At 43.7% G+C, this 60948-nt stretch overlaps 6 protein-coding genes across 10 annotated transcripts in view; 3 read left to right on the top strand and 3 right to left on the bottom strand.

Moving 5' to 3' along the window:
* Window positions 1–2137: 2137 nt before the first annotated feature.
* Window positions 2138–5467, bottom strand: ebna1bp2 (EBNA1 binding protein 2). Its single transcript, XM_072687015.1, has 9 exons — window positions 5272–5467; window positions 4966–5049; window positions 4701–4864; window positions 4458–4581; window positions 4202–4291; window positions 4044–4119; window positions 3845–3932; window positions 3031–3196; window positions 2138–2833 (listed from the first exon to the last, which is right to left on the bottom strand). The coding sequence occupies exons 1-9, from the start codon at window positions 5344–5346 to the stop codon at window positions 2786–2788; spliced, it is 915 nt and encodes a 304-aa protein (XP_072543116.1). The 5' UTR covers window positions 5347–5467; the 3' UTR covers window positions 2138–2785.
* A 1326-nt stretch (window positions 5468–6793) lies between these two features.
* On the top strand, window positions 6794–20994 carry cfap57 (cilia and flagella associated protein 57). Of its 2 annotated transcripts, XM_072687013.1 has the most exons (23): window positions 6794–6855; window positions 7462–7620; window positions 7804–8114; window positions 8776–9035; window positions 9320–9494; window positions 9729–9881; window positions 10603–10742; window positions 11481–11646; window positions 11735–11848; window positions 13575–13787; window positions 14142–14315; window positions 14398–14559; window positions 15065–15220; window positions 15370–15463; window positions 15818–16008; window positions 16179–16352; window positions 16442–16600; window positions 17140–17283; window positions 17452–17568; window positions 18738–18872; window positions 18952–19095; window positions 20007–20142; window positions 20470–20994. In XM_072687013.1, exons 2-23 carry the CDS (start codon window positions 7464–7466, stop codon window positions 20643–20645), a joined length of 3651 nt encoding a protein of 1216 aa, XP_072543114.1. In that variant the 5' UTR covers window positions 6794–6855; window positions 7462–7463; the 3' UTR covers window positions 20646–20994. The 2 variants fall into 2 exon arrangements, with proteins under 2 accessions (XP_072543114.1, XP_072543115.1); XM_072687014.1 differs by lacking the exons at window positions 17140–17283; window positions 17452–17568; window positions 18738–18872; ... (1 more) ...; window positions 20007–20142; window positions 20470–20994 and having other exon boundaries at window positions 16447–16559.
* A 1877-nt stretch (window positions 20995–22871) lies between these two features.
* tmem125b (transmembrane protein 125b) lies at window positions 22872–25127 on the top strand. Its single transcript, XM_072688401.1, has 2 exons — window positions 22872–23306; window positions 24050–25127. The coding sequence occupies exon 2, from the start codon at window positions 24068–24070 to the stop codon at window positions 24725–24727; it is 660 nt and encodes a 219-aa protein (XP_072544502.1). The 5' UTR covers window positions 22872–23306; window positions 24050–24067; the 3' UTR covers window positions 24728–25127.
* LOC140562619 (uncharacterized) lies at window positions 25126–35417 on the bottom strand. 4 transcript variants are annotated; one of them, XM_072688404.1, is made up of 4 exons: window positions 35338–35417; window positions 27885–27996; window positions 27652–27738; window positions 25126–27052 (listed from the first exon to the last, which is right to left on the bottom strand). In XM_072688404.1, exons 2-4 carry the CDS (start codon window positions 27988–27990, stop codon window positions 26652–26654), a joined length of 594 nt encoding a protein of 197 aa, XP_072544505.1. In that variant the 5' UTR covers window positions 27991–27996; window positions 35338–35417; the 3' UTR covers window positions 25126–26651. The 4 variants fall into 4 exon arrangements, with proteins under 4 accessions (XP_072544505.1, XP_072544504.1, XP_072544506.1 ...); XM_072688403.1 differs by lacking the exon at window positions 35338–35417 and adding an exon at window positions 34414–34501; XM_072688405.1 differs by lacking the exon at window positions 27885–27996 and having other exon boundaries at window positions 35338–35405.
* LOC140562621 (protein shisa-like-2A) lies at window positions 35409–40855 on the bottom strand. The gene is made up of 3 exons (XM_072688406.1): window positions 40491–40855; window positions 38436–38572; window positions 35409–35593 (listed from the first exon to the last, which is right to left on the bottom strand). Exons 1-3 carry the CDS (start codon window positions 40670–40672, stop codon window positions 35424–35426), a joined length of 489 nt encoding a protein of 162 aa, XP_072544507.1. The 5' UTR covers window positions 40673–40855; the 3' UTR covers window positions 35409–35423.
* An 8046-nt stretch (window positions 40856–48901) lies between these two features.
* Window positions 48902–60948, top strand: part of slc1a7a (solute carrier family 1 member 7a) — a 19678-nt gene continuing 7631 nt past the window's right edge. Inside the window, exons 1-3 of the mRNA XM_072688417.1 lie at window positions 48902–49036; window positions 53830–53909; window positions 58799–59014. Of these exons, the coding sequence (XP_072544518.1) occupies window positions 48902–49036; window positions 53830–53909; window positions 58799–59014 (431 nt within the window). The remainder of the gene's footprint in view (window positions 49037–53829; window positions 53910–58798; window positions 59015–60948) is intronic.

Genomic DNA, 60948 nt, shown 5'->3' with positions numbered 1-60948 from the left:
CAAGGAGCAACCCAAACACCCATGTGAGCTCTGAGAAGCCGCTAATGTCTGTTTTCAGTGGATACCAAGATGCTGGTAATTGTTCCCCTAGACGTCTGCGGTCAGAATAATTAAAAGTAACACAGATACACATTTCTAAAACTTTTCTTTTTGGCCTAATAATTGAATCTGACTTTTAATAAGCCGGAAGGTCCCTGAAGCTTACCCAATGCGCACTGTTTAACCAAGAACCCATTCCAGTGTCCCAGTTCCAGCAGTTCAGTCGTGATCAACCGAGAAAAAAAAAAAAAAAAAGCTGACCAACCTTGTTATGGCAGTTTTTTGCATTTCGTTTGTTTATCGTTCTTAGTTTTTCATTGTTTCTGTTCTGACATTTAGATCATCTGCTTGATCTGTTCGGCAACACGAGTGCGAGCAAGCTAGCTAGCTATCTCGTTCCAAGTTTCTGAGTTCCTTACTTAGAACTTAAGCTCTTCTCTTCAGAGCTTTTAAGTCTAATAAACATGGTTCTGTTCTTGTGTTTTGCTTTCTGTTATTTCAGTCCCACAATGGATCAGATGCAGCTTCAGTTCTAAACAGTTTTAAGTCTCATACATCTCACCAGTTGCAGGCCCACGTAAAACAGTGGTCACCAGCTCCCTACCTGCTGATATAAATGTATTAGATTGGGTTGATTAGGGTTGGAGGTAGATCTCGAGGAGCTGGGTTTGCGATTGTTGATCTACGTCACATGGCAGCGTTTTACATATTCTAGAACCTTGAGACAGATTATGCGTTTGAAGTACAGGTCCTAGACCCACTTTGAGAACATTGGTTTTAGAGCATGTAAAACACTGCTGTTGGACGCTGCCTCTGAGAACTTTTGCTCTCGCTGCTTCTCCACAAGCCCAGAGCAAATAGCCATTTCCAGAACTGAGGGCATAGCAACCAGGAAAAGGATTTCACTTCAGTCACTTATTTTGATTAAAGACAGTCACTGATACTGTTGAAATATTTGTTGGGCAAATTCCTCAAATGAACATTAATTTGGTTCTGTTTGTATGGAGGTAATATCTGTGTCTGTCCACTTTATTAGAAAACCCTACCTGCACATCTTTCTGGTCCACTATAGTGTCCATCTGCTGCCCCCACCCCACCTCACCTTTCTTAAAAAAACTAGATGCTCCAAATGGTTCTTTGAGCAAAGCCACAGAAGAACCATGTTTATAATAGAGATGTACAAGTGTGAGGAACCTTTACATCTAGTGAAGGTGCTTCCAATGGCTCCACAAGAACCCCTTTTGTAATGGAGATGTAGGAGGGTTAAGAATCTTCTCATCAAGTGACGGTGCTTTAGACCTTTAAAGGTTCTTCTACACTCATTAAAAAAAACTTCAATATAGTTGAAAAAAAGGTTCTTTAAGTGATGCTTCTATGGAGATATGAGAGCGTAAGGAACCTTTACCTCAGGTGAGGGTCTTTTGGAAATCTAAAACGTGGTTCTTACTCGCATTTCTTCCATCCATGGGTCACAATGGAACCATATGTGTTGAAGTGCAGGTGTTTCTAATAAAGTGACAGTCCACTGCTGCTTTAAACTGTTTTTTTTTTCTGGGACGACTGGTAGCAGATAAACTCAAACGCTCAAATTCACGTGTTAATCTTTCTCAAAGATCTACAGAACATCTTCATAAGCAGCAGATCTTAGGATTCGCAGCTCTTTGGGCTTTAACTTGGATATGGAACCAAACCAAGCCACTTAAGACATGCCAGGCCCCTACAAAAGCAACCTGTTGAACGTGCATCTTCATGCCTGGAACTGTTGGAAGCTCAACCCTTGCTGGCACCCTGAAGGAAAGCTGAAGGTTCCCCAAATTAAATTCTTGACTTGAGATTCTTGGGTGTATCTAAACTTAGCCGGCACACAAACCGCCCCGGCGACTGACTTCAAACGGGGGCAGTGGGCGGCTAAGCCAATTAGCACAGCCGTCCATTATGCTTGCATGAATATTAATATCATCCTCTGGCAGGGCTGAGCGGAGCATTTAAGACAGATTTACGCACGTCAGATTCGGATAGGCAAACGAAGCCAACGATGATAAGTGTTTTTTTTTGTTTGTTTTTTTTTTGGGGGGGGTGACATGGGGCTTGTTCCAAGTGCAGATGCTGAATTCATCTGTTTAATTGTGAAAAGGGTGCTAAATTAAGAGCAGTTCATACAGAAAGATCTGGGTTTCTGTGTCAACGCTTGACTCACGGAAAGCAAACACATGCATCTGCGCTCTTTACGCAACGTATATATTCCAATTACAGAGGAAAACACACCACGGGACATCTCTGCCAACAGACTGTGGGCCTTCTCTGTCCAGGACTACCCAGAACCACTGTGAGGAACAAACACCCCCGGGGGGCACAGCGTTGCTTTACAAAAAACTCGGAGCAGTAACCCGAACAAATATCCAGCCAATTAGTTCATGATGCAGAGTTCAAAGGAGGAGAGGGAGGGAAGACAACAAGAACAGCATACAGCTTTTAGAATAAAACGGATATAAAAAAAGAAGAAATCCGAGGGGTCCTCGAATGGCACCGGAAAGCCGACTAACGAAGAAGGAATTACTTCAAGAGTCACGTTTCCAGTCCTCCCAGCTGAAGAACGCAAATCGACCACAGCCCGTACAGAAGCTGCGGGAGTGTGTGCTAGAAGCAGAGAGGTGTGGCAGTGTGGACGCCCAATGCCCAATCATCAAGTGTCTCAACAGAAGTCCTCCTGGATAGAAACATTAGGGACGTCAACTGGAGTCATCCCTCACTTTCGGGCCTTCATTTTCCGCCGTGTCTCCTTTCCTGGTCGTTTCTGTGAAGACACGAGGACAGACAGGGAAGATATGAACATCAGAAAACAGAACAGAACTGGTTCTTACATTACATGGTTTACAAGCGGTTCTTCTACAGCATCACTCAAAGAACCATCTGAGGAACCTTTATTTCGTGTATATATATATATCTGTCTCCGGGTTAATTTTTAATAATGTTTTTTTATTGGGGTCTTACATTCTTCTTCCCTCCTTTGCCAAATTTCTTTCCCCCTTTCCCGTGGGCCATCTTGGCCCGGAATCCCGACACGTCATCATGGCTGTCTTTCGTGTTCCTTTTGCTGCCCTTCTTCTTGCCTCCAAAGCCAAACTTCTGGTCCTTGTACTTCCTCTTCGCACTCGGGCTAAGGAGAGGGAGAGAGAGAGCACAGGTTTTACTCCGAGAAAAATGAATGAGCAGCAGAACACGGTTCTCCTGCAATGACCATAGCAGATCTCATCAGCCCACAGGCATACAGTGATCTAACTGCTAATGCAACATTTATCCAGTTAACCCAGTCTGTATATCATGTAACTACATGTTCTATATGTCCTAATGTTTGTGGACACTCGTTCTGATGAATGCAGCTTTAAGCTGCACCCATTGCTGACACAGATGCACACACACAGCTTATCTAGTCCCTTTAGAGAAGTAAACATCATGAACCTATTGGCAACCTTGCTGCCTAATGGGCAGGCGTGGGCTACAGAGGGGTATAAAGCCCTCCAGCATTAAGGGGGGGGGGGGGATAATTCAACAACTAATGTTCTTGTTGCATGCAATCAAATCCTCTCCCCAAGTCTAGTAAAATGACTTTTCCTTGGACAGCAGACGCAGTTACTCCCACAAAAGCAGGATCAACACTTACTCTTGATTTTGGGGGAAAAAAAACCACATGAACGTCCCAATACTTTTGTCCTTAGCCTAGCTAAATAAGGGGGGGGGGGGGGGGGGTGTTGAGAGACCCCCTGCAGTACATAAATCATTCTAACACAGCTGAGGTCACACTCACCCTCTTTTGCTCATCGGTTTCTTGGACGAGGCTGGTCCGTTCTTCCCCTCCTTATCTCCTTCCAAGAAGTCCAATTTGTCGGTCATACCTGAGGAACACCAACACTGATGAGTGCGTTTTCACAAGCCTAAAAAAAAAAACCACCCAACATTTCAGAGGCGAGGGAACATGTTCTACTGACTGCACTACAGAAGAATACCTTTCTGATATTTCTTCACCGCCATCATCATGTTCTTCTTCTCCTTCTGCCTCTTCTGGAGAACCTCGACTTGGACCTGCAAAGCAGCGGACGCTCAACAACAACTCAAACTGTTTAACCGGTTCAGCAAAGCAACAAGGGCTGACGCAAAGGCTGACCTTCTTGCCGTACTTCCTCTGTTCTCTCAGCTTCTTGGCCTTTTCGGAATTCTCAATTGCCACTTGCTTCTGCATGAGCTTCTTCCTGATCTGCGAAAGAGACTCAGGAATATTATGCCTTCCCAAGAAGAATGAGGACTTCACATCTCTACGTCTATGCTTGCTTCAGAGCGCCCGTGCTATTGGTCAATACTTTTCTCAGGAGTTTATATAACCCGTGTTTGTTCAGAGAAGCAAAAGCAGGTCAAGAACCTACCTTCTGCATATGCTGGTCAGTCTTGGACATCTCTGCGAAGTAATCGTCCGGTCGCTTGGTAAGAATCTTTAGCTTCTTTAACTTTGGGAGGGCCTCCAGAACCGTCGCTTGAGCCTGGCGATAGCTGGAGATGCAACAATACAGGGTAACTATTTCCATCAACAGGGGTCTTGGGGGTCAGTAGGAGGTATTTGACCACAGGCCCAACAGTCTTGTGGCCTCCCAAACAGAAAGCTTACTTACAAGTACATTTCCCTCTGGAAATCATCCTCTGCATTGACGTCATCATCGCTCGGTCTTCCTTCAGCTTTGGCTAGAACGTCAACAGCTGGTTGGTTGGTGAGGTCCAATCTCTCAACCCACGGCAAGTTCTTCTTAAAGTCAGCCAGGCACTTCTTGAGACCATCCTTGGAGAACAGAACAGAGGTTTGTTAGTATTAGTACTCAACCATGAATCCACCTGACAGCACAGGATCTCCTCCAGTATGATGACCAGCAGAGAACTCACTACGTCGTTGACGGCCTTCTTTGGTTCTTCTAGAGGAATATTCAAGCCAGGTTTGAGGAGGCCCTTGGCAAAAGCCTCCTGAAGCTGAAAGGAGATGAGAGGAGGGTTTAAGTGACCTGTGGCTTTGAAGGCAACTCAGGTAAAATAGAGCATTAATCAAAAGTGATTCAATTTTAAAATGAAGCTGGAGAAAATGAACAGAACTTCAAAAGAGTCCCAAACAACGACCCGTCCTATAGGAGCACCTTTAGCCTCACTTTAGCGTCGAATCTACAAAACAGCCCCTTAAACGATCACTATTCTCACCTCCCCGTCGGACAACTCCTCATACTCCTCCTCGGACTCCTTCCCCAGCTGGCTGTCCTCCTCCATATCCACCATTTGAACACTGAAAGACTTTGTAAGGATGATTAAAAGCGGCGCTATTAGACTCTACCGTTTCTCTTCACGTGTGATCCCCACTCACAGCGTGGGCAAACACCGCCCGGGCACAAAAACTGTCCGGGTAGAAGCTGCGCTCCTCTGACAATAGTTCCGACCCGGACTGCGCGCCTCTAACGCGGTGAAGATTTTTTTTTTAAATACTTATTTATTTATTTATTATTATTATTATTATTATTATTATTTTATGTTTAACTCAAACTTTCTCATTATACCTTTAAATCTCATTTATTTTAGTTTTTTACTGTGGAATATGTTATATATGATATTCAGAAGCTCGCTCTTTTAAAAGCCGTAACTATTATTATATTTATATATTTATTTTTCATTCATTCACTCATATATGCCGTCATTCCTTCTGGAAACTGATAAATAAAGACTTTTATTTTGTTTAGTTGTCTTAATGATTAAATGGATAGCTGTACTTGTATCTGTTGTTGAGGCCAAAATAAAAGTTTTTCCAAAGTTTACTTGTTGAAGTGTAATTTCAACAAGCAGTTTCATCCGTACTCCCTTTAAAATGCCCCAAAATGAACTTTTTAAAGATCAGTATGATGCTTTATAAGCTGTATAAAATCATACTGACTGTATAAGCATATTTTGTAGCAACACATATAAATCTTATTCCTTTTGTATATTTAGAAATTTAAATGGCAAAATTAAAATGATGTTTATACTTCAGAAAAATAGTGCAATTTTAATTTATTATTATATAATATATATATATATTATATATATAATATTTAATATAATAGAATTTATTATTTAATATATTATTATAAAAGTGTTTACAAAGTATCTAAAGTGTCATTTCCACAAGGTTTTTGAACTTGATTTCTTCCCAAATCCCTAAATATTTATTTTTCTAAAAATGTCGATGCTGTAAAAGCTGTATAGCATGTACTGACTAAGTAACTACAGCGTTACTACAGTCCCTGTTCGTGATTGTACAAGTGTATAATATGGTATATATATATATATATATATATACACACACACACACACACACACACACACACTGCACAATACTATATACACTACAACACATTTCTATATATATACTGTCTAATACTATAATAGTAACATATAACATACACAAATAAACATATAACCTAATATATACTAATTTAAAACATATATATTATAATATATAGTATAAAGACAAATAAAAAATATAAAAGAAACAGATTTGAATTATATAGATAATATATGCTATAATCATAAATTAATATGTGTTTTTATTTATTAAATATGACTTATTTATGTACACTATTTTTTAGGTCTATAATTCTTTTTTTTTTAATAATTAGTAATTAGCTATATGAATAATCGATACGTCGTTGCTCTGGTGACACGGCCGCTTGCTGTCACCATGGTTACAGTAAACCTCGTCTCCGTGAGGAAGCTTTAGCGGAGCCTCCAGTGTAGCGATCAGCACTCCGTGACTCGGTGAGTTTCTCTATGCTACCAAACTAGGCAAAACTCCCTGAAGGACTTATCTATGTTTAATTTAGCTGCTTCTGGCAACATTTTTAATGTTTAAATACGCAGAAATAGCGAATTATTTGCGGACGAAAAAAAAGAAACACGAAAACAAGCAGGATTTATTGGGATTAATTGGGATTCGGATTATTTGAGATGGTTTTTGGGGTGTTTTGGGGTGTTACAGACTAAGGGAAGATAGCTGTAGTTTGTAGAAGTGATAAATTCAGGTCTTGGAAGTAAAAATCCACCTTAAATCAACGGCTTGTAAAAGTCCACTCCGGGATTTTGCTCCGACTGCCTGGGCGGCTCTGCTGCAGCGGAGCTGCAGCAGAGCCGCCCAGGCAGTCGGAGCAAAATCCCGGAGTGGACTCTTAATGCCTGGACCTGGATTTGCCACTTTTTGGTAGTTTCCACCTGTTTTAAGCAACCTAACGTTTTCGTAACTCCTCCAGTGCACCTTTATTGACTTATTAAGACCCAATACTTATATAATATCACACATATTATCATTTAATCCATCTTAACATCTTCTTTTCCACATTTCCCTCAAACCCCTAATGCATTCCCAAGGCATGGCTGCAGTGGTGGCCCAGTCACACCATGTATTCGGTCTCAGGACTGGAGTAAACAACAACCTCTTGTTTTTTGACGAACACACCGTCGTTTTCCCGTGTGGAAACAACTGCGTTCGCTATAACATCGACCAAAAATGCCAGAGGTTCATTCCAGGTGAGTGGGCTGTACAACATTTTGCGTCCGCCATGTTGGTTTCTGGGCCTAGCTAGCACTTTTGTTGGTGCAGAACTTTTAACGTCTTGCTCAAAGGCCCAACAGTGAGGAGCTTGCTGAGGCCGGGTATCAAACCCACAACCCTATCATCAATAGTCTGGTGCTCTAACCGCTGCTACTCAGGTACCGAGAGGAGCCAGGGCATGCAGGCTTTGGCCATCAGTGCCAACCGGCGCTACCTGGCTGTGGCGGAGCGCAGGGAGAAGGGTACCATCACCGTTTATGACCTCCAGCATGAGCAGAGCCGCAAGAGGAAGGTGCTGACCGGTGGAGAGGTCCCGGTGCGGGAGTTCGTCTGCATGGCCTTCTCCCCCGACTCTAAATACCTCCTAGGCCAAGCTGGAGGCCCCGAGTGGACCCTGTTCTACTGGGTTTGGGAGAAGCATAAGGTCATGGCCACGGTGAAGACCACAAGCACCGGCCCCATCCATCAGGTAAAACATTAAAACATTGCCCAAAGCATGCATACACTATTTGGACAAAAGTATTGGGACACCTGCTTATTCAAGGTTTCTTCTGAAATCAAGAACATTAAAAAGAGTTTCGCCTGATTTTGTTGGAGTGACTGTGTCTACTGTCCAAGGAAGAAGGTTCTGTACTAGATTTTGGAGGAGCATTGTTGTGAGAATTTGTTTGCATTCAGCGACAAGAGAGATTAGTATGGGTCAGGATGTTGGATGATGATCACCACCCCACCTCATCCCCAAGTCCCTAATGTATCCCAAAAGTATTGGATGAAGCACCAACCATCATTCCAGAGAACACAGTTCTCCCACTGCTCCATGGCTCAATGCTGGGGGGCTTTATAGCCCTCTAGCCCACGCCTGGCATTAGGCAGCATGGTGGCAATAGGTTCATGTTGATCTGCTCCAGAGAGTCCTATTCTATTGTCAGTACTTCTCATCAGGGCCTAGACAAGCTGTGTTTGTGCATTTGCACATGTGTCAGCCTTAGGTGCAACTTAAAGTGGCTGAATGAATACATTAGAAGGGGTGTCCACAAATATTTGGACCTTTGAAGCGATAGTTTGGAGAAAAGCTTGGACTTGGAGCTGGCCAGCTGTATGTCCTAGTTACGCTCTTTGTCCACTCATAGGTCAGCTTCAACCCTCAGGACAACACGCAGATATGTGTGAGCGGTAACGGCGTCTTCAAGCTCTTCCGCTACAGCGAAGGGGCCTTGAAGCAGTTCAGCTCCGTCAAACTGGAGACGCAGAACATCCTGTCTCATGCCTGGATGTCCGAGGAGAGGGTCATTGCTGGCACGGAGACGGGCCGGTTGCTGGTGTTCGAGTCAGGGGACCTGCGCTGGGAGATGAGCGCCACCAGCAAGGCGTCCACCCAGGAGGCTGAGAGGTGGGTAGATGTTCACTATCGGAAACATCTGTTAGAGATCACTTCAACGAACAGTTCAGAGAAAATTCTGATGACCACGATTAAGGACTGACCCAAGACGCAGCCGATCAGTCAAGATATGTTCGGTATGTGGAGTCGACTCACAGCTGAGAATCGACTCACACGAGAGTCGACTCTTTAAACCTACTTACAACGGTTTTCTACCACTGTTACTGACCAGTATACTTTTATACGTTTTCTGCACAGTATACTGACCACCCTTTAATAGTTCTCCTCCCTGACAGAAAAACGGATAAGAGGAAGTCGGAGGACGCCCCCCCTGCGGCGACCACATTGTCGCGGGTGACGGCCATCACAGCCTACTCTAAAGGCTTTGCCTGTTCAGCCGGGCCAGGAACCGTGTGCCTGTTTGAGAAAACAGAGGAGAAGGACGGCTACAGGAAGACCAGGGAAATAAAGGTGAGCGCTGCTGAGGAATAGCTTAGGGAAGTGGTGGAAGCTTATAGCCCACCGATTAGCACCAATCATTCATTAGATTAGGCATGTCCTAAACTCGATTCGTGACCTTTTGACATGATCTTCGATGACCAAGCTCTTTTTTGGAGAACATAGACAATCGAAAGTGGAATGATGCAACCTCAGGCTCCAAGATATGTAGGTGTCACAAACCGTGCTGTCTGCTCCGATCTCCAGATCCCCCCGGACCCCTGCGGTAATGACCCGAGCCAGGCGGAACAGCAAGAGATCACCACCATGTGCATCAGCCCCTCAGAGGAGACGCTGGCCACCAGCACTGACCGTGGCCAGCTGTACCACATCACCCTCTCCTCGGTTGAGATGACCAAGGTAGGGACCTACGACTTATAGGACACTTTAAAATCATGTACATAAGAAGCCAACTTTAGCCTCATTGTTTGGGTAGTAAATCTAGCCTAGTCAGGTTGACAGATTAGCTATCTGCTCGATGTACAGTCCAAACATCTCAAACCTTATGGTAGCTACATTCCAGCAGGCAGGTTTTAATCTCAAGGTATCTCAAGAGGTGCCATAGAAAGCATTTACTCGGGGAGTCGGGGTGGGAAATACTCAGATGCAGTTTAACAAGCTTATTTACCACCCTGTTATTCTACTGTTAAGTGAAACATGCTGATCCTTTCATTGAGTACTGGTGGGGGAGGTCGGTACGGTGTGTGGTCAGCTAGCTAAAGAGCTGGGTTAGCCTTTAGCCTAGCACCCGTCTTGCACCAATTTGCTTCACGCAGCGCTTCCTAGGCCTTTCATACGGTTTGAAAGGCTGCCTCTGGTGGGTGGGGTTATGTAAAGTTGGGGGTGTAAAGAGACTGTGAATGAGTCAAGACTGTGATGTAACAGTTTTGGGAGTTTGGAATTGGCCTCGGTTTGTCAGTTCCATGCACTGGTACTCCATTCTAGGGCACCTTTAAGATCTTCTGCAAAGGAATCAGTTTCACTAGGTCCCCTCTAGGTCCTCTCTCTCCTTATCTGTAGTAGCATGTTTGCATGTGTGCCAAACTAACCAGCGCTCTTTGCTCCACTGCGCTTTTTTCAGGGTGAACAGGCCCAGTTCGAGTTCCTGTCTCAGTCCTTCCACTCTGGCAGCATCACTGGCCTGTCCATCTGCATGCGTAAACCCCTGATCGCCACCTGCTCGCTGGACCATTCTGTTCGCATCTGGAACTTCGAAACCAAGTAAGAATGTGGAGTGATGCAGATGGGCCTTAGGAAGCAGCTCCATGCAAAACCCAACCTGGTTCAGGTTTTCCTGGTTCAGGTTTTCCTGGCACAGAACGCTGGACGGAGGTTCTCTCAGAGAGTTCCTCCACTATTTGTTATCATTTCTGCTTTCTGGCCATTTTCATTCCTTCAGCTGGCCAGAAAGCGCGCTGGTCTAATTTTTTTCCAGAGTAGCATTTCACTTCACTGGACAGCACTTAGTTCTGAGAGTTAATTCATCTCAAGGTTCAGCAGGACAGAGAAGTCATGCATTTAATTTGAAGCCTGTGCTCTCTGGTCTGATGGAGCGGTTAGGGACCTTCTGCTGGCACCAGAGAAACTGATCGTCAGCCTGAGAGATCCAGGCTGAGCAGCCTCGAGGACATTCTGCTCAGATACAGCTTTACTGCTGACTTTCAGCTCCTTTTGCGGGCAAACGGAGAAGCAGGGGTCTTGATTCTTCTAGTCTTTTGTTTTTTCTAGTTCTTCAAGTTGACCTCGACTGTTCCTGTTAACTGCCCTTTCTTATGGGCATCAGTTATGTCTATGTGCTAGGTAGCTGCTTTGAGGAGCCCATGGCTGATGATTGGTGGGCCGAGGTTTGAGGAAACTTTTGTAAAGCTTTAAAATTTGAGACCATGGTAGAAATGACATATCTGCGAGCTGAAATCTCTTGGGGTGTCCAGACTTTTAATGGAAGCTGGTTTGCTGCAGTGCTCTGGAGCTGTATAAGGAGTTCCAGGAGGAGTCGTACAGTGTGGCTCTCCACCCCTCTGGGCTCTTCATCCTGGTGGGATTCTCTGACAAGATCCGGCTCATGAACCTGCTCATCGACGACATCCGTACCTTCAAGGAGTTCACGGTGCGCGGCTGCAGAGAGGTGACGCTCTTTTACTTTCTCATTTACGCTTCATACAAGCTGCATCCATGAGAGTGTGGTAAAACCTCACTGTCCTCTCTGTCCACAGTGCGTCTTCAGCCATGGCGGACACATGTTCGCCGCCGTCAATGGCAACGTGATCCATATCTACTCCACCACCATGTTCGACAACGTCCTGAACCTGAAGGGCCACAACGGGAAGGTTCGTACCAGTACTTCAATGCTTTGTCCTTCTGCAGCGCACATGAGCTTCAGAGCATCGGGGCAGATCTGGCTTGGCTGTTGGAGGACCATGTGTTTCAGGGCAGCAGAAGCCTGGACTCATTTAGTAAAGCTCAGCTGTTTTTGAGAAAGTCATCAGTGCCATATGGCTGAACCCTTAAATAGAACAAGATCAACAGAGCACATTTTGCCATCTGATATGAATCAGCTGCCACTGCAGTTGCGAGTTTAAGAACATCTGAAGATCAAGCGCTCGGCCCCGAGAGCAGTCACCCTCGCTATTTGTCCAGCACATGAGGACGTTTTAAAGTACAGCGGTCTACTGATGCCTCTTGCTGCCAGTAACGGAAACACCACATGAAAAAACCCTCAGGTACGACATACTTGGAACCACTGTGATGTTTTGTTGGTCTTCAGCATCATTAGGGGCGGTATCATCACCCCCAATCAAGTCATGCTGGAGCTGAAGACCAGGGTGATGGAGTTAAAGATGGAGAACGAGCACCAGCCGCAACTGTAGGACATGACATGGCCAAATGTTTGTGGATACCCCTTCTAATGAATACATACACCGATTTACTGTGCACCCAAGTTGTATCCATTTCTGACATATATGTGCAAATGCACACACAGCTTGTTTAGGATCTGCCAATAGAATAGGACTCTGCCTAATGCCAGGTGTGGGCTAGAGGGGTATAAAGCCCCCCAGCATTGGAAGAACTGTGCTCTCTGGAATGATGGTGGTGGTGCTCCATCCAATACTTTTGGGATGAGTTGGGGGTGAAGTGGGGTGGTGACTTATGTCCTTGTCGCTCCAAAGTCTTCTTCCCTGGACAGTAGAGACAGTTACTCCAACAAAAGCAGGATAAACTCTTTTAATAGCCTTATTTTCAGAAGAAACTATATAAAGTAGGTGCACTTTGTTCTATATAGAACTATTGCCTTTAATAAGAACCCCCTAGCTAGGATGTACTTTGAACCACAGTGATTTTGCTGGTCTTTAGCCTCATCAGGCACTTCCAGAATCAAATCATGCTGGAGCTGAAGACCAAGGTGGAGTAGTTACATATGGAGAATGAGTACCAGTCACAGCTGAAGGACAAGAACTGTAACAAGTAAGACCAAGGAAACTCACCAAAAAGGATATCTGCACTTGGCTGGATATTCTTGGGTGTTGGACCCACTCTCAACCGAACAGTGAAAACACTGGGCCTGATACACTTATACCTGCATAACAAACACTATCATCAACACTACTATACCAGTGTCACTGCTGTCCTAAAATGCACCACTATCTAATATTTGGTCAGTGGTGGTCCCTTTCTACTGAAGAACATGGTAGAGGGGGCCTGATTAGACTGTGCAGTAGCAGATGATACTATATGGTAGATGTTTCTGATAAAATCACCCATGAGAGCAAGTTTCATGTGGTGTTTTCATTATTTTGTCCACCCCGGTTCTAGGCATCATAAATTCATGATGTCACACTATCATAATGATAGCCTAAAAGCACGCAATCAGTAATCAATAGTAAATGATGAAATGGTGGTGAAATATAGCTGAATTAATGCCTCACCCTTCACCTCCTTGATCTTTATCCCGCCTACAAAAGCACCCAGACAGCCTCTAAAAGCACATTAAGACCATTATTAAAGATATATGCCTATATCCATTACCCAAGCCTGAGCTCTGATTGGACTCCCCAGGTGCGGTCGATCGCGTGGAGTGCTGACGACAGCCGTCTGGTCTCGTGCGGGATGGACGGAGCCGTGTATGAGTGGAACGCTCTCAATGGAAAGCGCGAGTCTGAGAGCGTGCTCAAGTCCTGCAGCTACGCTGGCGTGACCCTGTCCCCCGACAACAAAACCATCTTTGCTGTGGGAAGTGACTGCACCGTAAAGGAGATCCAGGACTGCCAGGCATGTCCAGACTGATCATTTCACTATGGGGGTTTTGTTGTATGTGGATCTATAGGACAAAATGTCAAGTCTGGCATGTTGGGATTCGAACCTATGACATTCTGGCTTTTGACAAGCAGGCAGTTAGACAGTTATGCCACCTTAGATCTGTGAGAGTCCACCATATAAAACAATAAAAAAGTCTTTCTTGGACACAGATGCAGTTTCTAGACTGGTGAACTGTCTTGTAATTGGTAGGACATAGGTTCTAATCCTGGTAACACCACAGCCCAACGGCAGTCACATTAACATTCATAAAGTCACTTCATGCCTTGAGCAAGCTTACAAAATTCCTTCCATTCGTTCTTGCCGCAGATCCTAAGGGAAATGCCTTCAGATGACGTTGCCTTCACAACCATCGCCATAACCCGCTCAGGACGGGCTCTCTTCACAGGGACTGCCTTTGGGACGGTGAGGGCCATCAAATACCCGCTACCCTTGCAAACAGACTGGACAGAGTACCAGGCCCATTCTGCGCCCATCACTAAAGTAAGTGTGCGAGGGAAAAGGTCATCCCTCTGGAGTTTTCTGTCGGTAGCATCATCATGCTGACGGTGCCGTGTGTCTACAGATGATGGTCACGTTTGATGACCAGTACCTGCTCACGGTTTCAGAGGATGGCTGTCTCCTTATCTGGAAAATTATCGACAAAGAAGGCAGAGCGCTGAAGAGAGACAAAGAAATCAGCTACGCAGAGGAGATCCTCATTACCAAGTCTGATCTAGAGGAAAAGGTAAACACAAGCATGCTTTGAGTGGTAATATTCAGCATTACAGGTTGCTGATGCTGTATCCTTGAATTGGGCTTGGGCAGTATAATGGTAATACCGTATACCGCGGTATCTCAAAACTACGACGTTTCTGATGTGTCAAATTTCTGTTCCTCCTGCTGCACTGGACTGTAGTTGATCAAGTCTATGTAATGTTGGACGAACCTCTTTTGTGCTGACTAGACCCGTCTACAAAAGGTTTCCATCCATCAGAACTACTTAAGCATCCCAATCATGGTCCCAATGTTGTCATGGTTACTCTTATGAAGGAACCCTTGTAGAACCTCTTGTTTTAACCTTTTATCCTGTTGTGAGGAATGCAGTTATGAGGGTAAATCACTGAAGTGTAGGCCTCTGTACCGGGTCAAAGGAGTGAAACAGCGCATGATGTATTTGGAACTGCAGTGATTTGTGCTGTACTTCAGCCCTTATGGAATGACTGTGTGTGATGAACTTCATCATCATCCAGAATCAAATCATGCTGGAGCTGAAGACCAGGGTGGACGAGCTGAAGATGGAGAATGAGTACCAGCTGCGGCTGAAGGACATGAACTACAGCGAGAAGATCAAAGAGCTCACCCAGAAGTTCATCCAGCAGATAGAGTCACTGAAGACCGAAAACCAGGTTAGTGATAAATCAGCAGCCTAGCCACGTTACGAAACACAGCAAATATGATGGTTTGTGGAGAACGTTATGTTGCACAGACATGAATTGGTGGGACCATCTACAGTTTACAGGATAGAAAGGGAGTATAACTCTTTATCTCGCTGCAGGTCTTGAAAACGGAGAAGGAGAAGCAAGCACAGGTGCATCAAGAGGCCCTGAGTGAGGTCTTGGAGAAGCATAGCAAAGAGCAGCAGGACCTGGGTAGATATGACCAGTTATACTGACTGTTAACTCTGTTAGAATGTCGCTTACGTAGCTCTGGGCGATTTGACCTCAAATCAGTATCACAATTAATTGAGTGTTTTGCAATTATTGCGATTAATGACCAATTACAGAAGCCGCTGGAGTTGCTCAGTTGGCTCGGTATGACCCGGTCCGATCCAGTGATAGTGGATCAGAGCAGAGCGCCTAGAAGACTGCCATTAACAGACAGGATTCTCAGCCGTTTCATGCTTACTCCAACTTTCCGTTCCACCTTAAATGGAACTCTAGGCTTGGGTAATGGCTATATGCTAGTGCAGGTTTGCTAAGACTTGCAGGACCTTGCGTTCACAGAGTCCACCAACAACCAGAAGTTGATGCTGGAGTACGAGAAACACCAGGAGCTGCAGCTGAAGTTGCAGCGGATGCAAGAGAGCTACGAGGAAAAGCTGCAACAGCTGGAGGACAGCAAGGTCCACGCCCTGAAGGAGATCACGCAGTTTTACGAGACCCAGATGCAGGAGAAAGTCCAAACATTAGGCCAGGTGAGGACGCCATGCTGATCATTAGTTTGGTCTCGACCCCCCTTAGACTCTGTAAAGACTAGTGATAGTCTTGGACCTGTCTTGGCCTGGAAATGGTGAACCCGTTCTGATTTTAGCTGTGGTAGAAGTGCCTTCACCTCGGTTTGATGTTCTTCATCTTCTTCTTCCAGTGTCAGGACGAGTCGCGGCAGCAGGTGCGAGAATTTGAAGAGATAAAGAAACAGATGGAGGAGGACGGCGACCGCGAGCTGCAGGACATCCGCGTCAAATACGAGCGCAAGCTTCGGGAAGAGAAGGACACCAACGTGAAGCTCAAGGGAGAGACCGGGGTCATGAAAAAGAAGGTCTGTAGCTGCACTGTGTGCTGAGTAGACAGGCCGGCCTGTGTCTGTGTGAAGTGGTTTAAGCATACGCATGTTGTTGTGCTGTGTAGTTCAGCAGCCTGCAGCGGGAGATCGATGACAGGAACCTGGAGATCGATAAGCTAAAGCTGGAGCAGAACAAGCTGCAGGGAGTCATCAAGTCTCTGGAGAAGGACATTCTGGGCCTGAAGAGGGAGGTCCAGGAGAGAGATGGGACCATCCAAGACAAGGTGATACAGACACCATGAGCTCAAGTACAGTATCTAGAGGAGAAGAACCAGGTAAGCCAGGTGGTGGGTGGACGGCAGGCAGCGGATCTCCTCGGCTACCTGCTCCCTGCACCCAGCCACTAAATTCTGCTGTGAAGTTTTAATAGCACCACCTTGTGGAGGATTCTTAGCCTGCAAGTTAGTTAGCTAGTTAAACAGTGGCCAGGAAAAGTATGTAAATGAGATTTTCCTCTGAAACTGAGGGTTTATGAAAAGAGTACAGAGTGTGACGGTATTCTGGCCACTGTTCTCTTAGCGCTCTGCCTGCTCATAAATCAATGGATGGATTACATTTACAGTGTTTTCGCAGGATTAAGGTCGTCCGCATTCAGGACTTATAATAGAAGATCTGGGCCACATATGTGTAATAAGCCTGTCTAAGATGAATTACTGTAGTTTGTTGCTGCTTGGTGTAGCACTGCAGAATAAGCTAGCCATTAACCATCGAGACAGAGTGAGCTGGACAATAGATCAGGCGGCCCTCTGTTCTGCCCCTGCAGGAGAAGCACATCTACGATCTAAAGAAGAAGAACCAGGAGCTGGAGAAGTTCAGGTTTGTTCTGGACTACAAAATCAACGAGCTGAAGAAGCAAATCGAGCCGAGAGAGAACGCCATCAAAGCGATGAAGGAGCAGATACAAGAGGTGGGAGATTTAGCCCCGCAGAGGTTAGCGGAGGGGTCTGTGAGATTTGTGAGAACACTTTCGGTGCTCAGCTTGAAACTGCTTCCTAACAGTCAGCAGCAAACGTCACTGTGCTGCTTAGTCACAGCGTCTTACTCACTGCTGATCAGAAGATGGTGTTTTTGTCAGATGGAGGGAGAACTGGAGCAGTTCCACAAGAAGAACACTCAGCTGGAGCTGACCATCGCTGAACTGAAGCTGAAGCTCAAAGCTACGGACAAAGAGATGCACAAGGAGATGCAGAGGGTTGGCAATGACATTGTACACTACTGTGCTTCTACGTATGTCCGTTTCACTGCTGAGTTGTCTCCACCCTGGAGGATGCTCTGCTTACGCTGCTTGAAGATATTTTTATGATACGAAATAATCATGATAAACATAGTAATGAGTATTAAGTATGAGTAATAAATAATAAGAGTGAGTAATAAGTAATACATGTGAGTAATCCATAATAAGTGCAATACATAATACGTAGTACTTATTACTCATAATTAATAAGTATTAATTTGTAATAAGCTTAGTAATGAGTATTAAGGATGAGTAATAAGTAATAAGAGTAAATTAGTGTAGTGTAATACATATTAATTATGAGTAATAAGTAATATGTTTAAAAAGTATAAGTAATAAGTAATATGTATGAATAAGTCATAAGTGTGAGTAATATGTAATTAGTATGAGTATTAAGTATGTAAGTCATAAGTGCGTAATCCATAATTTGTGTAATACATAATACTTATTACATGAACTTATGAGTAATACGTAATAAGCTTGATAATGAGTATTAAGTAGGAGTAATTCGTAATTAGTGTAATACATATTAATTATGAGTAATAAGTAATATGTTTAAAAAGTATTAAGTATGAGCTGTAAGTATAAGTCATAAGTAGTAGGAATGAGTAATAACTATGAGTAATAAGTATTAGGGATGACTAATAATTTAATTAGGTATGAGTAATTAGTATGCATAATACATATTAATTATGATTAGTACATCATAATTAAGTATGAATTAAATGTATTAGGTAGTAGAAAGTATTAAGTATAACATTAATTATGTGTAGTACATATTAATCAGATATTACGTATATGTACGTATATGTATAAGTAATATGTACTTAGTATAAGTAATATTTATTCATTATTAGTACTACCTGTTAATAATCAGGCTGTAGTAATAAGTACTTAGTATGAGTTATACATACTTAGCCAGTCGGTGCGGGTTTTGTCAGAGCTGGCTGTTTGGTCCGATCACTGCATTATTTCAGCACTAAACATGCAAACCTGTAAGGCACCTAATAATTAGTGTAATACATATTTATGAGTAATGAGTATTAAGTATGAGTAATTAAAATTAGGTATGATTAATAAATAGGAAAAGCACCACCTGGGCCAGTATAACGGTCTCGTCTTCCCAGGTCAGGGACGTGGAGGCTCTGGTGCGGAGGTTTAAGATTGACCTCCACAGCTGCGTGGGGTTCATCCAGGAACCCAAAAAGCTGAAAGACAGCATCCGAGAACTTTATGAGCACTATGTCCAACAGTCAGACGTGGTAAGACATGCACACACATACACACACATCCGCACACCTCAGTAAACTCGTACCAGACTGAGCATGGTTTCTGCGGTAGGTGGAGATAGTCGGTGTGGACGCAGACATCCAGAAGGAGTACAGCAGGCAGAGGGAGCATCTGGAGAGGAACGTGGCCTCTCTGAAGAAGAAATTGGCCAAAGACACAGAAGTCCACCGGGCGGCCAAAGTGAAGATCATGAAGGTGGGGGAGCTTTCTCATGTTCTCCTGTTTTTTCACTGGAGAACCCCAATGATCTCGTGATCATTAGAATTCCCTCATGTTCAGCCAGTCGGTGCGGTATTTGTGAGAGCTGGCTGTTGGGTCTGATCACTGCATTGTTTCAGCACTAAACATGTAAACCTGTAAGGCACTTTCATGATGAAAGGAACAGTTCAGGAAAAAAATCAGATAACCACGACTGATCATTGAGCCCAGATGTCACGTCCCGTCACTCATCTTCAAAAACAACCTACATACAAAAAAAAACACTAATTAGGAATTCTTTTTTTTAATTGTGAACTGCTGCTTTAAAAATGAAGCAATTTAGACTTAGAATTCTGGTGGGTGTGTTATTTACACTATGTGTCCAAATGTTTGTGGACACCCCTTCTAACGAATGCATTTAGCTACATTTAGTTGTTTGTCTGGTCCCTGTAGAGAAGTGCTGCCTAACGCCAGGCGTGGGCTAGAGGGGTATAAAGCCCCCCAGCATTGAGCTGTGGAGCAGTGGAAGAACTGTGTTCTCTGGAGTGATGGTTGGTGCTCCATCTAGTACTTTGGTGGTGATCGTCCAACGTCCTTGACCTCACTAACGCCCAAACCCTCCAAAGTCTAGCCTAGAAAGCCTTCTTCCCTGGACAGTAGAGACAGTTACTCCAACAAAAGCAGGAGAAACTCTTTTTAATACCCTTGGTTTTAGAAGAAACAATGAATGAGCAATGTCCCAATACTTTTGTCCATGCCGTTTATGTCATTACAGTGATGAATTACATTTACTATCAGTACTGACGAGTTCGAGTCTGTGCTTCTGATTTCCTGGGCTGGTTTCGGAATGACCCCTGTTTTCTAGTTGCACTGTTGGCGTGAACATGCTGTGTGTTTTGCTCGTGCAGGAGAACGTCTCTCTGATTCAAGAGATTAACGATTTGCGGAAGGAGCTGAGGTTGGTCCGAGCACAGGTCCATGACTACGAAACCCAGATAGGCCTTAATAAGAAGAACAAGCCCAGGAGCTCCACAGACATCAGGAGTAAGCCACGTTTCCAATTCTCACTCACTAGGATGCACACATTGTGGACACAGATGTGCTAATGCACACACACAGCTTGTCCAGTCCCTGTGGAGAAGTCAGTAGACTGCCAATAGAATAGAATGCCAGGCATGGGTTAGAGGGGTATAAAGCCCCCCAGCATTGAGGACTTTAAGATGATGAGGTGATGATCCAGTGCAATCAAATCCTCACAGCAATACTCCTGGTAAAAAGGACAGAAAAAAATAAACAAGCAGGTGTCCCAATACTTTTGTCCATATAGTGTATATCTCCTCACTTTTGTTTTTGACTTTGTTCCCACCTCAGCGCCGGCTTCAGCGGGTACAGTCACACGGCTGAACTTCGAGGAGGAGGCTGAGCGAATTATCCAGCTGCAGCGTGTGGAGATCCAGAGGCTCAGGCAGGAGCTGCAGGGTCCCAGCCAAACTCTTGCACTGTCCACCCCGTCGTCCAGCACCAAACTACCTGCCCTGACCACATAAACACCAATAGGCCCATACTGGGCTCCCAATAAACTCTGTTACCTTTCTAGTCCAGATGAAAGTATTGGGAGATGTTGTGTTCGGTACGCATATATGGTTGATTCTTAAGGGTCTGGCTAAGGCCCTCCAGCACTGCAGATGGACACCATTTATTCCTTAACAGAGGGCCAAAATGTGCACTGTCTAGCAGTTCCTGATGAGCAGTTTGAGAAGCATTAGTCTAGACCATTAATACACAAGATTACACAACAGGTAACACAATGAAGACGGTGACATTTAGGGAGACTGGGGTTTGAGTCCCCTCCTGAACACCTATAGCAGCACTTGCTATATCAATAAGACTCCTTGGGCAAGACTCCTATCCAGTGAAGGGGGGGGGGGGGGGGGGGGGGGGGCTGAGGGGCCTAAATAAAAATAAATAAATAAAAATGTAAAATAAAAATGACCAAAAACACTCAAACAAAAAACGAGCCTATCATTTTGCATGACATTCAATCTAGCCTCATCCTGTTTCTCCCATTACACCAACCCCCCCCCCCCCCCCCCCTGAAAAACACTGGAGGGTGCTGCAATTGAATGGGAGTGAGCGGGACTAAATGACTAAACATGGTATTAAATGTATATGAATATCTTTCATATAGGATTATACTTTAATCTAAGAAAGTAAAAGAATGTGTTACATAAAAAATATATAGCTTTAGATTTAGGGCAGAATATGCTAGCACTGATGCTAAAGTTGATCCACCCACTGGCTGTAAGGGCTCACTGGCATCTTGAATGTTCATCAGAGAGCGTTAAAAAAGTCTGAGCGCTGTTTACAAACGTGTCGAGGAAACAGGAAAGGAGTGTTGTTTATCTGTATAAAAAAGTTCTGTAGGAATCTTCACACAGACGGATTTACTCCGAACTAAGGAGCGCTGGAAGACATCATTAAGTGGTACATCTCCTCACTACAGGTTATCTGTTCTGCAGGTCACGGCCTCTGCGAGCTACACTCACCCCTGATGCCCTTTCTGTACGTTATCACATGCCTCTCCATAGAAGTAGAAATTAGCCTTTACTCTACATTCGCCTACATCTCAGTGAATAAAGGGGCCCTAGCTAAGAAATCTAAGCTATGCCACTGCTGATCCACCTTCAAAAAGAACATCCAGCAGAACCAAAACAGAGCTGGAAAACGGGCGATTCCAAATCCTTCAAAAAGCCCCCCAAAATTGTGTTAACCCCACCAACTAGCGGAAACCTTTCAAGGCTAAACGCAGTGACTACTTACATATGGAAGTAAGGTTACAAAAGGTTAAGAGTTAACGCTAGGTTGACTGGATGAAGCACCATTCGAAGAAGAGTGCTTAACCAGGTGCTAGCCTAAAAGCTACCCCTACCAGACTCTACTGCACCCTCTACAGCTAGCTTACTGCGCCGACTGAACACTGAGAGGACCTAGACAGCACAGCAGCTCCTGTTCTTGTTACAGTGTTAAAAGCTGTGTGGCTGTGGGTCAGCCAACAAAAGCAGGGGTTGTCTTTTTTTCTTTCACAGGTGAAATAACAGGGTGGTAAACAGGCTTGTTAAAACGTATTTGAGTATTTTTCACCTCTACAAAAGTGACAGACTCACGATTTCTCCATAAACAGCAACTTAAACATTTAATAAATGCATTCTGTGGTAAACGTTACTCCGCTAACGCTAGCCACAAGCTGTATTGTTGCACTGATACTGACTGTGTTTCGCTTCAGTGCATCAATGATCCAGTTGTTCCTGATGTGAACAGCTGGGTCGCCCGTATTTCTAACATGTAAAAGAACAATCCCACTCTGAGATCAGATGGCTTTTGTTGGAAAAGTGCTGTTTCAGGCTACGCCAGTGAGACAGGCTAGGCTTAAGGGAGGGTGTGTGTGTGTGTGTGTGTGGGGGGGGGGGGGGGGTTCCAGCAGTGTCTCAGAGAGCTGGGCTTGGATCACGTGAGTGACCGCATCCCCGCAGCCACAGACTGGCCTTTATGCTCGCCAGTGTGACATCAGGGCTGATCTGGAGGCCGGCATGTTCCTCCGCTCAGCCTATTGTGTCTCCCACAATGCCCTGAAAGATCTCACTGCTTCTCTCGCGAGCGGCCGTCTGCCCGCTGCCTTCCTGAGCCCCCAAAAGCCCCTCAGAGTGGTCTGTGGGTGGGTGCCTTATGTGTGTGTGTTCACTGTTAGCAGGCACACTATTCACTGTGAAGGGCAATGAGTACTCTATCACTGTCACTGTGGACTCTGGAGGCAGGACAGGAGAGCAACACCAAGGGAGAGAGAGAGTGTATGTGTGAGTGTGTGTGTGTGTCCGTCATGAGTGTCAGGCACCAGCCACCGGTCAGCTCATCCCATGACACACCACCAGGAGTGTGAGAGAGCTGAAGTAACCAGCCAGAGTGAGAGTGAGCCTGGCAGGCAGATAGACATCATACAAGGTCCAGAAGGAGGACAGAAGGACAGTGGGACAGTGGGACGGTCTGGAGTTATCATTACTCAACTTCACATCCAGGGATATGAACCTCAGGGTCTTCTGCTCAGGAGAAACTGTCCTCCCTGCTGTTTTCTTAAGAGCCTGAGGAAATACTGGATAGCTGCAAAGACTAATGGACCTGAGGGACGGACAGATCTGAGGAAAGAATGACAGAGGGTGAGGAAAGCAGCTACAACTTTCTATTTTATTACAACTTCACGAATTCACTAATGATTACTTGTCTTATTAACAAATTTAATTAATAAATATTATTATTAATAATTAGTTTCACTGTTATTAATCACTAAACATGATGGTATCCAGGCTTGGTAAATAACTATTTATTAATAATAAAAATATGGGGGCTCCAAGTAGGATTGTTTGGGCCACCCATATTTATCTGCCTAGGCACACTCCCATACCTACTCATCTACACCATTTACCTCTTTAATAAGAGAGGTTTTACAGTAGAAGCTCCAGATCCCATCAGAACAGATAAAGCAGGTGAACACAAATCCAGTAAAAAGGAGAAACAAGAGCTTCTCATTCTGAAGAAAGAAAGTAGTGAGATCTTGTCTGTGAGCTAGTCTGAAGAACAGAGCTTGGTTCCTCCAGGGTTCTCCTGGATGCCCCCCCACCCAGTCCAGCCAGCACAGCGTGGAGGATGTGTTCACCTCCATCATCATCATCATCAGCAGCAGCAGCAGCAGCTCACCTGATTTACAATCATTAAGCCCTGATTTACCACCAAACCAGGTGTTGATCTGAGGAGAACTCTAAATAATACTAGACTCCATGAGAGAGGAGAACTCTGGAAATTTGAGTAATTATGCTAACTATTGTTAGAGACGACTCCAGCTAACCCTTAGCTGCTCTCTTCATTCTTCTCTGAGTCTAATGTGTCCACCTCAATCCCGCAGCGTGATCCAGTGTGTGAGATGTCTGAGTTGGAGCAGCTGCCCAGGCCCCACCTTGCGGCCACCCTGCACCACTGGTGGCGGGATGCGGAGGTCCCGTTGGAGCTGTGGTGGTTCGGCGATCCCTGCGTCTCCCTGCTCTGTTACTGCTCCTCTGTGGCAGTGGTGCTGGGCCTGGGCCTGGCCGGGGTGTTCATGCTGTCCTCGGCCGGTTCCGCCACTGGCCCCTCTGCATTGTGGCGGCTGGCCGTGGGGTTCACGCTCTGTCTCCTGGCGCTGACCGTACTGCTCAAACAGCTGCTCAGCTCAGCCGTGCAGGACATGGGCTGCATCCGGAGCCGGAGGAGGATCCTGCAGCTGCGTAGCGGAGGCTCTGTCGACCCCCTGCTCCTGCTGGCCACCGGCCTGGCCCTGATGGTCTGTGGCTCCACTCTGCTGCTGGTCCTCAGCCGCTCGGACACGCTGCTGTCCGGGACGGTCCTCCTGTCCTGCGGGGGCGCCGTGGTGCTGGCCGTGGTGGCCTACCGAGCTGTGGTGTACGTAATGGAACGGAGGAACAGGAGGATGCGGAGGAGAATGGTGAGGAGAAGGAGGAGGAGGGTGAGAGTGTACGCAGTGACGGGACAGCAGAGGAGTCAGCCGTGGAGAGTCTCGGCCTCCAGTCAAGCTAGTCTGATATGAGAGCGAGTGAAGAAGCTTTTTCTCCTGCCGTTGGCTTGAGTTTGCCCTCTAGTGGACAGGCTTGGGAACAACCTCAAATTCTAACTGATTAGGTAAAAAGTCATGCTGCTGGCCATAAGCAGCCGGAACCTGAGTGAGCACAATTGGCCTTGCTCTCTACGGGTGGGTAGATGGTTCGCCCTCTCGTCACATCACTCGAGTGGATGCTGGCCGGCTCATGTGTCTCCTAGCTGATGTATCTACCCGGAGCTTTTCATCAAGGGCGTGTTGGCTGCCTGGTGATGTTGCATCAGAGGAGGCGGTGGTTGATTATGCATGTGTCAGTCTTCACCATCCCAGAGTGAGGAGCTTTACAAGTGGGTTGGGTAATTGGCTAAAGTAAAACTAGGGTGGAAGTGTTTGTGTGTTTTAAAATAAACATTTTTTAATCAATAATTTGCTCTATTTCTATTCGCCATACATTACAGCACCCTCTAAAATCAGGTAATCCTTTTGTGATCCAGCAGCAGGGAAATTTACAGTGTTACAGCAGAAAAGGGGATAGTACAATAGCTTCAGAGGCATTGTACATATGAAAAAAGTTGAATATGAATAAGATATAGGCTGTACGCTATACACTGTTGCTCTAAATACACCAATAATGATTGAACACAAGACAATCAGAATTGCACAGCATGTGTGGTCTACAGAGAGAGCGTCTGATGGCACACAGCAGGAAGGAAGCACCTGCGGTATCTCTTCTTCACACCATGGGTGAATCAGCCTGTCACTCAAGGAGCTGTCCAGTGAACTGGGCTGTTCAACATATCAACATATGTTGCCTTAGGCCTTCGAAAATTCAACCAAAATCCACCAACAGCTCGTTGGTTTTCTCTAAATTGATCGGGAGGCAGTTCTGATGGCACCGGTCCACAAAATTCTGGGTCACTTCTCCATTTTCCCAGACAATTATTCAGTGGGTTGTTGTTTTTTTTCCATCTATGTTGCACTAGAACACTCTAGTGGACAAACTGTTGAACTGCATGAAGACAGACGTTAAAAGCGTCCCATCTACCCATTGTAGTCGCTTCTTAGTGGTCAGGTTCGCTTGTAGGTCCAGACCCTATGCTGTTGGAATCATTAGGTGCAAGGCAGGGTACCAAACATATGGGCAATTTAGCATGGACAATTCTCCTACCATGTGTGTTTAGACGGTAGGAGATCTGCAAGACCTGGAGGGAACCTCTATGGACACAGGGAGAACACACCAAGCTGGTCCCAAGTTGGTCCCTTTGCTGTAGCCACCAAAGAAGAGTTGGGCGATGCTGTGGGAGGTAGGAGGAAACCGAAAGACCTGGAGAACACAGCAAGCTCCTCACAGTGGAGACTGAACCCACAACCCCAGGCCCCTGGAGCTTTGCAATACATACACTACCTGTGGTGCCATCCTGCCACCCCCATAAATACAAAATAATAGTGTAAATTTTAGAGAAAAATCTACTTTGAGATTTGTGATGGCTTTTTGACTTTTGAAGATATAAATAAAAAAGTAACTTGGTAAAAAGTATGTTTATAGTATTTAATTGCAGTAATTAGTAATTAAACAAATCTTGTATTATTTATACTATCAAAATGTAACCACGGAAGAATTTTCCACTTAACGTTACTGATTAAACGGAAATGTTAGTCAAAAATGTACAGAGAACTGATGACATCCCACCAAGTAGAAACGATAGCATAGAAACTACAGTAAAAAGTGCTTTTTTATAACGATCCTGTGGCTGTTCTTTCTTACGTTATTTTGAATCACATAAACAAACAAAATGAGTAGAAAAGTGTGGACCCTACGCCACAAAATAGCAGTGGTCTACCACAGATGCCCTGCTGCAGTGTAAACCCCAATAAATTGAATTAACCTGACGACTCTCGCAGTGCCGCCATCGGTTTATTCAATCGAGAAATGAATGTCCAGTTCATCGTCACTGTCTTCGTCCGTGACCTCCACCTGCTCCGCCTCTCTCGCTGCCCTTTCCTTGTCACCAGATGAAATGTAGTTGTCCTCGATGAAGCCGTCGTCGTCTTCCTCATGGCTGACAGTGTACACCTCCCTGTTCCTCATGCCTTGAGCGGGGAAGTTGTCCGTGAGAGTCCCGGAGTGGCTGAACTGGCTGGCTGTGTCCCCCTCTGGCAGAAGAGCTTCGCTGTAGCCTCTAAAGAATCGCTGGATGATGCGGTACTTAACAACCAGCATGATCACGAAGGCCACAGAAAGTACGGAGAGCAGCAGGCCAACAAGTATCGGCCATGGACTTGAGCTCTGGGTCTCTGACATCCTGGTGTTGGAGCCTGGGTTTGAACAAGACAGCGCAGAAATATCATGTTAAAGAAAGTTTTTCAAGATCTGTCTGAATTTTCTGGTTGGTAGTTTGCAAATTCAGTAGAAAAAAAAAACTAGTGGCAGATGCCGTGTTCTTCACTCTGTAAAGCAGTTTTTGTGTATTTTAGTCAGTTTCAGCCACAGAAGCATACAGATATGGATCAAAAGTAAAAAACATTAACATACTGTGGCCGCATGGTTTGAGAGGCATTTCCACCCTCACACACACACACACACACACGCCCACGGTCCTACAACTTTTTCGGATCTTTTACTTTAACTTTTTTAAGAGGATGATGACCAGCACACACACACACACACACACACCATTTGTTTTTTTGTTGGGTTTGTGTTGAGCAGAAAAACTGGACCTCATGGTCAACAATATATATAATTGGCCCCATAAGGCCCAACCTCTGGGCTTTTAGCAATCCTTGCAAAAAGCACAAAAATGAAATCTAATCATTATTTAGGCAAAACCTGCTCTGCATTTCACCAAACCTTTGAAAGGCATAGCATTCCACTATTTGCAGTATATGCAGTAATATAAATAAAGGTCAGTCTTTACCATTTCCACTGGGTTCTGCATATCCTTCATCCTCTATCAGCAGTTTCCTCTGTAATCTTCCCAGCATGCTCTCGTCCTGAATTTGTTCTGTCAGGCAGGAACAGAACACAGTTAAAACTCACATTCTCCCACTTTCTGAGACAAATCACTGCGCCTTCATGTGCCATTAACACACCAGCTCTGGCATTTTCCTTTTTGATTGGGCTTTTCTGTGAAGGTTACAGATAACTAACCAGCATCCAGGACTTCTATTCGTAGAGAAGCTACACGGTCAAATGAGACAATCATCCAAACACACAGGCCAAGGAGTGCACGATCAGTTTTGCCAAAATCCCCCATGATGCCCTGTTCACAATGGAGAAAAAAAGAAAACAGCATGTTTTAAAATATGGAAACTAGTCTCCGCCAGGTAGAGTAGACATCATCCATATGCCGTTGCTGCTTCTCTGTTGCTACAGCAGTACAACAAAAACCCTGACCCCTTCAAACCTACATAAACTACATACTTTATATCAGATTATATAAGATGAGATTACATAAACTACGTTCATGTGAAAACAATTTGTTCCTCAAATATTATAAACAGGGTATGAGCATTAAGTATCTCAGTACACTGAGACAAGTCAAACTTTGGAGACAGCATTTTTATGTTTATTTAGTTTTCAAAAATTAGTAAATGTCATGTTTTATTACAAATGTCTAAAATTTGAGAAATAATTAGTTTAAGATAATTTAAAGCACATGTTTGAGATATTAAGTATTATTCTAAATCAGTAAATAAGTCCTTATTATTATTTTAATATATATTTTGCATATTATTTTAATATTTTAGGGCTTTTTATTTTACTAGATAAGTCAAAACATAAAAAAAACTAGAATCAAATCAAATGTTTGAGAATAATCTTGTAAATAACTAATTTCTAAAATAGTAACAACTAAAATAAGCACAGTAAATTTGGAAAGTCATTTGAAGCTACAGCTTGAAAGATTTTAGAGAAAAAGTGTAAAATGTAAAACGTTCACTATTTTCAGTCAATATTTTGACAAAATGCTGCCAGAAACAGATGAGGTGATTCCTTACCTGTATTTGGTGGAAATGGGCTTACATAACTTAGCTTATAAAACCCATGACTGGCTACCTACGTACCAGAAACGCCTTTATGGTTCTCACTACACCCAAGACTGAACGCTCAGACTTGCGATGGTTTAGGATGTACAAAGTGTTTAGTTTTAACTTATGAGGAAACTGACATTTGAGAAAATGTACTTACTGCTATTAATGCAACTAGTCGCGTCCTAGAAAATCCGAAAACTCCTTTGCTACTCGCTAAAAATTACATCTCAGTCCAGAAACGGATAAAGAATTATCTTATAAGATGACCAATACAACTGACTTAAACGTATTTGAGTTATTTGCAGAGCACAAAACTGGAAAACTGTTCTGACCGCTTCACAGCAGTCATATGACCATCATGTGAACAATACTGAATGGTAGTTAACATTTGCACAACATTACTCTGGCTTTTTACAAAATATAAATAAAAACTGTACATACCAGCGACTACAGCCCAAACCCAAACTCCAAATGACTTTAGCTAAAGTCAGCTTTCACCACTCCAGTAAAAGGCAGGCTGGGAAGTTTTCTCAGTATGGTAAAGCAGACATTAAGCTGCTATAGAAACATCTCGATCAAAGGTTGCAGGAGGAGTAACGCATACCAGCAGAGCAGAGTTGATAAATAACTTTTATAACTGTCTAATTTGTCTCGGACAATTGTACCTTTCCACATATTAACATTATCATTTTCTGCCGCTTGATTAACACCTGAGTGAGTGAGTTAGCAATTAAGGGCTTAGCATCTGATGCTCACTAACCCACCAATATCTCTCCAGAAGAGCAGAATGCGAAGGTGATGTTCAACTACTGAGCTGCATTTAATTAATTTTACTGAATGTTAATCCCTTATTTTATTCCTCTGTAATGCTGATCCAAGTGGGTTTACCTCAGTTTCTACAGAAATGTTTCTTCATTGACAGCCATTGATACTATATGCATATTAAAAATACCAGCTATCCACATGGGCCCAGAATTCTCATATAATCTGTGGGAGAACCTTTCAATTTAAAAAGGTAAAAAATTTTAATTCTAATGTGAGTCTTATTTTATTATCACCAATAATATCTGGACAGCAGCAGCCCTTTTATTAGCATACAATAGACGCTACATCTACAGAGGCCACTGATACGCTGCTGGCTTATTAACGATTAATTTGAAGATGGACACTTAAATCCAACAATGAGAAACCTTTAAAGCTCACAAAGTGTCTTGGTAATGCTATTATAGTTCTGACCGGCCCATGCAATAAACAATTGCACTTTTGGGTTGAATTCCTAGGATTCCCATATCAGTGCAGTCCTATGAAGAACCTTTTAAAATGTAAATTCTGTGTCTAATTCTGCTTTATGACATTTTTATTTCTTTCCAAACAAGCTCACACTCAGTACCGCTGCTGAAAACCAGGTTGCTTCTCATTGTTTCAGCTACTCAGGTTCCTCAGAGTGTAGTTCTGCTCTCTGCCCAAGAGATGGCAGTGTGGTTTCAATTTAGGCTTAGTAACAGTCCCATAATCATAACAGTGCTTGGTCCCCTTTAATTGCCATTTGCAAAGTGATTATATTGTTCATATGTGCCGTAATAATAGTAATGTTATTTATTTTAATATGTGTATGCAATAATTAGAACTGCTTTATACAGTATGTTCCATATTTATTATCAGTTACTGCCACTTTATTACATTCATTTAATTTAATTTATAAACATTTACATTTTTCAATTCTTTTTTTTTTTGTTTAATATTTTATTTAATAGAGTGTTTATGTCTTACAACTGTAACAACTGCAATTTCCCTCCTGGGATCAATAAAGTATTTCTGATTCCGATTCTGAGATGACAGTGCAGGGGTGGCGATATGATTCACAGGAAACTAAGGAAACTTATAAGCCATGGGAGAAGTTCAGAAACTTAAAAGGGGATCTGACAGAATCATGGTAAGAAGAAAACAACGATGCAGATTCAAATCATATCTAGAGTCCTCTTTTTGAGAGCTCACATCTATTATAAATGAGGTCAGTCTGAAAACTCTGTCCATCATTTGGGCTCAGTGCTTGGACCCCAAGGATTGCCAATGACGATGTCCTTTTCTGAAATGTCAACTCTCATAATTAACAGAATGGGGGAGACAAAAAAACTGACATTTCTGGCCATGTACAGAGATGCTAACCGAAACTGATAACAGTGCAGGGGTGCCTATATGTTTTAGACATGAAATCCTGTATTGGGATCTGACAGAATCATGCCGTGAAGAAAATTCTGGTGCACTTTGTGGTCAAAGTCGAGGAGTTCAACCACTATGCAAATTTAAACCATATCTAGAAAACACCTTTTAAAACGGCACGTCTATAATAATTAAGACCCTGCCCATCATTTGTGCTCTACTGTCTCCACAATGGTGTAAAGGGCTTGTGCCCTGATGACTGCAATTTGTAATGTAATTTGAAGACTCAAATCCAAAAATGAGAAAATGAAACCAACTTTAAAGCTGAATGGTGGACAAACTGTGATTTCTTACCAGGTACATGGTACAGATGGACTGACCATTGGGAGTGCAGGGATGTCAATGATTTACAGAACTAAACTAATAAACGGGGAAAAGGCTAAGAAGTCCAGAAATCATCATGCTGAGGTGAAACGTCTGGTGCCCTCAGAGGTCAAAATTGTTCAACAATGCAATTTCAAATCACTGAAAGGTCTCTTCTTGAGACCTATCTATGAAAAATAAGGCTAGTTAAAAAAAAATAGACAGACGCCTGTATGTTTTACAGACATGAAAACTCATTAGCAGTGAAAAAGGTAAGACGTTTAGAAAACAAACCCCTGTAATGGGGTCTGACAGTGTTTTACGAGGAGAAAAATGCTTTGGCCCCTTATGATTGCCACTTGCAATGTAATTTAAAGACACACTCAAAATAAAAAAATGAGAAATTAAATATACAACCTCAGCTCTCAATTACCAGAAATGCAGGGAAAATAACTGCAATTTCTTCACAGAAATGAGATGGACAGAGATGCACTGATAACAGTGCAGACATGACTATGTTTAATAGATTAAAATTTATGAGCAGTGAAAAAGGTTTGAAGTTCAAAAACCAAAACCCTGCAGAGCGGTCTGACTGGTGTGCTCAGAGCACAATACAGCGGTAATTGCTGTGAAAATATTTTGTTCAACAGCTATGCAAATTCAATCATGTCAGCCTTTTGAGACCTCACATCTATGACAAATATGGGTAGTCTAAAAACACTGTGCATTTGTTCTCTGCTGGATCCATGAAAGCAAAGTGCTTGGTCTCTGATGATTGCCACTGGCAATTCAATTTGAAGAAGGATGCTCAAATCCAAAAATAAGAAAATTAGAAAATGAAACAAGTTCCAAATCTCACAAAACGTGGCTTTCTTTTTACATCTCACTACAGCTATTCTAGTTCCGATTGGCCCATGAAAATGAAATACTGCATTGACCCACTGGGCCAATAAAGTTGTCATCTGTGAAACTGTACTAACATAAAACACCACCACTAAACAAAACAAATAATTTGCGGAAACAGAAGACGCCAGGCCAGTCAGGCTTGACACTAGCAAGACACTAGCACCAGGGAAAGATACCGCTACTCTAATCCAGCTCTATTCCAGCTGCTGAGAAAGACTGAAGAGGCATTCATCAGCTGCTGAAGCTGTGACAGGATGTAGGCTAAACGCTTAGAGACAAACAAGCCTTTTTCAACATACCTCACATACAAAGAGTAAGCATTCATGATGAACAGACATTGTGAGGCCTTTTGATGCAGGTATAGGATATTGTGGAAATACCCCCCCCCTTCCCCCCAACCTTATTTTCTTTCATAATTGATCTCAGCACATTTACTCAAAAAAGGACGTTTCAGGTATTTGTGTTTTACTGCCAACAGTCTGTGACTGTGAGTGGTTTTTATAATGACGTGGAGTCATTAAGACAAATAAATAAAGAATGTGCTCATTTAAAAAGCTGCAAACACACTGATGGCCAAGAGTGGTTGTATTAATGTATTCACTTACAAAACAATTAGGATTTTCACAGATCAGTATTCATGGCAGGGGTCCAGAAGAGCAACATCAATAGTAATAGAAAAGCAATACAATGTAGAATTAGTGTTTAATATGTTAAATTTGCTGTGTTGTATGGATTATTCTGTAGCGCATCCCTCAGCCTCAGCAGAATGCAAAATTGTGGGGCTCCAGAGTAGAGCAGTCAGCCTAAGCACTGGCCCTCACCCCACACAAACAACAACAGTCATCTTCAAGATACACCTCTAAAAGTCTTGTTTCCTTTAATACCAGAAAATCTGGCTTCTAGGTTCAAACTTTTCATTTTGGCCACAGTGTCCCCATCCACCTTATTTTCCATTCAACAACGGGGCGGTCCTCTTTGTTTACCTTGTGTTAGATGTGTCAGGTGCTTGTGAGGCTCTTAGCGAGCTCAGTTAGGTCTTAGGCTAGCGGCCTACCTGACAACCTCACAAGCACCCGACACGTCCAGAGCTTCACCAGGGCTTCAAAACCGACTTTCTCCTCCACGGATTAGTATGAGCAGACATGTGGACGCACAGGCATTAGGAGGATGTTTTAAATGTAGCACCTTCAACCACAGAAGCAGGTCTTCTTCTAATATGAGGATATGGTACCTTACAGAAGTCTGATCTTTTTAAGATGTGTTGGCAGGGTAGTTTGCAAGCTATGCTCTAAATAGCTCTAAATAACATTAAATAGGGTGTTGGACTGTTGGGTTAGCATAGCTGGATACTTTATGACCTGTGCCCACAGCAGTAGCCTTCCTCACACTGCGTTCACTTTGAATACGCCTTTAAATTCTAACCCAAAGGTAGAAGAAACAAAATCTTGAAAGTGGGTGTGGCAAAATAAAGTGGATAAAGCTTTTGAAATGTGTTGAATCTGGTTGACTGGCACCCATTTAAAACATTCTCCAACAAAGAAAATCATCTGAGAGTGTCTGAATGCTCTACAGCTGTGATCTGCACGTTTCTGAACAACGCGCATTTAATGGTTCAATGTAAAACTACTCAACTAATCTACTAAACTAATACCAATAGAAGAAAAAAACACAAGAACAAACAGCATAGCTAAAAGAATTCCACCCAATTTAGGCATTTCAGAATAATGAAACGCTTAAGATAAGTAAGCAGTCATTCAGAGTGGTTGGTGAGAAATGTGCAGTTCAACAGAAGCATGCACATCACTCAAAAACCCATAAAAATTGAAACCTATAATATCACAAGTTATTACACCCAACGATTATTAAGATGCTGCTTGATGCATTTTGTTTTACAACTGTTTTTTCCTAAATTGTCCAAGATTTTAGCCTAAAACTAGGAATGTCCAAGTTTTTTGCCCCCAGATCGTACACTAACGCCAACTGCTGGCCAATCCAATCCAATCCGATCTGATTTTTGTGTTTATACAAATAATACAGCCCCACAACTTAGGTAGGCCGTGCTGTTAATGCACACTAGTAAACCCCAGGAAAATCACTGTACTTGTACTGAACAGTTTCTATAATCAGACAAAATTCTAAATTATTGGTAGCAACTTTTAAAATTCCCTTTTTACACTTTATAGTGTTTAATATCTTATAATCCAGTCTGACTGACCTACCTGACCACCTGCAGTCAAATCACTCGGTGTAAATCGGTGCACGGTCTGAACTTTGAACTGATACCGTTGCTGTTAATCACTCCTGTGTGAGAATGAATGAGCTCTGATTAGCTTTTCTAGCATTTGTGCATTAATATCTAAACATTTTAGGGAAGTGTGAAGAGCTTGAATCCTCCTTTTCTGACAGATGAACTAACATACACTTTACCTGCTGATCTGTGAGCTGTCTGTAGTTGCTGCGCCACATTTACAACAAAGCTCTGAGCTAAGCTAAGCTGAAGTAAGCTGAAGTCTTACCCAACAACCTTGCCGCCTGCCGCTCTTCTTCAAAAAACACATTAAATACGGTTTATTTGTGAGCTTATTACAGTTAACAAAACAAAAGACCTTTATATATAACTGAAATGTGATGATGTTACCAAGTCCTGGCTTCTAATGCTAACTCTTAATTATACCTTAAATAGTGCAAAAGATATTGTGTACATTTTAGGAGCAGAATGTGACTGCTGCAGTATTTAAGGTGGAACGGAAAGTTAGAGCAAAGTTAGAGCAAGTTAGCTAACTGCTAACTGGTGCCTGATTCCCATCACCGCCACTGTACAGAAATCTGGGCCGGTCAGGTACTCGACAGTGGACCCCCAATTTCACACCAAACCTCACCCTGAATGACTGTTTACATATCAACCCCTGAACCGTGCAGAAATGTGGACAAGTCTGTATTCAGCTTAGCCAAATGTCTGAAAAAAGGTCTTGGATCCTACTTGATACTTGGTACAAAGGTAGCACACATCCTGCTGACAATAAGCAAAAGCTTAATGAGTGTTTTTTAATGAGCTTTAGGGTTCACTAAATTGACCACCGGTGTGACCTTTTGTTATTGTTGTGATCGATCCATGTCAGCTCAAACGCTTTGGAAACCCTCACTTATCTCAGTCATCTATCCAGACATCCATCCCTCAATGTCTCGGGTGATGAGGGCTTCATGAACAACCTGAGATGCGGGAAATCTCCTACGAAGGGCCTTCAGCATTCACCCGGCCGACAGTGGCCACGAAGCATCGTTGAAAGAGGCGCTCAGGCTCGGCCGGCTGGTTGGCACAGTCCAGTTTTCTGTTTGGGAAGTGTTTGCGAAAACCCTGAGGTCCACTGGCATGACTGGGCTCAGGACTTGGCTCTGGCCCTGCATGGAAAGACATGAAGACATAAGCATAAATACAAAGTAAAGTGTACGGTCGGGAAACTTTTCAACTTCTAAGAAACTTCTTTAACTGTCTCAACCTTCAGCTGGCAACCTGTGAATTCCACAGCTTTTCATTGTTCCCTATTAGCATCAATCTGTACTTAATGGTGCACTGTACAGCCAGTCGTACTGTTTTAACTCCTAATAGCAAAATGCACATTTTCTGCTGTCAGAAAGTGAATGCTGGCTAATTTTTCTGCTCTTTAAAAATAGATGCAAATTCAATATATTTAAATCTGCACAACAACACTAATTAAATAAAATAAAAATATGCTAGAACCCCAAATTGTGCTTATTTCAGGAAAACAAATAACTGTGGTAGCTCATACTTTCTTAGCCAGCTTCATATAATAATAATAATAATAATAATAATAATAATTATAAAGGCTAAAATACATATGACATTAATTGCAGCTTGTCAACCTAATTGTCAACAAAAGAGCACATGGTCCCCTAACTGACAGTCCCAGGGGCTAAGCCATGCAACAGATAGTCCCAGTGGTTTGAGACATGTTCTACATGTCCGAATACTTGTGGACACCCCTTCTGATGAATGCATTCAGATAATTTAACTTGCACTGATTGTTGAAACAGATGTGCAAATGTACGCACACACAGCTTGTCTAGTTCCTGTAGAGAAAGTCAGAATAGGACTCTGGAGCAGATCAACATGGCATAGAGGAGTATAAAGCCGACTATCATTGAGCTGCGGTGTTCTCTGGAATGAAGGGGGCGCACCATCCAATTTTTTTTGGGGATTATCTGGGGAGTTGGGGATGAGATCAAACATCCTGACCAGACTAACACTCCTCTTGACACTGAATGCAGTCAAATCCTAGAAAGCAGGCTAAACTCTTTTAAAATACCTTTGATTTCAGAAGAAACATTGAATGAGCAGGTGTCCCAATACTTTTGTCAATTTTGTGTATTTGCTTCCAATCCCCTGGAAGGACTATGTGCCAAAATACTACAAAGAACTGCTGGATTTGTTTTTCTACAGACACTGCTGTGCTAAAATGTGTCTAAAAATGAACTACCATTGTCCCAGATAAAAGCTGGTAAGCGGTGGTCCCATCCCACCCCCTTTTCATTGATGGACAAAGTAGAAAAGGGGTGGGGGGTTGGCAGCAACAGGAAGTAACTGCAAACCAAAAACAATAGTTCTCACTAAATAACGCCACCACATGTCTTCTCCAATGCATTTGGACGAGAGGTCCAAAGAGGAGACCCAACCAAACGCAGAGAAGCTAATTAAAACCATGTATTCAGGCTTTTGGGCTGTGTTCACATTTAGCGCTTTTAATCCTGGCTCCCAGACTTGGTTTATGATGAATGCCTGGCTCTGAATGAGAGAAACTTTACAGAACAGAGTGTGAGGAACATTCTGCCTTTCATTTAAAGTCAAAAACGTACTCCTCCATATTTCCTCTTTGGCCTTCAGATCTGTTTAACTTCCAAGCATTGAATTGAATTCATGTAGATACATGGAAAAAAAATGAAGAGGTACAGATTAGGAGGCGGTCATCACCGAACCTGACAATTAGCTTTGATTTATTTCCATGTGTGAATTCTGAAGATGTTGTTGATTTACTGTGTCTAAACTTAATTATTAAGTTTATTACTTCTATTACCCGTATAACAGCCCTCAGGGATTTCCTGAACTTGGCCACAGCTGCCTGAGCATTGCTCAGGAGAACGTTGGTCGGATCCCTAACGGTGCATTCACACAACATCGAAGCAGATCACTTCCCTCACCATCTGCTGGCCACATTGGGGCATCCCTTAAAAAAAACAAAAACAAGCAGGGTTCAGCAAGTGATCCGGTTGCTGGTTTGAATCTCGGGTCTTGCCGCCTGACCTCAGCAGCCAGAGCCTGAGTGAGCACAACTAGCAGTGCTTTATCTCGCTTTCCCACATCACTTCAGTGTAATGCAGGCTGGCCGTGCATGCAAAGTGATGCTTCGAAAAGAGGTGGTGGCTGGTTGCACATGTGTCGGAGGAGGCACTGTCTAGTGTCAGGAGCTTCACATATGATGGAGGAGAGTACTAATGAGTGTGTTGGATAATTGGCTAAAATTGGGGAGGAAGATTGGGCAAAAATGGATTAATATTAAACGATTATAGCAATGAGATCACTTCCTGCTTGTTGTGAATTTTTCCACTTTCCTATTCTAATCATTACATTTCTATTGTCATGTATCGGCTCAAGGAGATAGCTGTGAACCCCACTGCTTTAACAGAAATCCTCCTCTCCCCTCTCCTCTTTCTCAAGCTTAGCTTGTGGCTTGTATCTTGACGAAGCCTTTCCCGTGCGATGTTGATTGGTCACCACCCAGCCAAACTCTCTTCTCATTTACATAAACTTGGAAAAATCTAAATTTTTTGACGCCTGCCTCGCCTTTTTCTCTCCACTACTTCTCCCAGAAGTGCCACTTATGTGAAACTGTCACCGCTTTTCATGGAAAACAACAGTGTTGGGAGGCAGTATTTATAGCGTTTCGCTGGGCTGCAGTGCGAATGCCATGTAACGATGCTACAGATGTCTGTGACAGGGAGCCTCAGAAAGCCTACCCGGCCTCGCTCGCTCTGGGTAGCCCTTCCTCTCCGCCCAGTCAGCGAAGGCGTTTGTTAGTTGATGTAACGGAATTAGCACTTAGCGTTCTCCTCTAAGCATGTTGAGCTCCAGGACTGGCCATATAAAAAGAGGTGGTGGAGCTTCTTCACGTGATCCAGAGGAAGTACATGCCAGCCTTGGTAGCACTGTGTGATAGGGGGAACTGACCGGGAACGCTGAGGGGCAGGCCGCTGTCCAGTCGGCTCGGTTTGGTGGCGATGAAGAGGTAGCAGAGGACGCACACAGTCACGAGGAAGGCCAGCAGGACCACCGCAGCGATAGAGAGACCCACCAGAGCCCCAACGCTGAGAGAGAAGATAGTGGACATAGAGTGTTTGGATAATAAAGAGAGAAAGATAGAAAATGATGAAGAAATGATGACCAAGACAGCAGGGGAAAGAATGGAGAGAGATCCAGAAGAATAGAGAGAGAAAAGGATTGAAAAAGAGGAAGACAGTCATAGAGAGAGAGAGACAGACACAGACAGAGACGGAAGGATGGGAAGAAAGTGAGAAAGAGGAAGATTGTAAAAAGGAGGAAAAAGAAATGGAGAGAGTGAAGAGAAAGAGATGACAGAAACATGAGAAGGAAAAAGGAGAAAGTTAGCGAGCTAGGCAGCTAAGTCAGCAGCAGCCTGCAGCTACAGAGTTAGCCAGCTAGCTACATGAACACACCCACAGAAACAGCCCAGCACTGTTCTGTAGTTAAATACCCTAAAATACAAAGACACCAAATACACCCAAACTGGTCAGACTGTTGGTTACAGGTCCTAGCTGGAGCTTTTCCAGCCCTGAAAGCTCACTTTACCTCACTTTTGGACTTATTTCTGAAGTAAATTCCTGAGGTAAATTCCTGAGGTAAATGTCTGAGGTAAATTCCTAAGGTAAATGTCTGAGGTAAATTCCTGAGGTAAATGTCTGAGGTAAATGTCTGAGGTAAATGTCTGAGGTAAATTCCTGAGGTAAATGTCTGAGGTAAATGTCTGAGGTAAATTCCTATGGTCGCTAAATGTCTGAGGTAAATTCCTGAGGTAAATGTCTGAGGTAAATTCCTATGGTCGCTAAATGTCTGAGGTAAATGTCTGAGGTAAATGCCTGAGGTAAATTCCTGAGGTAAATGTCTGAGGTAAATTCCTGAGGTAAATGTCTGAGGTAAATTCCTATGGTCGCTAAATGTCTGAGGTAAATGTCTGAGGTAAATGCCTGAGGTAAATTCCTGAGGTAAATGTCTGAGGTAAATTCCTGAGGTAAATGTCTGAGGTAAATTCCTATGGTCGCTAAATGTCTGAGGTAAATGTCTGAGGTAAATGCCTGAGGTAAATTCCTGAGGTAAATGTCTGAGGTAAATGTCTGAGGTAAATGCCTGAGGTAAATTCCTGAGGTAAATGTCTGAGGTAAATGTCTGAGGTAAATTCCTGAGGTAAATGCCTGAGGTAAATGCCTGAGGTAAATTCCTGAGGTAAATGTCTGAGGTAAATTCCTGAGGTAAATTCCTGAGGTAAATGCCTGAGGTAAATTCCTGAGGTAAATGTCTGAGGTAAATGCCTGAGGTAAATTCCTGAGGTAAATGTCTGAGGTAAATGTCTGAGGTAAATTCCTGAGGTAAATGTCTGAGGTAAATGTCTGAGGTAAATGTCTGAGGTAAATGTCTGAGGTAAATTCCTGAGGTAAATGCCTGAGGTAAATTCCTGAGGTAAATGCCTGAGGTAAATTCCTATGGTCGCTAAATGTCTGAGGTAAATGTCTGAGGTAAATGTCTGAGGTAAATTCCTGAGGTAAATTCCTGAGGTAAATGTCTGAGGTAAATGTCTGAGGTAAATGCCTGAGGTAAATTCCTATGGTCGCTAAATGTCTGAGGTAAATTCCTGAGGTAAATTCCTATGGTCGCTAAATGTCTGAGGTAAATGCCTGAGGTAAATGTCTGAGGTAAATTCCTAAGGTCGCTAAATGCCTGAGGTAAATTTCTGAAATAAATGTCTGAGGTAAATTCCTGAGGTAAAATTCCTGAGATAATAAATGTCTGAGATAATAAATGTCTGAGGTAAAACTCTGAGGTAAATTCCTAAGGTCACTAAATGTCTGAGGTAAATTTCTGAAATAAGTTTCTAAGGTAAATTCCTAAGGTAAATGTTTGAGGTAAATGTCTGAGGTAAATATTCTCATAAACAAACAAACTGAAGTAACTCAGAGCTCTGGCTGGATCTCCACAGACTCCTCGGCTCACCTCAGCCACCACATGTATCCATACTCATAGGGGAAAAAGCTGTTCGGGTCGTCGCAGCAGTATTTAATGTCGTTGAATCCGCAGCAGAACGCCGCCCGCTGGTCTCCGTCCGGTTTGGGGCAGGTGAAGCCGCGGACGAACGCTTTCTCCGGGGTGTAGTAACCCGAGCACACCGCGCTCATCCTAACGGACAGACCCGCTTCTCCCCGCTGTTCATCGCCCTCGCAGCCGCTCCTGCACTCCCACCGGGGCTCAAAACGAGGGATTTCTCCAGTACTGATGAATTATCGAGTGTTTATCACCATGCTTTGCGTCTGTTTGCGCTGTTTGTGCCGATTAAGCTAACAAGCTAACTAGCTGGCTAACTTCTCCCAGAAAAAGTCCGTTACGGAGAGTTGGCGCTTAGTTTTATCTGAGCGCGTCGCTCCGCCCCCTAGCAACAGCGACACGCCCCTTAGCAACAACATCCTCATTTGAGCGCTCGCGCTTCTCTTCAGTACTCTTACACAAGTGCTTCAGCGTTCACACAAGAAAAAGGCCGATCTAGTGCGTGTCCAAATGTTTGTGGACACCCCTCCTAATGAATGCATGAGTCTTCTTTAAGTTGCACCCATGTGAAAATGTCTAGACCCTGTAGTAAACCACTGCCAATAGAATAGGACTCTCTGGAGCAGATAAACATCATGAACCTGCTGGCACCATGCTGCCTAATGCCACAGCACTGAGCTGTGGAGCAGTGGAGGAACTGTGCTCTCTGGAAGGATGGATGGTGCTCCATCCAGTATTTTGGGGGGGGGGGGGGGGGGGAGTTGAGGAGACGGGGATGAGATGGGGTGGTGATCATTCAGCATCCTGAGCTCACTATCGCTTGTGTGCTCCAAAAGCATTCCAGAGACAAGTGTCCCAATACTTTTGTCCAAATAGTGCACTTCTAAGGTTAGATGCTGCCAAATATAAATCAGTACTGATACATGTTTATATATAAGATGCACAATACTCACCTTATACTGTGTCTAATGCCATAAGCACAATCACAAGCCAAGCAAGTGACTCTCTGGCCATTCGAGCACCCAGGGTACGTGCTTTCCATGACCTCGGCTCCAGGACAGAGAAAAGTCTAGATGCTTGAATTTCATTCATCTTGAGGGATGGTGGGCCAAGCCGAGGCATACTCAAAGCTCGAAGGCTATCAGGTTTTGAGCATTGCCATCAGGTGTAGAGGAGTTGGCCCACTGTTGGCTTTATAGGCCAACATCAGAGCCAGGAAATAGGACGCAGTAGAGGAATTACATGGTTGATTTCCAGATCAGTTACAAGGTGGACTCTAGAGAGAAAGGGTCAAAGTCTCTGAGTGTTTCATTTAATACATTTGCAATAAAAAAAAATAAAAAAAAATGACAATGCAAAAAATAACTGTTAAAAATGGGAAAAAAGACTGTTCTTGTTTTTACTAGTCAGGAACCGTCCCCGAAGTCCAGCGAACAGAACTACTTTTTCATATTCTTCATACATAAGCTGCTGGATTAGGGCCTTTGTGGACCTGTCTGAGCTGATCTTCAGTCCGTCACAGAAAGAATCTGATGAACCTCTCTGCTTTGCTGAGCCAACTGTAAGATTGTTCACAAACTTTCCCTCTAGTCTGTAATTTCTCTTTTGAAATTAAGGTAAGAAAACTATAATATAATTCAACTTATGTTTCAGATTTACTTATATTGTATTATTATTGTATTATATTGAAAAAATAATGCAAATAATTGTCCCCCAAGTAATGCAAGTAATTAACCTTTCAGGAAACACTGCAACAATTCTAATACAGAGATTTCAAGAAATTCAATTAAAGAAATACTGAACCATAATGTAGCTTGCTTAAATACACAATCACAATATCGCTTATTTTAGTAAATGTGCTTTTTTCATGAAAATATTATAAAGATATTTTGCTTTAAAAAAAAACAAAAACAAAAAAAAACACTGCAGATATTTTTGCTCATTTAAATAAAGAGGGCAGACAATTAATTTCAAGAAATGATTTAAATAAAGTGATGTGCTTATTTCAAGAAAAAAAAGTATATATATATATATATTTAAATAATGCAGATAAGCTTACTATTTCCATGAAATACTACAGATACATTTGGTTATTAAAAATGTAAGCAACTAATTTGCTTTTTAAAATAAATAATGCAGATCATTTTACACATTTCAAAACATCATTTATTTTTTTCCTATTTTTGAAAAAATGGGTTAGTCCAAAAATAATTGGAAAATAAATTAATTGAATCATAAAATAATAAGAAATTGTTTAATTGATATTATTTAAAAAAAAAAAACATTATTCAACAAAATAATAATAAAGAATTTAACTATTTTCAAGAAATATCAGATTATGACACTTTCACTGAATAAAATGACAATAAAATGTCTAGTTACTTAATTAAACATACAAAATTCTTCCAGCAATCTCAGAATGAGAAACAGGAGATGCTTTGATTAGACCTGAGATTATTCTACTTGCCAAGATCCTCTGCAAGTAGACTAAACCCACAGAAATCACATCAGCTCTAAACCACTCAAAAAGTGCAGCTCATAGTGGGCCTACTGCTCATTAACAGAGACCAGCGCAGCGTCTTCATACAATATCCGTGATCATTCACCGTAACCAATGTGTTTCCGAGTGACATTCAGGAATGCTGGCTTTCAGATAAGATAAGCGATAGCTAGTAAACAGATCAGACCACGTCAGCTGCAGCTCCATCATTATCGGCTGATGGAACGTTTATACTGTGGAGCCAATTCAATCATCACCACTGAGGCACACAAATGAGAAGCCGGTGTTGAGGGTGCATCTTTCTCTTTGGCAGGTTTAAACACAGGCAGGTACAAAGCAGCACGTCTGTGAGAACGCCAGTTATTAGATATTGTGCAAATAGAAAAGCCTGGGGTAAACAGAGACCTTGGAGATCTGACAGATTCTCTTTCCGCCTCAGCCATTAGAGAGCAGTGCCCGCTGAAATGTGAGCCTAATTATGTTTTCTTTAATCGGTGACAACACGGACCCTGACCCTGTGCTTCTGGATGCTTTTCTTTGTAGTATGACGTCATCACTGTCTCTCAACCCAACTCACATGTGCTTTCACGCCTACCAAGCTGCTGCTTGAGCTGGCCAGGGACAAACTGCAGTGATGGTCACGCGCCAGTTGATTCATCCTCTGGGCCTTGTTGAATGTTTTCCACCTCTTAGCGTGACCTAGCAAGTGACAGCGTGTGAGGTAATGTTGCCTCGCAGATGATGATGCAGACCTGGTGACGTATTAGAAACCATATACTAACTGCTTAAAGCACCCTGCGGAAACATTCAGCCCTAGCTGGTCTTTGATGATCAAGATGGTTAAAAAGTTTGTCTTCCAGACAAAAAGCTAGCTGGTTATCCAAATCAGTGCTCTGTTACAGCCCTCAAAACTACCTCCACCATGTTTGGAGGCTGTGCTTTAGGCTGGCCAGCTCTCACTTTCAATGGTTGAGGAAACTACCTCCACCATGTTTGGAGGCTGTGCTTTAGCCTGGCTAGCTCTCACTGTGAGTTCTTGATAAAACTACCTCCACCATGTTTGGAGACTGTACTTTAACCTGGCCAGCTCTCACTTTCAATGGTTGAGGAAACTACCTCCACCATGTTTGGAGGCAGTACTTTAGCCTGGCTAGCTCTCACTGCAAGTTGTTGAGGAAACTACCTCCACCATGTTTGGAGGCTGTGCTTTAGCATTTTCTAGCTCTTACTGTGAGTTTAAAATGGTGCTCTATTATGCCACCAAGAGCAAATTCAAGTAACATAACACATAACATCGTTATTACACAAACATAACGTTGAAAATAGATACTTTTATGGTACAGAAAGAAGGGGTTGGGCCTTCAGGGGGAATCTAGATAAATATCTATTCGACTGTTGCAAAAAACAAAAACAAAAAAAAAAAAAACAGCAGACAACGTTGCCATGGGAACACAACAAGAGGACTAAAAGCATGGTCAACTTGAACCTGTCTAAGTACATCAACTTTTGGCCTCGCTACACATAAACTCACCCAATATTGGAGCAGAAAAAGCTCTTTTCAGAGTTTGTGAAAGAAGGAAGGTAAAGGAAGGAATTCAGCATAGTGCCTGGTAGGAGGAGGCACTCAGTGCTTCAGCTGAGTGTTGAATGATGGTTTCTTACTGGCCTACTGGGAAATCAAGCACTCAGTGATTATCTGCGGCGGCGTCAAGAAGGCAGAAACATTCAAATAACCTACATATATGTCTAGAACTTTCCTATTCAGACCATTACTAGAGTATACATCACTGGGGAATGTTGAGCAGCTTCGTGAGCTGCAATAGAGCTAGGCTCTCACAGAAAGATTACAGTCACCTGTCCCTTTCACAACACTAAATTGATCTGACACTCAGCACGATTGTAATCTCTCAATTTAGGGCCGTGTGAATTGTGGACACTGTGCTTCCAGCCTCTCTGGTTTGCTGTCAGTGCCAATTTCACACTAGATTCACATCTGCACAGGGGTGTGTTTGTGTTCGTCCTCCTAGATTGCTCTTCTTCTCTTTTTAATACTGCTAAGAAATTGTGGGACAAAACATCTGGACAAAGGAAACTGAATTTTACTTAACAACATGCAAGAATGAAAGAGGCCCCAGCACTGAACCTTGAGGGACCTCATTATCTTTAACTTGAGTCTAACGAATTGGTGTTGCACTTCTGCTTTGTTTCCCTCACCATATGGTTTAAAGACTTAAAGACCTAAAGTGCTCTTTCAAATTGGGTAGAAAATGGGGTAGAATTAGGGTAACACTTTACTTGGATGCCTCGTAGATGTTCACCTGACATTGAACTATTCAATGCAACTGGAATCTATGTTGAATGTAAGTGATTGAATGTAACCCTAACCCTAACCTTATCTTTTTTGTGTTTAGGATTGATTGAAGGGTAAGGTTAAGGGTAAGGTTAGGGTTAGGATTTAGTGTTTATTGAAGGGTAAGGTTAAGGGCAAGGTTAGGATTAGGATTTAGGGTTGATTGAAGGGAAAGGATAAGGGTAAGGTTAGGGTTAGGGTTTAAGGTTGATTGAAGGGTAAGGCTAAGGGTAAGGTTAGGGTTAGGATTTAGGGTTGATTGAAGGGTAAGGTTAAGGGTAAGGTTAGGGTTAGGATTTAGGGTTGATTGAAGGGTAAGGTTAAGGGTAAGGTTAGGGTTAAGATTTAGGGTTGATTGAAGGGAAAGGATAAGGGTAAGGTTAGGGTTAGGGTTTAAGGTTGATTGAAGGGTAAGGCTAAGGGTAAGGTTAGGGTTAGGATTTAGGGTTGATTGAAGAGTAAGGCTATGGGTAAGGTTAGGGTTAGGATTTAGGGTTGATTGAAGGGTAAGGTTAAGGGTAAGGTTAGGGTTAGGATTTAGGGTTGATTGAAGGGTAAGGTTAAGGGTAAGGTTAGGGTTAAGATTTAGGGTTGATTGAAGGGTAAGGTTAAGGGTAAGGTTAGGGTTAGGATTTAGGGTTGATTGAAGAGTAAGGCTATGGGTAAGGTTAGGGTTAGGATTTAGGGTTGATTGAAGGGTAAGGCTAAGGGCAAGGTTAAGGTTAGGATTTAGGGTTGATTGAAGGGTAAGGCTAAGGGCAAGGTTAAGGTTAGGATTTAGGGTTGATTGAAGGGTAAGGCTAAGGGCAAGGTTAAGGTTAGGATTTAAGGTTGATTGAAGGGTAAGGTTAAGGGCAAGGTTAGGGTTAGGGTTTAAGGTTGATTGAAGGGTAAGGCTAAGGGCAAGGTTAAGGTTAGGATTTAGGGTTGATTGAAGGGTAAGGCTAAGGGCAAGGTTAAGGTTAGGATTTAGGGTTGATTGAAGGGTAAGGCTAAGGGTAAGGTTAGGGTTAAGATTTAGGGTTGATTGAAGGGTAAGGTTAAGGGTAAGGTTAGGATTAGGATTTAAGGTTGATTGAAGGGTAAGGTTAAGGGCAAGGTTAGGGTTAAGATTTAGGGTTGATTAAAGGGTAAGGCTAAGGGCAAGGTTAGGGTTAAGATTTAGGGTTGATTAAAGGGTAAGGCTAAGGGTAAGGTTAGGATTAGGATTTAAGGTTGATTGAAGGGTAAGGCTAAGGGTAAGGTTAGGGTTAAGATTTAGGGTTGATTGAAGGGTAAGGCTAAGGGTAAGGTTAGGGTTAGGGTTTAGGGTTGATTGAAGGGTAAGGTTAAGGGCAAGGTTAGGGTTAAGATTTAGGGTTGATTGAAGGGTAAGGTTAAGGGTAAGGTTAGGATTAGGATTTAAGGTTGATTGAAGGGTGAGGCTAAGGGTAAGGTTAGGGTTAAGATTTAGGGTTGATTGAAGGGTAAGGTTAAGGGTAAGGTTAGGATTAGGATTTAAGGTTGATTGAAGGGTAAGGTTAAGGGCAAGGTTAGGGTTAAGATTTAGGGTTGATTAAAGGGTAAGGTTAAGGGTAAGGTTAGGATTAGGATTTAAGGTTGATTGAAGGGTAAGGCTAAGGGTAAGGTTAGGGTTAAGATTTAGGGTTGATTGAAGGGTAAGGCTAAGGGTAAGGTTAGGGTTAGGGTTTAGGGTTGATTGAAGGGTAAGGTTAAGGGCAAGGTTAGGGTTAAGATTTAGGGTTGATTGAAGGGTAAGGTTAAGGGTAAGGTTAGGATTAGGATTTAAGGTTGATTGAAGGGTAAGGTTAAGGTTAGGTGTTACATTCTACAGTTAGTTGAATGTCAAGTGAGCACCTATAAGGCATCTACAATGGGCCATCCAAGTAAAGTGACATTTACTATTGTTGCCAAACAAGGAACCCTCAATGCCTGGACTGTAGAGTCTTTCTTCTAAGCCGCGCAGCCATAACTGAATGCAATTTCACAATTTCACTTCACCCACCAAATGACATTTCATTCAGAGTAACTGAAGCGTGAACAGCTGCAATAAATCAACTCCAAAATCAGTCCCCTAAATTGAAACCTAATATTAGCGAGTAAGCACACTCGCGATTTCCTGAAGGCGTCAGATGATCCCGATGCTATTAGCCTTATCTGACACATGAGGGACATGAAGGCCTTTCATTCAGCTTCACACTAGGCCCCTCCGTCGTGGCTCCATTTGATTCAAAGCAGATGAGCTCCGTGTAAATTGAATTAAAAGTTGAAGTTCCAGTTTCGTGGCTGCGGTTATTTACTGCAGGCCTGACTGATGAGGCGCTCCCTACGAAGCAGTTAATTTCTCCACTGCTGGTGGAACGTCAGTCCGCAGAGATGCCGGACTTCTGATCGATTAAGTTGAAGCCATTAAGAAGGGAAGGACGTGCGGCTCCACGGCGAGCCTCTTTGGCAGACGACGCTCCTGTTGCGAAACAATGATTGAAGGCTCAATTGAGACGTCGGGCAAATCGAGTTGGCCAGAGTGCGGGAGAGATGTCGTACGGGGAATTATCCTGAAAGCGCATCACAATAACAAACACAACACAACGACTGCAGACAGATCCTCAGGCTGTCCCTGTCCTGAAAGAGAGGCGACAAACTATTCTGGACATTTGTAATGTTGGAGCTGGGCACACGCCAGCTCCACACTGCAGAAAGTCTTGGATTTTAAGGTTTAACCGACAACAGAGCAGCTCCAGTCATGCCACGCCATGGTCTTTGCAGGTTCTAGCTGCTACATGGATCGTTGGGTGGAGCTGTTGCACGTCTGCCGGGGCAGATTGTCCAGGTAGCCAGTGGCTACAGGAGTCGCTGTGCTATGGGCATAACCCGCCAGTGGACAAAGATCTCCCAGCCAGCCGTGCTCTGTGACTGTACACTGTGTGATATGTTTAAGCCAGAGCTTTACAGGAGTTACATAAAAACCAGATACGTAGTTGTCGTCCTGTTGTCTTCGGTCTACTATTCTGCTCCCATTTCTTTCCTTTTTTTCCATCTGTAGTTTGAAACAATCCCCTTTCCAATTGTTCAAAGATCCTTAATCCAGCTCCAGATCCCCTTAATGCAGTGCGGCCATAATAGGATCGCCGGCATTAACCCCAGGACAATACCACCAGCTGTCGAAGAGCCCCCTATTGGCCGGCCTGCGACAGTAGGCGAAGGGGGTGTGGTGAGGTAGAGAGAGAGAGAGAGACAGAGTCAGAGACACAGAGAGAAAGATAATGAGAGAGAGTGCAACTGTGCTACAGTGTAATGGGCTTTATTCTTGGCAGGAGTGACCAACAGTGGACTTGCGACCAACAGTGTCCTTCTAAAAGGGCCGTAAATAATAAAAAAAAAAACACCTTCTCCAGCAGGCACTTCTCTTCTCTTCTCTCAGGTCATCTTTCTTGAACCTCCTCCCTTGGCCCGTTGAGCCGGGTCGAGTGCATGGCTGAGTGAACGTGCGGCGGGACGTGGAGACTCATCACCATGGCTCTCGGTGCAGCATGGGGCCGGGTGAAGAACGTGTGCCAGCAGAATGGCCTCCTCATCATGTCGGTGATGGCCGTGGTGGTGGGCTGCCTGCTGGGATTCTTCCTGCGCTCCAAACACCTCTCCGAGCAGGTCAGTCTTTGGGTTCTCCTCACTCTCTGCTACTCCTGTGGTGTCCGGTTCTGGCCTTGGATGCCAGTGTCCAGCACATTTTGTTGCTCCAACGGTGGCCTTCTACTAAACTTGGCAGGAGGTGTGGTGTTGAAGCAGGGAGGTCATCAAATTGTGCTGGACTGAGAATCGGATACCCTTGGACCAATCTTGTCCCAAAGAAGGTCCTTCTCCTCTAAACCTCTGAACACTTGTTGAACGTTTCCTGCTAACAAGGTCAGGAACCAAGACGTATTCTAGTGAACCTGCAAAATAGGGAGTTCCACAAGTTTGCATAATTCGGTAGTTGAGGTGTCTGCAGTTATTGGTCAATCAAATGGGTAGTTGCAGTGCAGAGAAACTTCACAACCCGGACTTCTTTGCAGTGGCTGTCATAGGAACAAGGGGATGAATCTGAGTTCCAAGTACAATTTCTCTGGGGACTATTTTTCATCTTGACGCCCTGTATGTATCCCTCCACCATCAATGGATCTTCTTAAACCTATGGTAAATCAGTGTCTCAGGCCTCATAACCATCTGCTGTAATAACGTTCTGGGAGGAAGCCTTTGGAGGCGTTAATCTCTTCAGATGTCTGGTTCTATTCCCCACCACTGTGAACAGTTTCTCTAGATTGGAGCGTTTCACGCCAAACCTGCTCTGACTTCTTAAATCTTAACAGTTTAATTATGCAGAAATAAAAATAAAAAAAACAAACCATGGTATTGTTTATAAACCTCAGAAGAAACAGTGAAGTCCATCACAGTTTCCGTGATTGTGACTCAAGAAAGGCAGCCGTCCAGTTGGCCAGAGAGGATTAGTGGTCAATCATGAACATCCACTGAAGCTGGCCAGTGTTAAAGAGTTGGTGGTTGTAAATGAATTCAAGCATAGAAAATCCTTGACCAATAGAACTGGACGCTCTGGAGCAGCCACACATGACACGAAGGTCACCATGCCCAAAGCCGATCAGATGGGATAGAAAAATACACAGCCCAGTGCTGGGGGGCTTTATACACCATCTAGCTGATGATCGACTGATAATGTTCAACAGTCAGTGGTATTCTGGTCAGTGGTTTACTGGTTAGAGGTGTGATGGACAGCAGTGTTACAGCTTCTGGTGTTACAGCTAGTGGTGGTACAACTGGTGGTGTTACAGTCAGTGGTGTTACAGCTAGTGGTGGTACAAATGGCTGTGTTATAGTCATTGGTGTTACAGCTAGTGGTGGTACAGCTTCTGGTGTTACTGTCAGTGGTGTTACAGCTAGTGGTGTTACAGCTTCTGGTGTTACTATCAGTGGTGTTACATCTGGTGGTGTTACAACTGGTGGTGGTGCAGTCAGTGGTGTTACAGATTCTGGTGGTACAACTAGAGGGGTAACGGTCAGTGGTGTTACAGCTACAGGCAATACAGCTAGTGATGTTACGGTAAGTAGTGTTACTCTCAGTGGTGTTACAGCTTCTGGAAGTACAGCTGGTGGTGCTACTGTCAGTGGCGGTACCATCTGTGGTGGTACAGCTTTTGGTATTATGCTCAATGGTGCAACTCACAGCTAGTGGTGTTACAGCCAGGGGTGTTACTGCCAGTGGTGTTACGGGCAGTGGTGTTACAGCTAGAGGTGTTAAAGCTTCTGGTAGTACAGCTAGTGGTGTTATGGCCAGTGGTCTTACAGACTGTAATGGAGTGATGGAACTCAATATCACCAATATCTTTGAGATGGGTAGAAGTGGATGAATCGATCATCCAACATCAGTACCTGACCTTACTGATGTTCTGGTGTGGCCGAATCCACTCATCCTCACTGCAATGTTTTAACATTTAGTGTAAAGCCTTCTCAGCTGAGTACAGGCTGTACAGACTGCAGCAAAGGAGGACAAATGACAATCCTCTTGATTTCAGAAGGTACGCTGGATAAGAGGGTGTAGCTGGGCCACATCGATGCTCCAGCAGACTGGATGTGCAATTGACTTTTACAGTTTGTCAAAGTTGTAACTGTTGCTTCCCAGAACAGAATGGCATTAAGTGTTTCCGGCAGACAGTATTTGAATGTATGAGAGAGTCAAATCAATTACCTCTAAAGCAAAATACCATCCTGGATTGATTGCTTTGCTACAGGAGCTTTTTATAACAGCCGAACTGAGAAATGTCGCAGGCAGGCGACTCAAACAAGCGGTGATACATTAAGCTTGTTTGGCATCATCGCTCCAACTTCACATCGAGGGGCACTGCGTGTGATGGCTCTTTGTAACTAACAGGCCATCTTAAATGCAAAGACTCTTCTTGTAAACAACCAAAATCTCTTTGACAGGTCAGTCGAGACCCCTCACAGTGATAACTATAAAAAGGCCATCTATGAATGAAAGGTTGTAAGCTGTGACTGCTCTCAGACTGGCAGTTTGTTTGTGACGCAGTTAAAAAGCTTTTTAGAGCCACGGTGGCATTCATCCCAGCCTTCATAACAAAGCAAGGAGCTGGAGGAGGCCTAAAGGGAAAGTTTGAAAAGACAGAAGAGTGGCTACTACGCCTGGCAACCCTTCATTAAACCCTTTTTCAGTTATTGTGTCCAGTGTTACAGTTCATGCACTTCCGCAAAATCGTACTGATTTCTCACATGCGGGTCAGTCTAACATTGCTGTAGCAAATGGTGTCCTGCAACGCTGAAGCCTCTGAAACTTGGAAAAGAGGATATAAAGTAACTTATGTGTATTTTATTTCTGGTCAGTGGTGTAGCAGTTAGTGGTGTGATTGCGTTACAGACACTGGACAGCTCTTATTTCTAGTGGTGTTATGGACAGTGGTGTAAAGTTTAGGGGTGTTACAGTCAAAGGTGTTACAGAAAGTAGTCCTCCAGACAGGGTTGTTACGGTTAGTGATGTTGCGCTCAGTGGTGTTACAGCCGGTGGTGTTATAGCTTCTGGTGTTACAGCTAGTGGTGTTGTGGTCAGTGGTGTTATGGAAAGCAGTGTTACAGACATTGGTGTTGCGCTCAGTGGTGTTATTGTCAGTACTCTTACTATTAGTGGTGTTACGGACATGAGTGTTAAGGTTAGGCGTGTTGCGATCAGTGGTCTTACGGAAAATGGTGTTGCGGATAGTGGTGTTATAGCTTCTGGTGTTACAGTCAGAGTTGTTACAGAAAGTGGTCTTCCAGACAGGGTTGTTACGGTTAGTGATGTTGCGGTCAGTAGTGTTACGGACAGTGGTGTTACAGCCAGTGGTGTTATAGCTTCTGGTGTTACAGCTAGTGGTATTGCAGTCAGTGGTGTTATGGAAAGTGGTGGTACAGTCAGTGGTGTTACAACTGGTGGTGTCTGTACTTTTACTATTAGTGGTGTTACGGATAGTAGTGTTAAGGTCAGAGGTGTTACAGAAAGTGGTCCTCCAGACAGGGTAGTTACAGTCAGTGATGTTATGAACAGTGGTGTTACCATTAGTGGCGTTTCGGTCAGTGGAGTCACGAACAGTTGTCTTTTGGATAGGGGTATTATAGTCAATGGTGTTATGGACAGTGGGGTCAAAGTCACTGGTGTTATGATCAGTAGTGTTACGGTGACTGGGGACTGATGTGCAATATTACAGACTTTGTTTTACACTTTTATCAAGATTTGTACCCCATCTAGAACCACCCACATCCAACATATGCGAACTGAATGACTAACCAGATCTTGGGCTGTTTATCGAAAGTACATTTATTCTAATGTAGTCAAAACAAACGAAATCCTCGACTGACTAATTTGGGCGATTGGCATCTGGCACCACCAGTATGTTCTCGTTAACCTCAGCCAAGTGATATTTTCTCTCTCTCTCTCCCTCCCTGTTGATCAGTACACCAGTTTAATGTTTACCAATGAGCCCCTGGCATCCCCCGGCCCCTTCAGAACAGGCCACATGGTGGGTCAGCTTAGGCCGTGCCAGGCCTGTGCAAGGTGTCCCAGCGGCAGATGCCTGGGCCCCAGGCCAGCTGTATAGCTTTGGACTAGCGTTAGCATGTAGCATAGTCGTTTGTCAGCGCTGATCCTGATCTAAAGCAGCGGGCCTTAAGCTTTGCTAGCCCCTCCCCCTTTAATGCAGCCCATAAAGCGCTTTACCAGCAGAAACAGTATGGCCCCGTATCAGTCGCTGCACTCTAAGCGTAATCAGTCGGCCTGATTTTTGCCTTCTCTGATATCTTGGCGATCACACTTATTCTGGTATGGTTACACTGCTTTCAGCCTGTTATCGGACACATTTTTCTCAATGTAGTTATACTAGTTTTATTAATGTATATAGTATAGCAGGTTACTGTTTTTTACTGTATTTTAATAAATATAAATCAGATAATGTATATTAGTTACTACATTTACATTCAACCGACATTTAACAATCATTCAACGAATATATTTTAAGATGAACTCTAATACCGAGCAATGTCAAATATTAAACTGTCTTATCAGAAGTGCCAGAACAATACAAATGGTGGTGAGGCAGCCTGTTTGGTTTTATACACCTAAAAATGGACATTACACGTTTACATACTTTTTTTTGTTGCTATTTGTTTTATTTTTTTTATATTTATATCTATTATTATTATTATTATTATTATTAATTGTAGTTTTATTTGTTGACATTTGTATTTCTATATTATATTCATTTTTATTATATTTTATCTGTTTGTGTATATATTTTATTTCTGGGTCAGGTCTTAAGAAAGCCTTTCTTTTCACTGTCTGTAAATGATTGTCTGTTCGATCATCATCATCCTGCTCACTTGGGTAATGTGTATTTTTCACTTTAAAGGAGGTGAAGTACTTCCAGTTTCCTGGAGAGCTGCTCATGAGGATGCTGAAGATGCTCATCCTGCCTCTCGTCGTCTCCAGGTAAGAGAGCTAAGTTTTTCAATTTTGGTTTATCCGTCAGAAATCCTCTCTGCTTAAAAAGTCCCAGAATTTAAAGACACGTTCAGTCCGATAAATATGTTCAATTTTATAATTCAGTTGGATTGGCGCCAGTCCAGGAATTTCATTGATGGATCTTATTTTGGCGTTACCAGTGAAAACGAGGCTGAAGCTGTCTTCTAACTCTAACCCTCCGTTCCACCTTAAAAACTGCAGCAGTTACATTCTGCCGCTGAAACGGACACAATAAATGCAGCACTATTTAAGGTGGGATGGAGAGTTAGCATTAGAAGCCTTGTTTCTTAATAGTGTTCATTAAGAGCAGGGTTTACCTAAGTTGTGGGGCTGTGTTGTTTTCAGCAGTATCGACCAACAGCTGGCATTGGGGTACTCGGATCAGAGTACATTACAATTACATTACATTTTATTAATGTATTTAATGTTACAGGCTGTTTCATATCTATGTAAAAAAATCTGCATTAGATTATGTTTTTAATGAAGTACTAAATTCGAAAGTTAAACCTATACTATAATATGTGGGTTCTGTGAGCCCTCACCGGTGCCGTAAACCCGCCAATATAAGCAGAACGTCCAATATTTTTTTAGGAAAAATGAAAGTAAAAGGAAAATGAGCATGCTTCATCCTAAGGTCAAATAACAGGGTAGTAAATAGGCTTGATAAACTAAATCGTAGTATTTTTCATGACATACTCATCACTATTTATACATCAAATAACAACCTAAATACCCAATAAATGCATTCTCGGGCATCTTTAAAAACTCTTCAGTATAGTAGTGAAGTAAATGTCCACATTAACGCGGTGTTCAGCTCGAGCTCAACACATTTATAGCAGCTAAAATGCCAAACTGCACTCTTCTGAACCAGATTAACCGCATCTGTTCGAGGGCAATGGAGGAGAGAGGGCGTAGGACAGTGCGCTCCTCCAGCAGTGTAGGAAATGGCTCTGTTCGGTCTAAAAGCAAGGCTTCACGGCTTACAACTCTGGAAATTGGATAAAATCATTCATACCAAATGATTACATGCCGAAGGCTTCACTGAACTAAGCTACTTACATTTCCAGTGTCAGCAAAGACCAGAGTTGAGCCGTGCCCTTCAACACACACACACACACACACACACACACACACACACACACACACACACACATATATAGATGCTGAACAGAAGGGCTGGGTTAGTGTTCCAGTCACCCGGTTTCACAGTTACTTACACACACACACAAACACATGCGCTTCCATAGCAGAATGGTTCATGCTTGGCCACGAAGAAGGCCTGAAGCCAAGCAGAAATCAGCACGTGAGGGTCAAGCCATTAATTACTGCTAATCTGGGAGAACCAACTGCACACACTCTCTAGCCAAGGCCTTCCACCATCACCGGTGAGAACGAAGTAGAGCCAAGTGCAATTAATCAGAGGAAGTGACCACACTGTACACCAAACATAGCTCCGATTCTACAACACCAACCCAATCACAAATGGTCGTTCAGAAGTGATGAGTGTGGCAGGTTGACCTGCAGAGTTCGTCCACTGTAAAGCTTTAGGGCCTGACTACTTTTTAACATTTTTATCCAAATTCAAATACGACATAGAGGAGATGCGTCACCTTGTGTATTTATAGTGGTAGTAACTTCACGAGGATATTGGGGCTATGAATGCCTGCGGGGTGTGTGACGTGATCCCAGAAACCCCAGTCTACAGGAAATTGAAGTTATAACCACTTTAAAAAGCAAGGTGCTAACGTTCGGTCCGGGGAGCTTTTCCATGAACCAGGTTGGTCATAGAGCTGCAAATGAGTGAGAGTGAACCCTTAGATTGGTAAAGGTTCTTTAGACCTTTAGACCTTTTCAATGTCCAAGGAAAAACTCGCTGTCGTCCTACAGAACTCTGTCCCAACGTCTGTTTGAACACCAGTGTAGTGCTAAAAATCTGAAACTGGTTGTGCCCCCAAAACCTCAGACTATAGCCCAACAAAATTGTCTGAATTCAACTATACCCTAACACGATTGTATGACTCTGCTGCTGCCTGATAAAATTGAATGGAACTGTCTTCTCTGGAAAGATGGTGGTGCTCCATCCAATACTTTTGGGATTAGTTTGGTGGGGAGTTGGGAATGATGAGGTGGGGTGGTGATCATTCAACATCCTGACCTCACTAACCCTCTTGAGCATCCTTTCAGCTATGCTCCTACACAGTAGAGACCCACTCCAACAAAAGCAGGATAAGCTCTTTGTAATACACCCTTGATTTCAGAAGATACAGCAAATGAGCAGGTGTCCCAATACATTTGTCCATATAGCGTAGGAGTGGGTTTTAAAGGGTAATATGTACATACAGTGAGAAGTACTGAGATTAAAGTAATGCTCTTGTAACAACGTGGTGCACCCAGTAAGCTCCAGATGGTCCAAAACTCCTGCTGCCAGGCCATACCAGGAACACATGCTGGGTTAGACAGCGTCAAACCTAATCCAGCCTCTGACATCACTCTCATACGCTGCCTGTACTTGGACTATAGGCACGGTTGAACTGACCGGCCACTGCAGCTCTGGGGATGATGTTGAAGGTTGAGCGTGAGCTTCGTTATCAGCACGGCCAAACTGTGATGGTCAGCCGGTGACAGGCTGATGGGTACCCCTGGACTCTTGTGGAGTCCATGCCTTGACAGGTCAGAGCTGTTTCAGCGACACAAAGGAGACCTGATGCGTCACCTTGCGTATTGATAGTGGTAGTAACTTCAGGCTCCTGCGGATGGCGCTGCACGAGGATATTGGGGCTATGAATGCCTGCGGGGTGTGTGACCGACACCGACACGCTGCTTCATGGGCTGCCCCAAAACAGGGAGCGTCTAAACTGCAGAGGACCGCCACTGCATGAAGGAACATGGTTAGCGAGTTCCTGCTGGGGCTGCATTGTGCTTCAACAGTGCGTGATACAGCATTTCAATGGCTTCCCTGCATTGCCGGTCGTCTGCTGTGAGCCTTCGGGCTGTTTTGTGTCTCAAACAATGCAGCATTCAAAGAAATAAGAATACACTCACTGGTCGACTTTATCTGCAGGCATCGCAGCGCCCTCAGACGCTTCGTATTTATTTCAATGGCCTTGTCTCTATAGCTGAAGTCGTCTCCTTTTGTAAAATGTGCACTGTTTAGTTTAATGGATGCTCTACATCCTGTGCATTTCTCTCAGTGGGTGTTGAACGTGCTGCTTGGACCAGCGTCACGGCTTGTTGATGAATTTGAGAAAATCGTTATGTCTATTAGTTGAATTCTCTTCAATCCACTGCTTATGCCACGCTCTGGAGGCACTAAATGCAGATCCTTATTCATTTAATAGCGGGCAATTAACAGGTTGCGGGCACTCTGGAGGGTCGGGCCTCACAAGAGATCCTGCTCCATGTTGACATGCCGGGGTCACGCAATTCCAGCAGATTTCTCAGAAGCACCATCATGCTGTGAATCTCCCATTTTACCCCAGAAACGCCTGGGGTAACCCCACAGGCTAAACTCTGGGTCCTTTCCCAGTCTAGGCACGTTGCTGGACGGAGAAATGCCCATTAACTCCCCCTCGGAGGAAAGCAGCAGGTACACAGCTCAGATGCATTGGCTTGCAGACCCCTGTGCCGGCCAGTATCACACAGAGAGGCCAGTTGTGCTCTCCCGGGCTCCGGCTACTGATTTCAGGCAGCATGACCAACTGCCTGGGCAGCTCAGAGGAGTTTTCCATCTCTAGACATGAGTCTATTAGCTATTAGGTAAAGATCAAGACCTTCTGGGAGCAACCCCAATACAAAACTGATGGGCAGATGGGCCGCAGGGCTCCTGCATCTGGGAAATAACATCCTTGAGGCATTCTAAAATCCAATTTGGGAACTTGGGCCAGCTTGGTTTACTGGTTGCTTCAGATTGCAGGAACCAGCAACCATTATTTGAGGTATGCAGGACTTGCTTAATGCATGTGGATGCCAGTCTGATGCTTGTGAGGAAGATGAGCAACAGAAGGACCCGCTGTGCTTTGGATCTACTTAATACATCTCTAAGCCAGTGTTTCCCAACTGTTCTCCTGTAGGCCAACTACACTTTACCATACTTTAGTGCAATCACTAACTAGTTATCAAGGCCCTTTGGAGCTCAGCATGGTGTTTTAGAGCAAGAACAACATGTAGCTGTGCAGTGCAGGTGGTCTGCATCAAGCCAAGACCCTTTCCTCTGTGCTCCTTCGCCGAGCAGAGCAGCCACCAGCTGGCGTCTGGACAGTCTTGAGGAACATTTTGGTGATTGCGGTTTCTTTTATAAAACTTGAAGACATCTGTGACGTTCCTCAGCACCAGGTTGTTGCAAAAGAAGTGGTGATGGGTTTCAGTGAAGAAAGGAAAAGCTGGCTTCTTCTTCAACTGATTAAAGATTTGTTGCTTGTTGCCAGGGAGATAGGAAGTGAGGGTCCGGAGGGGGCTATGTGCCTGTCAAATCAACCATACATGGCTATTAGAATATTAGGGCCACATGGTGTATTGAGTAACTACTCCACGGTCAATCTGCACATCCCAACTGGACAGAGAATCCAAATGTTTGCAGACACCCCTTCTAATTCAGCATTCAGCTAGTGTCTAGTCTTGTCTAGTCAATGTCTAGTTCCTGTAGAAAAGTACTGCCAAAAGAATAGGTCTCTCTAATGATTTTGGGATGAGCTGGGGGGGCAGTTGAGATGGAAGATGAGGTAGGGTGGTGATCATCCAACATCCCGACCTCAACAACGCTCTAACAGAGAGGTTTTCCGTTAAATGAACTGGCCGAGAAAAGTGTCACAGTAAACGTCTGTGTGAATCTCTAATGATTCCCTATTCCCTTTTCGCAGTCTGATGTCTGGTCTCGCAGCCCTAGACGCCAAGTGCTCCAGTCGGCTGGGCATCATGACCATCTCCTACTACTTGTGGACCACCTTCGTGGCCGTGGTAGTGGGCATCGTCATGGTCATCATCATCCATCCCGGCGGGGCAGCGCAGAAGGAGGACTCTGAGGACAGCGGCAAGCCGATCATGAGCTCAGCGGATGCGCTGCTGGACCTCATCCGGTAAAAACAACAAATCTCATCGCCACACCTTCCTTTCCCTTCACTGACAATTCCAGACTTCCGTTCCTTACTCTGATAATCACAGGAGGTTATAATGGCTGCTTTCGTAGTAGTTACTGAACGATTCAGAGCTGTTCCTGGAGGATAAGCCTGAGATGAAGATAAACATGAGATCTTCCTACGTCTACAGCACTGGTCTGATGCTCTTTTAGGTAGAAGAATGTAGAGTTTTGCCCGAGGAGTTTTGCCCAAGAAGGGCTCTTCTTGGTGTAGCGTGGTGTGTGCTTGCCTGGCTAGGGAATCAAACCCTAGGCTGCCATGGGGCCTGGTGTTGTTATCCTCTACGCTCACAACATTCTAATAGGAGAAGACCACTTCTGCCATCCTTGAGAAATAGCCTTTGTTGAGAAGGCTGGACACACTCATTTGTTCCATTGTAGAATAGAGGGAATTGAAAGGAAGGTCCAGTATGGAGGCCAGTTTTTGAGTATTGGTTCCTTTCAACATTTCTTCCTCATGATCTAATGGTCAGTATTGGGTCCTCCTAGTGGTTCTTCCCTATTCCCTATTCCCTATTCCCTATATATGTGTAAGAAAGTTTAGTGGTTTGTCCTCATGTTCTTGGAGTCATTATGAAGTTTTGAGTTTTTAACCATTTCTGACAGTCTAAAGTGTCCAGGATGATGAACAGAGCTGTAGACGGTTCCATAATCCCAGAAAGCTGAAGAGCATTAAGAATAAAGTCATAATAAAAATTATACACTGGAAATGCCTCATTCTCAAAATCACAAAGTGGTGGGTTACTTCACTCCTGATCATGGACAGCTACCACTGGAATTGAAGGCCATGCCAGAGTTCTAGTGAAGTGAAGCCTGGCGCTCAGACTAAGCTAATTAGCACAGCTAGATGAGCGAGAAGGGGGCGAGTTCGTCCTTGGCCCAGTCCTGGGGTCATTGTGTCAGTGTTCCAGTCGGTCAGTAGGACATGCTAGCATGCTCACTTCCTGAAGTCATTAGACCCTGGGACAGCTTGGATAGCCCAAGAGAGTTTGACCCTTTTTGAGGGAACCTCATAGGAAGACCCGAAAAAGAAAGGCCTGGACCAGATCCTCTCTTAAGGAACACAGTTACAGAAACCAAGCTGTGTAGCCCACTGTAGCTCTTGTTGGGTAGCCCAGCTCCTCCACTGCACTTAATGAAATGTTTGCAAGCACACACACAAGACTTTTATGAGGCCACAAAAGGTGAGGGCACCGTATGCAGCCTCAGGCTCAGCGTGCTGTGCATCCTGAAATGTGGAGGATTATGTAGCTTCCAGCTGGAGAGAGGAGGTTAAGAGTTTAAGGCACGAAGGCAGCCTTTCAAAGGGCCCTATCAGAAGAGGCGGCTTAGACGTGGCTTTGCCTTGCGGTGGTGGTGATGAACATACGTGTCCTGTCCCACCTGTCGCGTGATTGTCTGTGGTGGAGCGCAGCCCCGTGTCACGGGAGCGTGTGCCCAGAGTATAAGCCAGGACCTAATTACTGCTCATCTGAACCATATGGCCTTCATGGAGGAGATGCCTGTGGACTTACTGAACTTCTGGGTTCAGCTGTGCTATGCCTTCAGTTATCAGTGGGAAAAGGGTTAGCAGTGTGGCCTGGTGAAAAACACAAGCCTCCAGTTTGATCCAGGAATTGACCCAGTGCCAAACAGTTAGGAGGTACAAGCATTATTCTTCAACCATCAACCAATGGTGGCACGTCTACACCCATCAATCTGCACCCATAGTGAACTTCATACCCACTGCTTCCAGTGACTGCTGGTGTCACGACTGCATTACACTCTTGATTCCCCAATGCTCATACTCCTTTTGAGTCTTGGTTCCTCCCATTTGTTCATCCTCATGCTCTTATTGAGGTTCTCCTTTTAAGCCTTGGCTACTCCTCAAGCTCT

Source organism: Salminus brasiliensis, chromosome 9, assembly GCF_030463535.1.
Source record: "Salminus brasiliensis chromosome 9, fSalBra1.hap2, whole genome shotgun sequence".
Taxonomy (NCBI): domain Eukaryota; kingdom Metazoa; phylum Chordata; class Actinopteri; order Characiformes; family Bryconidae; genus Salminus; species Salminus brasiliensis.
This window is presented reverse-complemented; position numbering and strand designations above follow the sequence as displayed.

Coding starts and splice junctions, on each gene's coding strand:
- ebna1bp2 (XM_072687015.1), bottom strand. CDS start 5,346: ATGGTGGATATGGAGGAGGACAGCCAGCTGGGGAAGGAGTCCGAGGAG. Junction 4,292..4,457: donor CTGACCAGCATATGCAGAAG/GTAGGTTCTTGA, acceptor TCTCTTTCGCAG/ATCAGGAAGAAGCTCATGCA. Junction 3,933..4,043: donor GGTGAAGAAATATCAGAAAG/GTATTCTTCTGT, acceptor GGTGTTCCTCAG/GTATGACCGACAAATTGGAC.
- cfap57 (XM_072687013.1), top strand. CDS start 7,464: ATGGCTGCAGTGGTGGCCCAGTCACACCATGTATTCGGTCTCAGGACT. Junction 10,743..11,480: donor ATCTGGAACTTCGAAACCAA/GTAAGAATGTGG, acceptor GGTTTGCTGCAG/TGCTCTGGAGCTGTATAAGG. Junction 14,316..14,397: donor ATTCTGCGCCCATCACTAAA/GTAAGTGTGCGA, acceptor GTGTGTCTACAG/ATGATGGTCACGTTTGATGA.
- tmem125b (XM_072688401.1), top strand. CDS start 24,068: ATGTCTGAGTTGGAGCAGCTGCCCAGGCCCCACCTTGCGGCCACCCTG.
- LOC140562619 (XM_072688402.1), bottom strand. CDS start 28,029: ATGCTGTTTTCTTTTTTTCTCCATTGTGAACAGGGCATCATGGGGGAT. Junction 27,739..27,884: donor AATAGAAGTCCTGGATGCTG/GTTAGTTATCTG, acceptor CCTGCCTGACAG/AACAAATTCAGGACGAGAGC. Junction 27,053..27,651: donor TGCAGAACCCAGTGGAAATG/GTAAAGACTGAC, acceptor GTTCAAACCCAG/GCTCCAACACCAGGATGTCA.
- LOC140562621 (XM_072688406.1), bottom strand. CDS start 40,672: ATGAGCGCGGTGTGCTCGGGTTACTACACCCCGGAGAAAGCGTTCGTC. Junction 38,573..40,490: donor GGATACATGTGGTGGCTGAG/GTGAGCCGAGGA, acceptor CTTCTCTCTCAG/CGTTGGGGCTCTGGTGGGTC. Junction 35,594..38,435: donor CCTGCCCCTCAGCGTTCCCG/GTCAGTTCCCCC, acceptor CTTTCCATGCAG/GGCCAGAGCCAAGTCCTGAG.